The 72,089-nt window shown below is 39.4% G+C and overlaps 3 protein-coding genes across 3 annotated transcripts; 1 reads left to right on the top strand and 2 right to left on the bottom strand.

Annotated features, from left to right (window-relative positions):
• Positions 1-19,965: 19,965 nt before the first annotated feature.
• vgll3 (vestigial-like family member 3) lies at positions 19,966-22,802 on the bottom strand. Its single transcript, XM_079666259.1, is given in 5 exon segments — positions 19,966-20,552; positions 20,669-21,208; positions 21,334-21,688; positions 22,446-22,623; positions 22,625-22,802. Coding segments are annotated over 5 exon segments (1,203 nt in total). The 5' UTR covers positions 22,714-22,802; the 3' UTR covers positions 19,966-20,511.
• Positions 22,803-34,752: 11,950 nt separating this feature from the next.
• Positions 34,753-50,797, top strand: chmp2ba (charged multivesicular body protein 2Ba). The gene is made up of 6 exons (XM_079665085.1): positions 34,753-34,981; positions 38,183-38,274; positions 42,209-42,403; positions 45,244-45,346; positions 45,692-45,798; positions 48,744-50,797. The coding sequence occupies exons 1-6, from the start codon at positions 34,948-34,950 to the stop codon at positions 48,855-48,857; spliced, it is 645 nt and encodes a 214-aa protein (XP_079521211.1). The 5' UTR covers positions 34,753-34,947; the 3' UTR covers positions 48,858-50,797.
• On the bottom strand, positions 50,631-69,515 carry pou1f1 (POU class 1 homeobox 1). The gene is made up of 8 exons (XM_079665087.1): positions 69,485-69,515; positions 68,631-69,004; positions 60,303-60,458; positions 59,987-60,085; positions 55,803-56,063; positions 53,916-54,080; positions 53,644-53,704; positions 50,631-53,554 (listed from the first exon to the last, which is right to left on the bottom strand). The coding sequence occupies exons 2-8, from the start codon at positions 68,761-68,763 to the stop codon at positions 53,314-53,316; spliced, it is 1,116 nt and encodes a 371-aa protein (XP_079521213.1). The 5' UTR covers positions 68,764-69,004; positions 69,485-69,515; the 3' UTR covers positions 50,631-53,313.
• Between the last annotated feature and the right edge of the window lie 2,574 nt (positions 69,516-72,089).

Genomic DNA, 72,089 nt, shown 5'->3' with positions numbered 1-72,089 from the left:
GACCATGCTTTATCCCTTTCCCTAAAGAGACTGATGAGTTCAGAATTGATCCAAGGGAGATGTTGACCTTTGACCTTAACCGTTCTCACAGGTGCATGTTTGTTCATGGCATCAGTGAGCTCTTTATGCAGAAAATCCCAAGCATCTTGTACAAAAGGTATTAGTTGAAATCTGTCCCAATTAAGGGCAACAACATCATTAATAAATAAATCAACATTCGATTTTTTATATTGTCTGATTTTGACTAGTTTTGGAGGCAGTTTAATTAATTAGATTTTTCATAAGCAATAAACAATAATACAAAAATAATCACAATAACAAATGAGGAACATAATTACTTACTCTTATCCTCTTACAATGCAGCTTACATTTGCCTAGTTTTTCTAAGATATTTGTGTTAGGAATGTAGGACATGAGTAGGCAGGCATTTACAACATAGAAATGTAGTATTATCTACTCCTTATATCTGCTTTGTTTCCCAAGTTGTACTGGTGACATGTACTGCATTTGTTAAAAATAAGTGATCTGATTTGATTTTTTAAAAGTCAATCAACGTTTTTAATTTGTCTAGTTTTGATAAATGATCAAATTTCAACTCATTTCAGCTTTTGATGTCCTCAGGCAAACTCATTTTTTCGGAGGTTGATAGATTGAGTGCCTCACTGGTCTAGCCACATTGTAGTTACACCATTCAACCAGAGAGTGGCAGCGCCTCGTCAAAGACTGAAGGATCAGGTTCTCACTGAGTGTGCTTTGCTTGCTTGTTTTTGGCCAAACACATTATACCAATAGTCTTCAACCTAAAACTGAAACTTGGAGTCTGTCCATTAGATATCTGCAGTTTAATATCAACCTGCAAGATGTTTAATAAATGATATATTCCATAAACATTTCACTAATCCAGATCTTTCCTATGTGTATACCTGTCCAAATTAAATACATATGTGTCTCATACATCATAGCACAACTGTAGCATGGTATATTCACCTTGGGAAGGCATTATTTTTAATTAACGAAAATACAAAAAAGTATTGTCAACAGATTGTAAAGACCATGCACACAAGCATATTAAAGGACCCTGGGACTGCTGATATCACAACAGCAACCTCTGAAAATAAAACACAATCAAACATTAGAATGGTTTACCACTTAACTCAGAAAAGTACAATTATCAGTAAGACATTGTGAGTAGCTACATGAATAAAATAAGAATATTAAAGTCCTTGTCGGTGATATCCAGAGATTAACCTTGATGCTCCTGAGTACCTTTCTTGCCCAAAGCGTTTAACATTTGGCAAGCAGTGCCAAGTTTGCTCTAGACTTGAATAGTCTACAATAGGCTTAAAGATTAATGTCCTCTTTTTCTATTTGGCTAATTAGCAGCCTCTGCCATTAAAACACATTCTCATAATTCAATCACTTTGTCCCTGCAGGCTCTTCCTCTGACGCTGAGAGAAATTAGCCACGAACAAAACTAACACTGATCTTCATTAGAGAGCTATTTGCTTTGTCCACTTTATATGGAAATAACATGCTCTTTAATGTACATTATTCATAATACAGTAAGTTCCTCATCCAGTGCTTTACAATCCATTTGTGCCAAAAGGAGACAATTTTGGACAATCAGCTGGACTCTGTTTGTGTGTGCATGCACATGTGTGTGTGTTAGTGTAAGAAGGAATAATAATCAGGTCAGAAGTTAAGGTATTGTTTGAATAGTCAGTCAACGTTAAGGTTCAAGGCCATGTGTAAGGGTGTACTATCTTTTTGTCTATCCTGTTGCTCTGCAGCCACTAAAACTGCACTCATATAACACATCACACATGACATATAAAGAGGATCCATGACACACACACATCCCAGTCTCTGTTTTACCATTTTCTAATTTGACAAAAGCAATCCTAAACCTAGGGTATGATAATTGGGGTGGGTTGTCATTGAACAGTGGGACATTCATAACAAGTGCAATTCTCCTGTTTATTTTAGCAGAGTTTTATAGACCCCTTTTTTTTTTAGCATGCAGCTCTGATTAATTATTGTGTTTGTCTGTTTACTGTCTCTGTGTGTGTCCATACAAATACAGTGCAGACAGTCTACTGGGATGCGGCCAGCAGTTATCGTCTCACCTTCTGTTTTCTGACAAACATCACAAACACATGAGCCAGCCCAGGGGATACGACTAGACAAAAGCAATCAAGTCCTATCATTGAATTAACAACATATTGCTATGTTGTATTGCAAAAGCAATTATCCCCTGTCTCAGGATACAAAGCCATGCACACACACATGCAAGCGCTCTCACACTCAATTAAAGTGGTGATGGCAGCACTCCGCTGTGAAAATGATTGCATTTCAATTGGCATGACTCTTTGAGTCCACAGAGCAGTATTATGTATGCTAATGCGAGCTGTAAAGACGGGTCTGGGGTTAGGTTGGGGCCCCCGGAGCAATTACACTGCCTCAGAGTCCGGACACGATACTGTGTCCCTGGGCATGCAAGGCACTTTTACGGGCTTTTCCATATTAAAAGTATATTTTTGAAACATCATAGGGGTATGCATGTTCAAATATAAAAGCTTAATAGATACCTAAGGGATAGATCGATGCAATGGGACATTATCGGCCTGATGAATATTGTTATGAATTAAGGAAAAGGTTCTGGTTTCATAGCGAGACAGTTATGTATGTTTATATTTTCCAAAATGTCAAGGGTCAGTCAAGAGCAGTAACCCTGTAGGCTGGGAGCAGGACTGCAGTGTTTTGCTCAGAGGCACTTAGGTAGAATTACTGGAATAGTTTGTATATTTTGAAGTGAGGTTGTCTGAGGGACTAATCCATTGTGGGTTTGTAACCTACGGGAGATGGTGGTCGACATGCCCCTTTGGGAAAAGAGTGCCAGAGCAGAAGCTGAGCAATGTACTGCTGAGGATGGGGGAGCAGCTATTTAGGCAACCTTGCAATAGGCCAACCTGATAAATAACCGTATTACTTTAATATCTTATTGCATTACCTTGCCAACAGCTCGTTCTGCCTGTGGACTGAAGCAGTTGTTCTATGCTTTGTGCAAAGCAATCTGAATCCATTGACATTTTATTTTTATTTATTTTTTACCTAACAGAAAACTGGATATGCTACTCTGCCTCTGCCTCATTCTAGTAGTTTGTTTGTGTTATTGTGTGAATTGCTGAATTCAAACTAAGCATGGAACTAACCAATGTAAAAGGTACTTTTACTATTTTCTTCAATGGAGTAAAAAGTAAAAGGATAGATGAATATAACTGCCTCAGATCAGGTCTATTCAAGGTTCTATGTGTCTGTGTCTTGATCCAATTGTGAAATGTGTGCTGAAATGTGTGGAACAATCTCATGGTAATTACCCAAGATAATCAATGGTCTTCTCTGTCAACAGCGTAGTAAAAAGTATTTGCATTGAAAATAATGATAAAGGTGAACTGACCTTTTTAAAAGACAAGATTGGAACTTAATATTCACTGTCAAATGGGTTTCAATAAGGGTACTACCATCAAACAACTAAATCAAAGTTTTAAATGCATACACTCAAGTTTTTTTAAATGTTTTGTATTGCATTTATATTCAAAGCTTTTTACCAAGGGTTAGAATGACAAACAGTTTGATTTAATGTTATAGAGGCATCATTACCACTTCAGAGGCTTTTCCATTGATGCTTATTATTAATTGAGGTATCATTGGGTTCATTTAAAGAGCAATTAAAGATAATTATTGTAATCAAAGCATGAAGTGTTAAACACAATTAGTCCATACAAGAGGCTTAATGATATCACAGTGCACTGTGACACAAACTAAAGCAACGTGTTTAATTGTTTATGTTGTTCCTAAGGTAGTTTATAATTTTCTTGTACTAACATTAGTCGCAGAACACAGAGGAAGTACTGAAACTAGTTAACCCGTTCAGCACTAGAGATTAGTATTAATCAGAGCCGCACATTACCACCAAAGCCCTGCAGGATTTATCAGCTTAATAACTCCTGGTGTTTAAGAGCTCGTAATAGCTTTGACCGGTTATATTTATTATGTTAATTTCTACAGATTTAATTGATACATGAATATTTTAATGTTTACCCTTAACATACTGTATAAGGCCGTTGGGAAACTGACGGTAAAGTAAATCTTCTTCCTGTGAAACCCCTTGAAACCCACTTATTTTTATTGTATCGTATGAAAATATTTTAATTATTCAATTGATTCATAGTTTAATCAGATTTTTAGATTAGCTTGATTATTCTGGAGCTGGAATATAAATGTGAATTACTGATAATTGTACAGTAGTTGAGAATACATGAGATAAGTGGCAGAGTGTTGAGAATGTGTTTTATTGTCTTTTGTACGAACAAGCACCAGATTTTCTTTTTTGTTGGCCTTGTAAAAAGGACAGGTGCTTATGGGAAAAGGTCTTGCATTGGACACTCTGTTCTCTTCCATGCAGCCATGGCGCTTCATGGAAGATATGGTAGTGTTTTCACTAGCTGTTAGTATGATTAAATTAGAGGTTTCTTTCTTGTTCCTGCCAGTATTAAATTATTCAATTTCTGCTTTTTGCTCATTTGCTAGGAAGTTAAATCCAAAGGTTAACTGAAGCATCACATTACCAATTAAAATGATCGCTTCAAAACAACAAGACATTGTGTTAAATAGACTGTGGAGTCTCGAGTGTCTGCATTGTCATTTGGTTGAATGTTCAATTATACTCTTTTTTTCTCCACTTTTCTCTCTTGGAAAAATATGCAGCAAGTCTGAAATACATTTCACATCTATTTAAGAAGAGGTTTTTAAATCGAAATAAAAATGTGCTTATATTAGGCAAAATGATACTTACCGTATATTAGATGTAATTTATATAAGATATAATATTAGTGTACAACACATTATGTGTAGTTCTTCTATTTCTCATTTGGGAGAGGGTTGGTCCAGATGAAAGCTATTATGCCTTATTAATGGAGCTTGATATTGAATGTTATCTTAGTTTACAAATACAATATTAGAGTCATAAAGTTTGAAACAAAAGTGAAACTCTCCTTTTTTAATGTCAAATGCCATGCTATATTTGACATTGATTACTGGCTACATGTGCCAACCTACAGACTTTGATGACAACACAATAGGCTTTTATGAATAAAACCAGTTTCCTGTTTCTGTAGATTGTTTCTTATCATGGTACTTTAGTTGACCCCAATTGTGAAAGGATGTATGCGCAACCCCTCGAGGAACCACCGGACATGACAGGAAGTTGATCAACCCCTTTAACACTCTGTAACGGTCACTTTGGTTTCGTCAAAGCCCCCATTTTTTATGCTAGTTGCCCCCTATGCTAGCCGGATGAATTGAGTCACTGTTAAACAGATAGCCGCTCCAGTCAGCCTCTATAGGAGTAGAATACATTAACACAGTCTCTGATAGGGATGTTTGACCTCAGCTCCCACTCACAATACACACTAAATTCCTCAGAGTGTGTGCGTGTATATCATTGAGGTTTTTGAAGGCCCAAATGGTCACTAATATTTTACATAGGCTGACATTAAACATCTTTAAATGGTCAGAAAGCATCTTCAGGATATATTTCATCCATAAAATATACCTTTTTATTCATATTTGTATGGAATCTCACAAGAAAGTCTCACAAAACTAGGTCCTCCAGTACTCCATGATGAATAGACACTGATTGATCACCCACAATGCATTAGATCCCTATATCAGAAGCAGAAAACAGTGTATGATATACATGTCAGCTCCAAATGATTATGATCTGACCTGAATTGGGAGTCGAAATAGCAATATTTGCTCTTCCCCCATGAAAAATACAAGTTCAAAACAAAAGCAGACATTTCAGCTAAGGATGATCTAATATTTTGAAAGAGCATGATGAAGGACAAAAATAGAGACAGTAATGGAGAGACTATATCTATGAGAGGACCTTCATCAGCGACCCTGGCGGTGCTGTCATTCCTGCAGCGTTGAGTCATGTGGGATGTTTCTGGGTAGTCTCGAGGCCTAGCAGCCCTTTTTTGGGAATGTCATGTTTTAACAACTCAGATGCCTTTTAATTCCCGCTTCTGAAAGTCTGTCTGGAAGTATTGGAATGTGTGTGAGGCAGCAGGCCAGACGCTAGTGTTTGGAAATAAACTGTCTGTCCGATCTGATTGGCCTCATTCTCAGGGACGTGGGAGCAGCAACTCTGCAGATACACAACAACACACTCGCACATGCATGCACAAACATGGATGGCCACGCTTACAACATTTTTTCACTGCATTCCGTGTTGCTGTTACACCCCAAAACCTGCAAATACAGCATTGCACATACATTAAACATTTGGCTAAAAAATAAATACTGTACAAAGACAAACCCACACACAGCCGCAGGTGCACACGCACAACATATGTAAAGAACAGATGCAAGCAAATACCGAACATACAGATTACACAGAAATCGTGTGTGTGTGTGTGTGTGTGTGTGTGTGTGTGTGTGTGTGTGTGTGTGTGTGTGTGTGTGTGTGTGTGTGTGTGTGTGTGTGTGTGTGTGTGTGTGTGTGTGTGTGTGTGTGTGTGTGTGTGTGTGTGTGTGTGTGTGTGTGTGTGTGTGTGTGTGTGTGTGTGTGTGTGTTTTGAGAAAGAGAAAAGGAGGCCAATAGAAAAGCAAATTCTTTTCTTTTTTTATTATTCCCACAGCAGTGCTGATGAGTCTGATGGAATGGTTGCCATTCAACTGCAGGAGGTTCCTCCGAGACTGCTAGAGTTAATGGACCATATGTGTTCATATTATCATTTTGCTTGTGTGTGTGTGTGTGTGTGTGTGTGTGTGTGTGTGTGTGTGTGTGTGTGTGTGTGTGTGTGTGTGTGTGTGTGTGTGTGTGTGTGTGTGTGTGTGTGTGTGTGTGTGTGTGTGTGTGTGTGTGTGTGTGTGTGTGTGTGTGTGTGTGTGTGTGTGTGTGTGTGTGTGTGTGTGTGTGTTTCAGTAAAGAAAAAGGAGGACCAGCAGAGGAGTGTGATGAAATAAGCTACAACAACATAAAAGGAACCTAATTGTTCCCTAAAGGCACAGTGTTAGGAAAGTGGCAAGAATAACTCAAACCTCCCACATCCCAGCAGAAAAACTGGCAACTACTTAGAAGGGCTCTAGAGTAAGGAGATTTTATTCTTTTGTGCGTTTGAAATATAAAAAAAAAACAGGAAATGCGGAATAATGGCTTCATGAAAATAATGTGTTTGTGAAGATCAGGGATTGGGAATTTTGGAATCGGCATTTTATGGCCACAAACCCTTAGTTGTGAATTCAGAATCACAGAAGAAATAAGAGATATTGCTGTCACATTTTTATGTCAAGAATATAAAAACAAAGGTTAAGACATTTGATTTGATTATGCAGCGGTAACAAATGCACCAATAACCATTTGGGACCGTATTACATTTTATATTGTCGATCTCAAAGCTTTCTAGTTTGACTCCTGATCCGTTTAATTTAAACAGCTCCAATAGAAATCTACCGTCCAGAAAACACTGTTTTTTTTTCAATAGGCTTACTTGTTTCGAAAAAAAAGACGCATTATAATTATTAGAATCAAAGTTATTGTGACAAAAAACGGCTGGCATGTTTCAGTGATCTCTAAAACCAGGGATTGGACCAACACAAGAACTGAAGCAAACCATACAGCCTCCACTAAACTTGTTTCTAAGGCTTCAAGGTTGACCATTGTTGCTTTTACAGGGCGGCGATCTCTTGCGGAAAACTAATAAATAGAGGAACTGCTCTTTCCTATTACATTACTTTATAAGGTCAATGGCAAATGACTGCTACCTTTCAATTGTTAAGACAGAAGATAGAAAGATTATGGCCATTGTTCTCATGTCAACACATGCATTTATTTGCCCATTTTCCATGCCTGGAAGTTTCTAACATTTCCTTTCATCTCAGACACTGCCATTATTTTCCATTACAACAGTTGGGTCACAGTTAATTCCTGACATTCCCCTACTGCACTGATTCTTATATTTGGGTCCAATCCTCCTCCATCAAAACTTTTCAGAAATTACTTTTCAGGGTTGTCAAATCCTGTGTCATAAAGCTGCTCTTTAGTGTTTTGTTGTCTAAAAAGCCTTCAATTTGTCCATGGCTCATTCTGGACTTCTTGGATTGTATTGCATCTATACTTACAAGCAACACACCCAGACCAATGTTGCATTCTTTAACGCTGTACTATTTTGGTCTGGACAACTGCTCACATGGAGATAGACTCCGACTTCCAACAATCATCCATCCTTCTCTTTGCCTCAGGACTATGAAGCATAATGTTTGACGTTGACTGCCATTTCCTAATGACCAACCAATTGTGTTTCCTAATCTTTTTAATGTCCAAATTCCTGCTTTTGTTTAAGTACTTCTGAGTCCACAACCTCTCTGGCCTGTTGGTCATTTTCCTTTCTAGTCTGAGGATGCTTGAATTACAACTTCTTAGAGGGCTAAATTCTTCACCTTGACACTCTGCACCAGCCATTACCTTCTGACTCCAAAGAAAGTTAAGGGGTGAAGTATTCCCAGAGTCCCCTGCAGCTGTTTCCAGCTAAGCCCCAACACATGTTTTGGGTGTACCAAGCCTCTCTTACAGCCTCCCCTTCAATCTAATCTGTCTCACCACCAGATGGAGATAAGCTGACACCCAACCCACCGGTCTTCAGTTGTTTGTCCATCAGAAATAGAAACTACAAATCTGCACATGATGCACTTGTACCGTTTACATTTAGGTGCCTTTTTTGTCTTTGAACATGGATTTGAATTGACAGTATGGGTTGCACAATGTGGAAAAACACAGAAACAAGGGTCGGATCAGATCAAACCACCATCATCCATGCTAAATATTATATATGATAATGAAGGATCTTAAGGACAATTTTGGACAAACCAACACATATTGATCTAAAAGCTTGAGTGCGGAACTGTGAAATGCAGGGAGCTTTCCCTGGAAATGATTGGCTTAATCAGAAAGGGCTCGAACGTAATGGGCATTTATTTATATGTAAAAGTCCTGCACTCCAGCCTTAAAGTGCTGATGGGTTGTTGCTGCCAAGCCTCTGTAAGGCCCATCAAAGCTCATACACATCAAACACATAACAACACCCTGGCATTGAACACACAGAGAAACATCTGTGAAACAATGTGTGTGTCCATGTGTTGATCACATGTGGGCACCATACCTACTTTGAGTCGGGTATCAGGCCTTTTGGCAAATGCTAGTTGGAAGGACCTGTTTGATTTCTGAGACCAGAGAGATGAATGAGCTTCTCCCCAACATACTTGTTCACAGTGTAACTATGAGATAAACAGAATGATGAGAGTGGAGGATGAGAGGATGGAAGATGGGGGAAAAACACATGAACTCTGAAACATCCTGCCCGAGGAGTTAGCTTGCATAATCAGCAATGTTTCTCCAATCACAGCTCACAATCTGGTTTCATGAACTGGCATTCATGTCTTTAACTAAATTATTTAGTTTGCCAAAATACGGCAGCAGCCATGGCCACCCACCATCCAAGGAGGTTGATATGTCCCAGAAGTAAAACATTCTGGCAATGGTTGGCATGCTGAATAGAAGGTTGTCTGTCTAACCATCGTTCATGGCTCAAGGCACATTTCGAGACACAATTCCAATCAAATGTAACCAGATTAGGCAATTTAACTTCACTTTTTCATTAATCTTAACCATGCAGTGTAGCTTCTTAATCCTAACCACAGTTAAACCATAGTTATTTGCAATACTTAGACCACAGATATCGTCGAAAATGAGAATTGAAGAAAAGTTGATAATAAAACTGAACATTGATATCGTAGAAAGTGAGAATTGAAGAAAAGTTGATAATAAATTGAACATTGTTTTTCTTAGTTGTCCAAAGTTGACATTTTTTCTTTGGCTTCAGTGTTACAGATTATGTAAATTGCCCTCATGGGGTCAGTCTCTGTAAATATAAAATATGGAGAACTGGTGATCTGCAGTGAGTGCTGCTTGCATTTTACTTTCTCTGCAAAAAATAAAAGCATACATTTCGTGGCAGTTTACATTTAAATGAAAAGATGCACTTGTTTGGTCCTGGATTGATTTACTTTTCAGGTTTGCTTTTATATGTTACTAATTTAAAATTGGAAAGTTATCTAAACAAATGTACGTCTATTGTGTTAATTGACTGATAAAATGCAGGAGAAAGAAGGTTTTACGTTGAGTCAACTCATAAAGTGGTTAACCAGATAAAAGTGTGACACTAGTGGACGATATAGTTAACAACAAATATATCGGCCTACAGTAATATACCCAAATCTTTCAGACTCTATTTTAAAATATTAAACATTTATCTCAACTACATTTTGTGTGTTGATATTTTAACTATATGTTGTGTTCTTGTGTGGCCTGATTCAGGAAAATCGGATTGCAATATTGTCATTATTTTACTCAACTTCACAATCCTAAAGATTGCCTTGAAATTAAGTTTGTTTTAGTGTGTTTCATTGTAAAATCTAATCAAGTTCTAGCCAGCTACTTGAAATTGTTTAAAACATGTGGCAGCCAAAGTGGTCCACTTGGGCAGAAATATGTATCCAAACAGAGGGTCTATTCTCCTCCAAAGCTCATTTGCATTTTCCTTGGTGTTAGCAACTCTGCTTGACAAACTCTTTCCCTCACTTACACATACAGACGCACACATAGTGAGGGGTGTGCGTGGGCAGATAGAAAGGAGAGGAATCCCTGATAAGCCAGTAGCCTGGCGGAGGGCATAGAGAGAGGAATGGCAGCTATGTCGGGCATTCACAACACTGTGTGGTGTCACCAAACAAAGCCTTCCCTTCTCCCGCCTGTCAAAGACACCATTGTGGCGTGAGGAGAGAGCCTTTATATCACACACACGCATTCTGCACATACTCCCTGCCACCACACACACACACACACACACACACACACACACACACACACACACACACACACACACACACACACACACACACACACACACACACACACACACACACACACACACAGATAAAAAACATGTAAATCTTCTCTATGCTCTTCATTTTTGCTTATCAACAATACATACAGTACATGCAAATGCAACATTGAAAAACAACAGTTTAAACAGAAAAGACTCCACTCACAACACACACACACACACACACACACACACACACACACACACACACACACACACACACACACACACACACACACACACACACACACACACACACAGAGAGAGACAAACGTGTTGATAGGATGGAGACTTCCTGCAGAGAGGCTGGCATTCCCAGCATGGAGCCCCCAGTGAGAGTCACCTGTGAGGGGGTGGGAGCGATGGGAAGCTCCCTGCTCACTGGAAGTCAGGGAAGTTAATGACAGCTGACACACTCACTGGGGGGTTGACAGTGAGAGTGTATGAGGGTTGTTCCTGTCTGTGTGTGTGAGAGAGAGAGGGAGAGTGTGTTCCTGTTGCTCCGACAAGCTCCTGACTGCTCCTGCCACCTCCACCTCAGCCACAATGGACTCATGGGAAGGCGGACATGACAGGAGGGAGGGACTTCCGTATGTCCCATGTCTGACTTTAAATAGTGACTCTGCAAACACCTGTCAATCAATGTCGAGAGTTACAGTACAGCTGAAATGTGCAGCTTTTATGTTTGAGATTTAACAGTATGGCATTAAGAAATCGGGATAAGCTTTGAATGTATCGGGTGTTGTGTAATGTGGCAGCAGGAAATAAAAACATAGCTTTTCATCATTTGTGCTCCGTTTTTGGTTCTTGCTATATTTTTTAAAGTTTTTTATCTTAATGCCGACATTTAGTATTCCATACTGACATAATTGATTACTCTTCAAGTCAGGCCGAGACAAAATAAGGATTTTGCGTGAATGTCCTTACAAAGTAAAAGATATTAGATAATGTAGTGTGAGAAATCTGTGTTTGGAAAGGGGTGGGTGGGCATCAGATGCTGACAAGTTGAAATTATTTGGGGCCGGCCCTCCTGTCAGCCACGTAGAGATCTTCCCAGCATGGGGGTCACCATCACAGAGGAAGTACCAACTTCACTTCCCCATGTTACTGTGACAGGGCCTACCAGGACTCTGAGCCTGGACAAGAAGCCCTGCTGGGGGGTTGACTGTCTGCAGGGTGCCTGGTTAGATTGGGGGATAAAGACCTAGACAGTAGGGGCTGAGTACAAGGACAAAGGAGGGACAGTAAGGGACAGTAGGGGAGAGGGAATTACCTGCCAATTAGGCAAAGTTAATGTGAAGACTGATGGATGTCAACCTGTCAAGAGCCCGGGAGTTGGGGGATCAGCTGGATAAGCACCATGTTATCCCTGAGATTACACCCTCTCCTGACATGATTACACACACACACACACACACACACACACACACACACACACACACACACACACACACACACACACACACACACACACACACACACACACACACACACACACACACACACACACACACACACACGAGAGAGAAACAGTACAAATATAAATATGATTTATGTGATTCCCGTAATTCTGAATGATCCATAAATGCTTGCATTAGATACCATTTTAAAACTTGGGCATAGCATTGGAGGAAAAATATGAAAATGTTTTTTTGACTTGGTGTTAATAGTCCGCGATCATCCACTATGGAGATTTGTGATCTATTTGTTTGTTTTTTGGGGGCTCTTTGTGGTTATCCTTGATTATTATCATTAGACAAACCCAGTCACCAGTCACCTTATTTAAAGTTGATATTTTTTCATTGTCATGAAATTAATAACTTTTTGTCCAAGTGGCTCTAAAAAATCTGTTTGAATCAAAATGTTAGTGTTAAACTCAACATCAGTCCAGCTGTGGTTTACTTTACACACAAACCCTTACTGTCGATTATCTGTAAAGGTCCCATCTGCAATTTTCAATGCTGCACAGCTTGTGACACCAGATTTCCTTCAGGAAACTGTCCTTTAGTTGTTTTTATCCTCAATGGAAACTTGCTCTTAGTAACAGTTGTAAAGTAAAAACAACAACAATGATCTGACTCAATGGTCCAGGAATGCCCCTCTGTGGCTCTGGTATGTGTGGTATGGTCATTATGGGAAGCATGGGACAGTAAGAACAGGTAGGGTCACATAACACAGGCCGGGATGATTGACAGGCAGGTGGCAGAGGCAGAGATTCCCCGCTGCTCCTTTTCAAACCATTTAGCGCTGAAAAACCACAATCTAAGGATTTACAGAGGAATTCTTGGCATTTTACGCATTCTAATTGAAATTGCACTGTTTATTGTAAATTGTTTTTAAGTTCTATCACCATGACTAAAAACGCTCTCTCTTTTCACAACAATAATAATGTTAGTTTGCCTTTTTACAGCACAATGGCTTGACTTGATTTTTAAGCGTTAGCAAACACTGTCATGCACCGAAAACCAGATCAAATAATGAAAGACACTGAAAATGAAAAGCTTCTGTACTTTTATCCAAATTACACTGGTAATCAGCTGATGCAAGCCAAAGGAAGTGGATGCTGGAAAGTCAGTCTACCTCTTACAGTAAATAGTGCACATTCCCCCCATACCAGTGGAAGTGACTCTGTTTTTACAATGTTAATATTAGTTTTTGCCAGCAGATGACGTCAGATAAAACACTGTGTGTTATGGAAGAATTTTAAATAGAGTTGAAAGTGTCTCAACCTTTTTTCAAGGGATTGTTTGGGCTTTGTAATGACATAAATATGTTAATTGCAATCTGTTCTGTAGTTAGATACTGACATTATCCCTGCCTTTGAATGGAAATGCTGTTGATTCACAACAAGTAGCAAGTAATTCAATTTGACTATTTCCCTCTTCATTATAGCCCCATATACATACATTAACATATTTTATAGAGCCACTAAGAATCTTTCTAGGGAAACCTTTAACATCCTAAAATGGTTGAAATGTTGTTGGATTTGTTGTTGCTGGCTTGGAGTGGGCTAGAGTGTGAACTAAAAATGGTCGATAAGCGACATTCCAGAAATAGTGATATTGAATATTTCATAAGAGTTGAATCCCTGCTCCATGATGCAGGCCGAGCTGTGGCAGAGCAGTGGAGACTGAGCAGGGGAAACAGGTGTTGGTTGCTAAATGTACTTTCAGTGAGCAGAGGAATGACAGCTATGTACTGGCCTCTGTGGTTACTGGCACGTTACCCAGAGCGGAGCTGACAGGAACAACCTACTGCTGCTGCTGCTGCTGCTTCTGCTGCTGCTGCTGCTGCTGCTGCTGCTGCTGCTGCTGCTGCACTTTATGAATGGAGGGCCTTTCCCTCAGATGGAGTTTGGTTTTAGACAAAAAAGAGCAAAGGAAAAAGTATAAAGTTACTCATCTCTGTGTGCTCATCTGTGTTTCCCGTAACCCAACCCGTCTTCTTTAATAACAGTTTCACATCAGCATTTTACAACTTGAGTGTCCAACCTTCTCCTGTGGTGATATTTGGAGTCAGATGTTGGTTAAGGAAAATTCAAATGAAAGATCTTCTGAAATCTGGCGAGGAATGGCATTCTTATGTATCCTGGCCGGCCGCTCTGTGTGTGGGCAGGCGGAGGAATGTAGCCGGCCTGTGTTATGGGTGGATGTTCTCGCTGTACGTTGTAAACAAGCGTAAATGTTGATCTTTTCCCGTGCTGTAAGTGTGTATTGAATTTTTATTTAACAGTCTTCGCTTAGCTGTTGGAGCTCATCCTTGCCACGCTCTGGATCATGGACCTGTGCAAATATTCCCTTCCTCTGTCCTGCCATATGGGCCTACACACATAAACACCAGCCCTGTTGAAACTGTTACAAATGCCTATTTTTTTGCCTTCAGTTGTAATTAAACATCTTGAAGTGATAAAAGTGAAGACACACTCAGGGAATTGTTCAGCGCATTCCTCTCTGAGTGAGAGAAAAACACAGCAGGCGGGGCTGTCTCATCCAAACCAACACTGTTTGGTACTTTTTATATTCAGTTATCTTTACTGATTCAAGATTCAAATCGCGATTCAAATCTTGAATCTACTCCAGGGGTATCTTGAGATAGTATATATTTTTGAGGCAATGGGTACAAAAAAACGATGTATATAAAATATATTAAAATCAAATTACATCAATATAAACCATAATTCAAAATTGCTTTCCGATATTTTGTGAAGAATTCGAAAAAAATCTAATATATGTCCCATCAAAATTGTCAATACATATCCATTGGATGTTGAACTTTTGGCCTCCAATCCAACAGTTTTATAGAAATGGCATTAGCAACTTGGTGGAGAACAAAGCGGAGCATTGAGCAGCCTAAAAAAGTATATTTATCTCAAGAGTTCAAAACTCAAGTTAAACATAAATAAAGAGTGATACAGTATAGACTAAATATTTTATGTAAATTCACCAACAAATTCACCACCATTAACATTTTCCGGTTTTCCTATCCTTCTGTCCTCCTATTCTTTGTCTAAGGTAGCTTCATAGAATCTAAATTAGATGTAATTCCATCCTGTGTGAACGTCCATTGCAAGTTACATAATTGGTAGTAAAATTAAAGAAGACATTATGATTATCACACTACATAGATAACATAAATATAATTGTTCTTATACTAACACCAGAGTTTCACTGGATTATCTTCTCCTTGGGTGTTCTTAGTCATGTTCTAACTAGGTATCATTTATCAAAGAAGAATCCAGGAATCAAGCACAATCAGCAGGACAAGTGTTCCCCGACTCTCCCTGCATGCTTCATTAGGCTGCCCTGTTGACACAAACAGAGTGGTGAAAGCTGAGCCTTTCACTAATACCCTTAATGCCCCTAGTACTTCGCACAAGGAGGGCAAATTATTTCTAATTACCCCAGTGATTTGAAGGCATGGAGCTGGTTTGTGGAATAAGATGTTTGATGGGAAAAAAGAAGGAAAAGGAAGTGAGAGGAGGAGAGATTATGATTGCTTTATGGATCTTTCTCTTTCTCTTTCTCCTCTCCCCTCCTCTCCTCTCCTCTCCTCTCCGTCCTGATCTCTGTATTTATATAGTTTTGTGTTCAGACAGCTGGTGTTGTGTTGCTGATTGTGAGACTAATCATCCGCTCAATTACTCTGGAATGTGAGGCTGGGCCGTGTTATGACTGATCAGCTTTCCCTCCTTCTCCCGCTCTTTCTTTTCATCTCTTTTTCTAGGATTACGACTCCCAGCATTTGTTTTTTGTCTCTCGTTCTCGTGCTGTTTCGTAAGCAGTAGTTTCAGATCAGTTCAGTTTATTTCAGTGACTGGCTAAAATATCGATATTCCAATGAGGCCTTACCAAAGCAATGTGTGAGGAAATTCCTTTTTCGTTAGAATTGGTTATTTCTCAGGCACTTTAACAACGTAACGATCACTAGTCTGGTTTTGCACTAAAAACAGAAACTGTAACTTACTGCAACTAACAATGAACATCATACTGAACGTATTGATAATAACAACATAGTGATATACAGAATTTCCAGATGAGACTGAGGCAAATAACGACATTCAATCAGAAACAGTTTTAGCCAATAACATGGAGAGTGCAGCAGGCTGAGTTTAAGAGGCTTTTTTAGATATTTAACTTTTGCCTTATATTATGCAATGAATGAAGGACTGGAAAACACTTAACTTTCCTCCCATCTAGCCTTTCTATGCACTTCTTCTGAAAGAGTAAGCAATTACACATTTTGAAAAAAGGGAAAGTAATACAACATTTAATAGTCAATTAAAAGGATAAGTACCAGGCTGGGGTTTGGAGCGCAGCAATGAGAGGAAGTTCAGTCTGAGCCGGGATCATGAGATGTTCAACAAGAGCTCATCGGGTCAGAAGAAGATTTGAATTCCAGGGAAATAAAAAACCAAATACAAGAATCTCCGCTAATTTCTTGAAATCAATGCATTCTCTGTAACAGAAAGGAAAAATATATTGGTTCCAAAGAGGCAATCATGGCAAAGAGGAGATGAGGTCCCAAAGCCTGGGTTCACCCTTTTCTCATTTGGTGACTTTTTTGAAACAGAGTTTGTGTGTGTGTGTGTGTGTGTGTGTGTGTGTGTGTGTGTGTGTGTGTGTGTGTGTGTGTGTGTGTGTGTGTGTGTGTGTGTGTGTGTGTGTGTGTGTGTGTGTGTGTGTGTGTGTGTGTGTGTGTGTGTGTGTGTGTGTGTGTGTGTGTGTGTGTGTGTGTGTGTGTGTGTGTGTGTGTGTGTGTGTGTGTGTGTGTGTGTGTGTGTGTGTGTGTGTGTGTGTGTGTGTGTGTGTGTGTTTGCAACTTGTTAGGTCCTTTAAAAATGAACATGGCATACATTATTAATACGTTTATGCGATACGATTGCATATTTTTGGTCAATATCAGCAATCATTTATTTGAAGATCGTTATTATCGGCTATTTCCACTGTAATGGAAAGCTAAACTACACATGCAACATTTCCTAAATCTCTGCCATTTCTTACATTTTTACAATTTACATATTAATTCACTTTTAGATAGCTTCCAGCTCTGCCTTGCTGTATCTAAGTGTTCTTCCTGCAGTGGAAGTGCCTGTGGTGATGCTCCAATGCTGCCAGTGGGAGGCCTGTTAGCATAAAAGTGCACTACATGCTGATGCAGAAGCTACATGCTAATGCTAATTTATAGCTCTGGAGAAGAGGACATACTGAGCTGAACAATCTTCCTTGAATCTCTCCATGTTTTGTATTCTATTCCATTGCCTGTTACCCTGATTTAACAGAGAAATTCACATTAATCATGATACAAAATTATGAAAATGTGTGTTGCTGACACGTTTTCTGAATAAATTCCATTCATGTAAATCACATCCTATTGTTTTACTGCTGCAATGAAAACAAACAGGGCACATGTAGATATATCTCCACAACAGGAGAGATCAAACCAAAAATAGATGATTTTATGGGAAGGGTTTAGTAGCATCGTTGCATTCTGGGTGGCAATCAGTAAAAGATGGAACAGTAAATTAAATTTAAAAAACTCATGTCAATGCTTATTCTAATTGTCTTTGATCTGGTTGATTGCATGATTTCAGTTCTGTTTAAATTAAGATTTCAAATTTGAAACATTTTTCCCAACATAACAAACACAACTCTTGGGTTGCCTAATTGTCTTTTTTCCCGTGTTGTTGCTAGACTTTTGTGTTAAATGCATGAGTGCTGTCATTCAATTTATATTCATACAATTACTTAGGCATTTCCACATTTTGAATTAAACTGAATGTATTAGTGTGTATTGGAGTTACATTTTCAGATATATTGAGTAGAGGCTACAACTGTCTCTCTGAGCATGTCCAACATATCACTTTTGCGAATTAAGATTGAATCAATCCTTTCGATAGTTGCATGAAAAATGCATTTCTAAGTACATTTATAGATTACATCATTAAGATATATAAAAAAAAACCTCTCTAGCCTATCTGAGTAAATTGGGCTTGCTTTATTGATCAGGGAAATATCATCAATTCCTAGAGTTAATAATCTTTTTTCACTGATGTTTTCCACTTTGATGCATCATGATTATTGTGGATGATACTTTGGATGGAAACGCAGCTGCCGTGGTCCAGATCTGAAGTCCTGCTGTTTTGCGGAGAATAAGCAACGTGGGAGAGGAGGCAGGAATGTTAGTGGGCTGCTGCTTATCAAACCACCTGTTCAGACCACTCACACGCACGCGCACACACACACACACACACACACACACACACACACACACACACACACACACACACACACACACACACACACACACACACACACACACACACACACAAATAATGCTGAACCTGACACTCACCAAATGTATATTTTGTATCATACCAATGAACATTTCTCAAATTCTTTAAGAGGAAAACTCTATCATATATATCTATGTGTCTCATGCATTGATTTCTTTATTGATTTCTTTTTAATGCATGTGATATTCATGACTTAACCTAACCAAAAATGAAATGTGCTACCTGAAATCTGTCTTAGAGTTTCCTGAGTGTATGAGTAGTCTGCTAACTTCTGACAAACTTCCTGTCCAGACAGGAAATGCATTCTTTGGTGTGTACTTCTCAGTCTGGAGTGTGTGTGTTTTCATGTTTGTGTTTTGTGGAAAGGGACAACAGACATGTCATGGTATCTTACAGTAACTCTCTGTGGAATGTAACCCTCCTTCTGTGGACAACAACTCAGCTCCTGTCTGGTTGACCCTTGTTAGTACCTGAAACATTAATGCTAAGATTGAGTACTGCAACAATAAATACCATCTAAATTTGAAACAACAGCCCCAGGTCAGTTGGGTTTTAGATATCATGTTAAAAATAAAAAAGTCACCATTTATTGTACAATGTTTGGAATAATTGGGACAAATCTTCACCTTTGCTGTAGATAACACTACAATATTGTTTTAGTATTACATATTCTGGTTTGGTCCAATATCAAACTAATTGTTCTGCTGTTTCTGTAAGCCTTCTCACATCTCTAAGCTTAGATAAGAGTCTGTCTCCATCTGACATGTAATATTCTAGCATTTTAATGTATTCGGAGAATGAAAAGGGTCCTTGGAACTGAGGTTAAAATAGGCTTAAAAGGCTATAATAGGCTACTATACATCAATGTTTTTCTTAAGGAAACTGACTTTCCCTGAGTGTACAAGAGAAAAAGCACCAATCATTGCATGAGATGTAATAGGATAGTTATGTGTGAAGAGTTGCATTACACATCTATGTCTTTTAGGAGCAGAAATTTAAATGAATTTTACACATTCTTACTTGTTAATGTTGAGTGATTTGCTCAATGCCCTCTCTAGAAAAAGTCAGTTTTACTTGGAGGTAAATATGTTTGCATGAATTCAGCATATTGTGGGCTCAATGGGTAAATTTAGGTCTGAATAAGAACCTCCAGTCGAAAAATTCTGTTCAACAATTTATTACTTAAACAAACAGTACCAATATTTACACTTCACAATCCCTTAAGGCAAAAATAGCAAAGTAGCATTCAGGCAAGAATTTTAGCAAGAGTCATCCAGCAAAAACAACTTAGCATGGCAAAACTGTACACAACAACCCACCAATAACATTTACTGTACAAAACACAATGTGGATCAAAACCAAGCTCTTAAAACAGAACCATTTGGTTTCACATTGAACGAAAGCAAAATGGTGTTTTGTTCCTTCAGGGAAGAAGAATCCTTCCATTCTTAAAGCTAGTAGTCTGTTTAAATTGTTCTTACAGGACCTTGACCTGCAGCCAGAGCAGTAGATCACTGTCAATTTAGTCAAAAGTCTGAGTTCATCTCCATAATACGTTGTGTGGACAGTGCAGGATCCATAGTCTTAGCTACAGAAAGCCTCCTTTCTACATCTTACATTACAGTGCTGGTGTTGCAGCCATACATCGATAGAGCCACATGATAGGTCCTTTTTGGTTTGAGTTGATAATCCTTCTCATTGTCCGTACATCCGTTAGAACCAAACTGACGACTTTGCCTTGGTTTGATCAAGAGCTGCAAAAGAAAAAAAAATACGGACATTGATTTTTAGAAATCTGACTAATTGAGTTAGAACACAGTTTGACAAATTCTTAGAAGTCAATCCGATGTATAATTTGTATTGCATTTACCTGAGTCATACCCGTCCAGGGACCCATGGAGGGAGGACGGGGACCAGGTCACAGAGGTAGCCGGGACGGGGCTGCTGCTGCTGGGCTGCATCTCCGTCTTCACCCCCTCACTGTGCGGGGAACTCGCTGTGCTGGTGCTCGGCTGGTTCTGGTTCCTAACAGCGGGCAGCAGCAGCGGATTAAACCTGGGATCCAAGGCTGGGCTGTGGGTGGGGTATGGATGGAGCATGGGGTGGTGGTGCCGGGTGTGGATGTGGGGATGAGGGTGATAGACGTTGTGGACATTGGGGTAGCCACTTTGGCTCTGGGGATTCAGGCTATAGGTCCAGCTCTCAGGGAGGGTAGCCGGAGGGGGAAGGCCGGCCTGGGAGAGAACATGGTCGGCCCAGAGAGCTCCATCTGGGTGGTTGAAGGACACCGGGCTGGGGGAGAAGTCTGGGTGGACTGACACAGAGACAGACGGGAGGCAAGGACTGGCCTGGGATGGATACGTGCTGTTCCAAACTGAGCTGCTCTGCCCCTCAGAGAGAGACCCACCATCTGAAACACACACAAAGTATTCAACATGCTGCCACAAAAACATCTCCAATGTTTTCAGATCTTTAATAAAGGTTAACTAAGGGCAGCAGCTCTTTGAGAAAGTTTCAAATGTGTTGCCCTCTTACCTTTCCATAAGCCTCCTGTGGCTGAAGGCTGAGTCACTCTGATTGGTTTGGTTTCACTGTTGAAGGTGCTGGACTGGCTGAGAGCGCGGGAGAAGTGCTCGTCTACCACGTCCCCGATGTCCCCTTGGAAGTAGGTGAACAAAACACACCGGGAGCTCAAGTACTCTGCCTCTGCTGGTTGAGGACCATCCTTCAGCTCAGAATCGGACATAGATCTACGGATTGATTCAGTCCCTGGTGCTGCAAGACCCTCCCGGAGGCCCTGATCTCTGGAAAGCATCGCTCTTCCTCCTCCTTGCTGCTGCTGCTGCTGCTCCATACACTCCTGCATCTTACTGTAAACACTCAGCCTCCTCTGGAGAAAGAAACACAGAGAGATTAACACACAGATCCATTACTTTTCAATAGAATAGAGACTGCATACTTTTTAAGAGCAACCAATTGATATGTGTTTATTAAATAGGCATAATAAAGGACCTAATTGTCTTACACATGGTATGGCTTCTGTTTTCCAAACGCTATAAATAAACTGTTTAATAGTATCATACCAGTAATGATTTTTATCTGGTAAGCAGCCTGAGAGCTGTGTGAAAATTAGTTTCCTTTTTCCCATACTGCATTCCAACTATTTGTAAAGCTCAGTGTGCCTCATCCACATTCCTGAGTGACTGACCGGCTGTCATTACATCACCATCTGACCGCAGGATTAATAGATCCGTGTCATCACGCCTGACCTGAGGCGAATACCGAGCATCAGGCTGGAATTTAATCATTCAAAGCCCTTACATTTAAATTAATAGGTGTGTGTGTGTGAATTGTAAAGAAAGTTTGAAGTGGTGTCCTGAAGAGAGGTCAGGCATCGGAAAAAACCTAACTTAGTAAAAATGAAAGGAAAGCGATATTTTTTGTGAAAACTAAAACTTTAAAGCATCCTAAAGTTGACTTACGCTTAATGGTTCTGTAGAACTTTTTTTAATGAGTGTTATAAATAACTCTTGTTTTGGACAGATCATTCAAACTTCCATTATACATTAAAATGCCCTATCCTGAAAAGATATAATAATAACTCTTTGTGATAGTTGTGGCACCCTAGCTATGAAGTCATGTCTCACCTGTTGTTGCTGGTGATGGTGGTTATAGTACGTCGCCTTGTACGCCGCTGCAGGGAGGAAGTGCGCTCCATAGCTTTGGTGGTACATCACATCCAGGCAACTCATAACGACGAACCCGAGCGGGTAATGATGGAAACAGAGAAACGCGCTGTAACAGCCAAAGGGCGACTCTCTACTCCTGAGACTTCAGACGGGCTGTATCCTCCGAGCCATCGATGCCTCCATATATGCCCACACGCATACAATAGCCATGTCGTCCAGTTTGCATACAGACAATGCACCTCCTGCTGCGCGCTCCACCAGCACCACCCGGGGCCACAAAAGTGATCAAAACGGTATGAGACACACACAGTATCCTAAAAAAGAAAAGAAAAAAAACTCTTCTCTGACAAGTTTTCAGATGGTTTCTGATTGGATGAGTAATCCTTTCCCTCCTTCTCTCTCTTTCTGTTTTGGAGGGGAGTTATATTTAGAGAGGGCTGGGGCCATTTACTCACGCCCACCGGGGAAGGGCCTGCATGGAGTACATGGGAGTTTAGCAAGGCACCATAACTCTGCATTGATGGTTATATTCCCTGTCATTCTTAAAAGTTTATTGCACTCATATGATACTGTGGGTCATATAAAGATCTCGCAGTTCAGCCACCTCTGACCTCAGCATGCCAAAGTTTAGGGCTGGGATTTTGGAATAGTTTAGGTAAAGAGTCCTTCTCCATAGAAACAATGTAACAGACACAAGTGTTTTAAATAGTTTAATTCAGCTTGGATTCACATGGATTGAACATTTGATATACCATCATGAATGCCGCTTCGAGAAGGAACAAAATTAATCCTTTGTCGATTTACTTTTCTGATAATAATTTGAAATACTGACAAAATGGCTTTAAAATATCCACCAGCCTCTCCCTTGTAGAATTCACGCCTAAACCCCCCACTCCCCTACTCTGTATGCTACTGTCCTATCACCTTACTGTAAACTTATTGGGTACTTTAAAATGTTAGGAGCAGATTGTATAAACCCTATAAACAATGTGATCTGCAGGTCATCTTTGAGCAACAGGTGCTTTTAAGGGTCAGATGCATTTCGGTATGTAACCTTCAAAAGAAGAAATTACATATTTTTTTAAGCTTTAGACATATAACCGAAGAGATGACTACAGTAAAAGCAACATTGTATTAATAATGTATACTGTACTGTTTATATATGTGCATTTTCACCTTTATTAGCAGATGGAGTTAAAGAGGGGAGACAAAGGAGCATAACATGCAACAAAGTCCTCTAATTGAAATCAAACAGTAGAAGTTGCAGTGTTATATCCTTCACATTCAGCTGCCAGGACCCCCTGATTACTGCCATGTACAGTGGTGACGGCTCCTTATCAGCTTATCCCTCTTTCAATGATGCTCCCTGGCTGAGTGAGTTGAGCAGTTTGCTGCCACCTGTTGGCGAGGACAGGGACATGACATGTCTATCAGTCTGACCTGGTGTAAACCTCACATCCATAATAACCTCTCTGTAATAGAAGCAAATTAGCGTAATTAGGAGACGTTGATCTTTAGGGAATTTATTTGCCGGGGTTTCATGGTTTCAATAAGAATAATGGGCAGGGAAACTGTGTTATATATTGTTCAAATAATCGCATGTACATCAAATAAAGGATGAAAATTTTGTGTCACAAATTCCCAATGTTTTGCTATAAAAATGGAGACATTGAGATTTTGAATAATTTCTTATAAAAGGTCATGTTTTCCCAATGTTTAGTAAACAATAAGTGATTCCCAGGATACTTTTATTGTTCAGTTATGCAATATACTCTTGATTTACTATGACCATAAATGTCTACTTAAAGTACATTAAAGTCTACGATGTTGGTATTTGATAGACTAGATCAGTGGTTCCCAACCTGGGGGGCGCCAAAGATCGAAGGGGGGGCGCCACGCCTCAGAGGATTTGAGGCCAAATATCATATTTAGTTGTTTTTTTTACATATAATTGTAACGCAATACATGATTGTCACTAAAAGCCTTGTCTCTACATTACAATAAAATATAAAAAATAATTGATTAATTAATTTGAATACAAATTCAAGTTAGTAGCTATTAAAGGCATAAAAAGACGCGTCCTAAAACCCGGAAGTAAACTCCTTCCGGTTCCTTCGACAAAAACCAATGCAATTTCTCCATAGGATTTTGGAAAATAGCTCGAAATAAGGTCTGTGGTTGACACAAATTGAAGAGACAGATCACGTTTTGTTCAGCCGGATAATATCCACATGTCTACCCTACTTTTATCATTTTCGAATCATAAATCTATCGATTAGATGGTAAAATGCCAACTTAGTTCCAGGTTTTAGGACGCGTCACTGTGGCACTCTATTAACATTAAGATTACCACAGAGTTAGAAGAACAACTTTATTTTGGAATGAGTACAAGCTCAACATTGACAATAATAACTTATGGCACTGAATGTCTTTAGCCAAATATCTTCGTTGAGTGCTTTGGTTAAAGCGGGTCTGGAAGGCGGCATCAAACTTAATTGTCACCCCTGCCAGCAGTGTGTTAGCTCTCTTCTCTGCCTGCCAACAAGATGTGGTGAGGAGAAATGCACAGCTTGTTGTTATCTTACTGCCGTTTCCTGCCAGCTCCCAGACTTCAGTGCAGAGGTTTCTTTTTCCTCAAAAGAACCCTAAGGGGCCCTTAATCACAAGCACCACACTCAACATATTTGCCCTTCCTGAGCAGTGGTTGCCGCTCAGAGAAAGTGATTCTATTTCCCATCTTGGCTCTGGGACTTTTTTCACTGACCAGAGATCTTCAGTCCAGAGAAAAAAAAAATCCATTTAACTGTAGTAACAAACTACACTGACACAAATGTCAAGCCAAAGAAGAACAGGTCATTAAAAGGGCTGACATAAAAACTCCAAAGTGGTTTTAAATATTTAAATAGGAGAGCCAATTTCATTTTAAACACAAGGTTTCGCGAATTAATCTCCTTCATGTGAAGTTGGCCTTCTTTGCTGCTTGTTCACCTCGATTTGGCTTTCTGCTATGTGGAGGAGCTCACCTTTCGTCTGTCTCATATTCAGTAAATTGCAAGAACTAACCTGGAGAAACTTACTCTAGATTTGTCTAGATTTCTAGACTTACGCTAGATTTGTTGCAGAGGGGTAAAGTGTGTTTTTATAAAAAGATAATTAGATCATACATGAATTGAGCTACCAAACTAAATGAAAATCACCCCTCCCATTTCCGGACCTACTCACCAATCCATCATGCAGTCACACTAATAGGCCTTTTAGCTGGTGTTAGTAGAAAATGCACAGGTGTTACTAATAACGTTAATGATGGCTCTGTTCCATTCAGGTGTCCCGGTAAATCCTGACAGTGAGCAAGCATGCACAACACTGACACTGAAGAGCTAAATGGAATTCAGCCATCATTTAAAAAAATGTATCACCTGTACTTTTAATATAGTGTCATATCCACATTTCTTGAGTGAAAAAGGATTCATGGCCACTAAAATGTGCTAGTGTAGTCCTTTTTTTTCAACATAAAGTTGAGTTGGAATACTTCAACAACAAGACTTATGGAAAAACTAAACCCATTTTTCCCTTCCAACAACTTGCCGAATCAACTGAAAACACCCAAATAACAAAGAGGCCAAAAAGGATTTCTGAATTTGTAGATTTGCTTGCATTTGAATGAGAGAAATACTTTGCCCCCACTTTGTAATACATTTTTCTCCTCTCAGTCTAACCTTTCATCAAGGTAAATGTTTAGGAAAGACAACAGGAAAATTCATAATTTATTTCCTGCTTCAACGCTGTATCCTGGTTGCCAGGTGCCACATCTGATAAGACTTCAGAGACTGTGGCAAGTGAGTAACATCTCACCATTTTTCTAATGTTTCATTCGCTTTGATTTCACAAAAGAGAGCGTGAATTATTCAGTTGCAAGCTGATGATGCGATAAGACTATTATGGAAGTGGGGCAGCATTTTGAAAGAAAAGCACTTATACAGGAATTACAAAAAACATGGAGTTTTGCTTATTTCAGAGGAGCGCAGCTGTACCCATCGAGATCCATGATAAGAAAATGTGCTAATTAGTATTAACAAAACCTTTTTAGATACGGGTTTAAGAAGATTGTATTTTGTGTTTCTTTTTAAATGTCTTGATTGTCAAAAATGTATGTTGTGTCCTAGAATTGAAATTGTATAAAGAGAAAAATGATGCCAATACAGGGTCAATTTACAGATCTACTAATAAACTATTCCAAACCGATCAGAACAAAGTTGGAGAAAAGTGACTGGGGCATGTTTTACCAAACTGTCAATATCAGCCCCATAACTCATTGAAATGTTACTGCCACCTCCCTATCTTGACAGACAGATCGCTCATGGTGACAGCAGCAGCAGACAAAGAGACAGGTCTTAACACTGTGCAGGGAAGCAGAGTTAGTCTTATCTCCATCTAGTGTTTTCATGGAGGATATCTCGTCCCTCGCTGCCTCCGCCTGCTGTGGAAGTGGGGCAGTGGAACACTCACAGAGATGCCTGAAGACAGTGCAGGAAGTAACAAACACATACAGATTTAAAGCGGTGTCTCACACACACACACACACACACACACACACACACACACACACACACACACACACACACACACACACACACACACACACACACACACACACACACACACACACACACACACACACACACACACACATGCAATCATGCCCACATGATAATGCATATTACAACAGACGGATACACACGAGCTCTCTGACGCTGACGCTGGACCTCAGGGGTTTTCCACCAAACATCTGGAGCAGCCTGTGCCTCCCTGCTCCTCCGCTTCTTAATGAGGTATAGAGATGATTATTAGTGGATGTTTTAAAGGGGGAAACGGAGGGAGGAGAAGGGAAAGGGACAGAAATTAAAGTGGAGTTTGAGAATTGTTTGCTTTTCCGGCTGTAAAAAAACCCTTCAAAGAACGAGGGGCACCTCCAGTGCTTTAGATCTAAAGAAACTTCTCATGCCTAATAAACTTCCACTACTTGAGATCACAGACACATTTCAGAGGGACATTCTGCTCTGGGAAGGAGGGGGTTTCGGGGATACATCCCAAGAAACCAAAAAAAAAAACAGGTCACAAGTGTTGTGTCCCAGATTTTAGTCTCAGAGGTAATGGAAAGTTCAACCCTCTAAGTTTTGAGACAAAACTACATCACCAAACATAAATGCTTTTCGTCAAACACCTTTACTGCAAATGATGTGGCATCTTGCCAAATAAAATTATCTACCGTTTTCAACCTTACGCTACGCTCCTGATTAGGCAGGTGTGAGATAACGCTGAGTGCCGTTCATTATTATATCTCACATTAGGCAGACTGCAGCATCATGAGTTTTGCTGTGCGGTTGCCCTGGGGAGAGTCCATAGAAACGCACACCTGCCTGAGTCCACCTGAAGACAATGATGATGATGATGATGATGATGATGATGATGATGATGATGATGATGATGATGATGATGATGATGATGATGATGAGGATGATACGGCTCCTGTTCAGGCAAACAAATTACCACAGCCTCTTTAGGTAGCAAATTCCACGACATAATTTCACATCATTGTTAACATATTCTTGGAAGTCCTACAAAATACAATAACGGTATGTACGGGTTTTGGTGACAGGTTTAAAATTGTGGATGATTATGTTTTACATAGTGTACAACTGCTTATTTGATTGTATATTGTCAGAAACCTCTGGTAACGTTAAAGAAAAATATATCTAAAAAGCCATTATCTGCCCTATTAAATAACTGACATACTGGTCAAACTCTTTCATTAATTCTAACGTACACTGCCGGTACATTAAGTGGATCATTTCATGCATTTGCTACTTTAGTGTGTGAGAGGTGGGGGAGGAGTGCCAACATTAGAGTCTAATTAAAGGGCCATTAGTGCATCTTCAAGTACATGGAGTGATGCAATATCAATAGATTTGTATTCACTGCCACATTCAGGGAAAAAAATACATAAGAGTTGCCTCTAATTCCAAACTACAACATAAGTCTTGATGTTTAATTCAGTTTAAATGGGACACAAAACAACTTGGTGGGATCATTACCACTGTAGCATCCATGTGTTTTCTAATGAGAAAAAGACAGTCATTTGTAAGTTAATGAAAATGGAATTTCCATGTTAAGCCAAAGGAAAAAAAGTTACAAGGGCTTTTTTTTGTCAAACAATGCGCCACGCTTTCTCCTTTTCATTATCTCAGTGATCTCACACAATCATTTTTAATTGCACTAGCCATTATTGCACATTTTAGAAATGGAAATGGGAGTTTTAATTGCAAAGACAAGACAAAAGCATGCTTGTGTGTGTGTGTGTGTGTGTGTGTGTGTGTGTGTGTGTGTGTGTGTGTGTGTGTGTGTGTGTATGTGTGTGTGTGTGTGTGTGTGTGTGTGTGTGTGTGTGTGTGTGTGTGTGTGTGAGTGTGTGTGTGTGTGTGTGTGTGTGTGTGTGTGTGTGTGTGTGTGTGTGTATGTGTGTGTGTGTGTGTGTGTGTGTTTGTGTGTGTGTGTGTGTGTGTGTGTGTGTGTGTGTGTGTGTGTGTGTGTGTGTGTGTGTGTGTGTGTGTGGCACAAAGTGACCAGTGCACATTGGGTTTCCTCAGAGTCACAATGCTGACCTTGCTTGAAAAGCAGATAATTACTTGGTCTATTCTGCATTTTAAACTCATGTATAAAGATAAAGACCACCCAGCTGAAGTTAATGGGATGATGCAGACTCAAAGACAGGGTCACGTTGAATCCACTTGACAGATGTGTGTCACCCCTAAAGGGTCAAACTGAGAGGACATTTCCTCTTAAACAAAAGCTGGACATGGATTTAAATGTTAATTCGGAAAATCCACAGCTAATTGGAAAACATATACTGCATATGCAGGACATTTAGCTTCATACTCTGGATATGTGTGAAATTAAGAATGTATTTCCATACCAGTTAAATGTAGAACAATTCATATTATCTGTGACAAATGTAATGCTCAGCAGAGGTAATACAAAAAGACGCATATTGAATGCAAAAGACAAAGGAGTAAATGGAGAAAGACAGTAAGATTATTTTTGCTGTGTTTGCACCTTAAACTAAAATATGGGACACAGGCACTCTTAGCCTTTTTGGGGCTAGGGAGGGATTTTTGCTTTGGGGGCCCCCCTCCATAATGCAACTTAGCATTCCAACCTGTTTCCACATTCATAAAACTGCTGATTTCCCTCCTATATGACTGTTAATGGTAAGAGATTAATACTTAATTCAAAATATACAACAACTAAAAAGTCAGAGCTAATGCATATTCCCTTCTCTTTCCGTCTGTCTTGCTCTCTCTCACGATAAAGGGTTACGTTTTGGGCAATAAATAACTGAAACGAAAGACCTCCAAAACAATACCACCAAAGACTACACATTTTTCCTAAAGGTAACAAAAATCCTAGTTTGGATGTGCATTAATCTGTAAAGAAGTTTTGGAAAATAAAATATTCAAAGTCCAGAGAAACATACCCAATGTGTTATCGACAAGTAAAGGAAGAATCCTCTTATTTTAAGATTTCTTTATTAAATACACACAGTTGAATCAAACAGGTAAACTCACATTAACTACCTTTGGATAGAAATGGATGAAAATTACATATAAAAATACAGTTCATGCTTTGGCTATATATATATACATATATATAATAGGGGTAGTTGTTTCCTTGTGCAAAATTGTACTTGTTTTCGTACAAAAGTCAATAATGGCTTATTTTTTCACACTGCTCATGCTGACTTACCAACTGATTTGTGATACGTCTAAAAAACTATTGGAATCTGGGACAAGATCCATTTCAATTTAATACAATTGACTATGTAGTTTCTTCACTTTAGAGACAATGCAAAACAACAACACCATCTATACTCGTACTTGTATAATCCTCACAAATACATACTAGAACTTGCCAAACAGCAGCTTGCTACTTTGTCTGTTTTGTCCCTCACACAACTTCACACACCTCCTCTGTACTCGTCCTCTGTTGCCCTTCCACTTGTAATAACTCTAATTCCCACATGCTAATGTGTCTGCGCCGTGGCCCCTGCTGGGACATCCAGCACACTCCTCCTGGTCACAGCCTGGCCCCGGGGCAAGGAGGACCCTGGACTGGAGAGACAGAGGGAGACAGAAAAAAGAGAAAGGGTGAAGAGGGTTCTGGTTTGATGCATGTAGGATCTACCCTCAGACAGATTGGCCTCCTCAGGCAAAAAGGACCTGTGGGTAAAACAGGGTGTCATTGAACCGTGTGTGTGTGCCTCGCTGAGTGTGACATCCCAAAATTGGCGCCAGCAGCAGATTTAAACAATAACACCTTGCTGTTTGACCTTTCTCACAAAACCAACAGCATCTGCAAGATGTGCGAGTGTGTCTGCTTCATGTTCATATAATCCACACCTGCATCTACATCCTAAATCTGCCTCATATTCGGAGAGTGTCTGTGTGTGAGTTGTGTTTGTGTGCTTTGTGAGAGACTGGGAAGGTTGTGAGTGGCAATGATGATGAGCAAACACTACAGGGGAGAATAATCCCTCATTACCCATAATTCCCTGGTGCTGCACTGCGCCGGTGAGCGCAACTAAATTCATCCCACGGGCAGAAACGAGTGGAGTCACTCACTCGATTTATTAGACCCATCCCAAACTCCCATCCTCCCCCGCTGCTATCACATTGCTTCCTGCTTCCTTGAAACCATCCTCCTCTTCCCGCTATTTCAGACACCTGCTGTCTTCCATATGTTCTTAAAATTCTTCCCAAACTAATCAAAATGTGGTTTTTGGCAGTTCTACTAAAAACTAACAAACGGCATGATTTAAAAATGTCTGAATCGGGTTAGCTCGTACTTTTGAAAGGAACCGTTTTGCACTAACAGGGAAGTAGTAAATTAGCTTAGCATAAAGATTGGAAGCATGGCTCTGTTTGAAGGTAAACATTTAAATAATCTGCCTAACCAACACCTCTAAAGCTCAATAAATAGCAGCCTTTCCTTTGTTTGATCCGTGCCAAAACCAACATTCTTGATATCATAGTGGTTATATGCTTGATTATTTCCCAAATGGTCTATCGACCAAACCACATTGGCCAGGTAACTGTGGCCAAGAAATAGAGAAATAGAAAAAAAGATTATTTAAATGAGAATTCTAACTTTAATGAGACAATAAACAATGTATCTGCATGGTGGCAGAGTCCAAAGTATTTTGTTGGATCATGGTTTTTCTTTATCCCAGACTTTTTGACCATCCTGTAAACTGTAACCTATCCCCTGTCGTTGTTTACCACCATCTTTGATTGTTATCCCCACTCTCTCTGAGAATTTGCCCTCTATTATCCTCTTCCTTTAATCCCCCCGATCCTCTTTTTGTCCTCGATGCCTCCTTCCATCTATCTCTCTCCATCTGGGTATCAGTGAAGTATCCATCCATCAGAGAGAAGAAGAAGAAGAATAAGTCCCGTGCCTCCCACCACAGCCCCTCATCTCTCGGTGTTTGCATACAAACATATTTCAGCATGCTTACATGTCAGGGTCATACGGAAGAAATCAGCATACAGTCATTTCTTATTTCCTATTATGATTCTGGATTTACACTCGGTACATATGGGGAATGAGGTATACATCCTGAGGGGGCTTTCTTGAAATTCTATTGCAAATGAAAAAACAAAACAAAACATGGAATCTGTGTTTTTTATGACATGAGAGGCATATATTTTCCGTCTATTACTATGAAAATGAGACATCATAAAGTCAGGATTGTCTCTTTGGTGGGGGTGGAATCTGATGAGATATTCTGCCATTATTCAAGGTAAAATAGAGTGAACACATATTTACTGGCTTGAGTTTCAAATTAACAAAGTTTTGAAGAAAGTTTATTTTTATCATGTATTTTATTCCCCTTTGAAATGTTTCCATGCTTTAATGTTCAAAAAGCTCTTTATTTTTATCATACTGTCTGTGCTGCAGCAGCTATTTTCACCCTCTGTCTGAAACCAGAACCCAGTCAGCTCTGATTGGTTAGCTGGCCGTCTGTTGGGATTGGTCAACCGCTTAGAGATGTCCCACACCTTAGCCTATGACGTACAATGTGTTTGAGCGCTAGCGAATAGAAGCGAGTGTGTTACATAGTGATGTCACCATGAAACAATCGAGACGTTTCAGTCAGGGAGGAACTGCTGCAACTTTGCAGACCATTTACATGTTCAAAAACCTATATAACGCAACACAGGAAAAGCATATTAGGGCCCCTCCTGTCTGTTTCCCCAGAAAAAATAAAAGCAGCCATCATCACCGGACCCAACATTTTGTCTTCGTCTTTGGATGTCCATGATTGGCTTTATCTGTGAAGAGGATAAAAAACACAGTTGTTCCAAGATTAACTCCACAGTCATCAAGTGAAAGGATCCGGCGATTTGTTCGATGATACCTTAAAGCTGAAAAGCCTTATGTGCTTTATGGCTGCGACTCCCACTGATTGTGCAGAGATCTCATTTCACACATGAATGTCTCTCTCTGCTCTCTGGGTGTGTGTCCATACACTCTGTAGTTAGTGCCTTAACATTATGTCTGCTGGCCCCAGGGCTGGATCACAGAGAAGAGGAGTAGGAGGGTTAAAAAGGAAATAGACGGTGGAAGAAAGTAGAGAACGTGTAGCTGAAAGACAGTGAAAATGAAAAACAGGCATTTCTTGTCATGTTTGTTTGTTATTTACTTCATTACTTTACTTGGTTGCACCTCCTTACACAAAATATGTAGCACCAATATTCAATATATGTTAAGTGGGAATTTTTTGCCCGCCATCTATGAAAAATAAATTATGTATATCACAGGCTGAAAAAATCCCAAATGTGACCCACAACATTTGACTTACATGCTCCTACTTTGTAGCAGCAAAGCCAGAGACAGATACCGGCCTGTTACCTGCAGGCCCCTCTGGGTGCTTGGGGCTAGATTTATCACCACAGGGGCCCTCTGATGATGAGGCCGTTTAGTGGGGGTCCCTGTAGCCCTCCACTGATTAGCGCCAAACATCTTCCCTAATAACCTTAACAAGAAAAACGCCTCAGGACGACATGCTGATGCACACAGGAAATTTCACGCACACACGCATACACCTCTTTAGAAATAGAGAAAAGAGCTAAGGGCTACCCATCCTCCTCTCCTTCTCCTCAAAGTCACCCCTCTCTCATCGACTGCAGCCCATAACTTGGCATCTCTCACTATTTCTGGGCTGAGACCCCCCCACATTGCATCTTACCTCCCACAGCCACCTAAAACACAGAACACACATTCACCAAATTGAGTTGGTTATGGTTCAAGAGTCCCACCATTTCACATAAAGTTGCTCTCAGCATGAAAATGAAACAAGGCAATACGAATATATGAATACACGCTGGAGTGCATGAAAACTCTCGCCTCTTGGGATAAGGAGATGAGGAAGGAAATTGAGAAGAACAAAATGTATGATGCTGTGAGAAGCCGTAGGGGTTGTTTTTATAGACAGGAATCCCTTTGTGGAATGTTTTCCTAAATCAGTTTTCATATTTGTGTGCTACTAACAGTGTATGTACTGTTAACATGTCCATAATGCACAGCCTGCCTGTATACGTTAGGCAACATCCCAGATGAAAGACGTAAAGGATTGGTGAACCAATTAAGACATCAGTTGGATTAAGTATCCTGTAAATGTAAAATATACATTCTAGGCAAACTCAATATTACTTAAATTGCTTGCCATGCCTTATCATTAAGCTGTAATAGGAAATGTCTTTGTTGCCAATGAACACTTTATTATCAATCCCTTTGCCTCGAAGCTGCTTTCAAGTACTACAGGGAATATTGCAACTCTATTTCAAATGAACGTATCAAGAGACTGGTCCATCTGCCTTAAATTAAACACATTCTATACAAAACATTAAACATTTAGTTTTGGTTGTTTTAGGGGCTATTCATCTATGACAGTAGGGCTACCATTGTCTTTATTTACATATTCAACCTCTGTACATGGACACATAGATATCTGGGTGCAACCATTCACGTTGTTGGCGTTCAGGTGATATTCCTCTGTAATCGAGACACTCATGATCTTCTATTAAAAACATAAAGTGGTGATAGCACCGTGTTTACATTTGTTTCATTAATTGTCACATTTTGAAGAATAAGACACTTTTCTGATCACGATTGGGCATTTAACGAGGCACAAGTGAAGGCGGCATGAGAGTCCCGCCGTGACGTCAGTGGAGCCGTAGAGTCAGTCAGCTGAGGGAGGAACTCAACAGAAAGTGAACCAGGAAACCGAGGCAGCTAAACAGATCCACCGCCCCGGTGTGACGGCGGTGTTAAAGATAGGAATCACATTGTACAACAGTAAAAGACTAGTATTTTGATATTTAGGTTGAAACAAAGCAGCAACATGGCTTCCCTTTTCAAGAAGAAGACCGTGGACGGTAAGTTTGCTGAGTGTGGAAGCTAGCTAACTTGTTTTTAGCCTGGCTGTACAGACTGCTGTGTTGTTCTCTTCTCATTTTAGCTTTCCCCATTTAACTTGTTCAACCTGTTCTGAGTCACACTGCTGACTGAAGCCTCAAACCAGAGTTTAAACGCCGCCAACATTTATGTAACGTTAGCTCAGTTGAACATGCTATTTTTAACATAATTGGCTCGGTTAATGTAACACTGAAGCTTTGAACAACACTGTCGTTACACACAATGGTCGTTTAGGTTAGTTTCTACTAACTAATCTAATCGTTAGCTACCTGCTAAATCTGTAGGAATAAGATGTTTGTTTGTGTTGCTACACGAAAGCTAAGGTTAAGTCATTTGTTTATCTGCCCAGGAACCGGAAACAAAATACAAATCTGTGTCAAAAGGTTGAATAAACGCTTTCAAATAGATTTACGCATCTAAAACGCATTTTCAAAAATACTTATGTATTCTATTATCGGTTTTCATGTATTTCAAATGGTCCAAGAGCTCCTCTAAATCACTTCTACTGTCTCATTTCCTTTTTCCTCAGGAAGGTATTACTGTCAATTTGTGTTTGACACATAATCTGCCTTGCTGTGCTGTAAAAACAACTAAAACTGTGGCACATAGACAATCTCAATCTTTATTTATTTATATAGCACATTTAAAACAACCTTCAGTTGACCAAAGTGCTGTGAGGCAATAACTACAATATTAAATAACATATTGGGAGTACAATTATAAAACAATATTTAAAAACATGATAAAAAGCACAATAACTAGAAACATATATATATATATATATATATATATATATATATATATATATATATATATATATATATATTAAAAAAAACACATACAAATGTAAAAATCTAATGTTCAACTAGTATTAAGACAACAGACAACATGCAATGATCTACTGTTAGGAAAATGCTGTAAAGATATGATATCATATCATGCTGTTCTTTTATAGTCTGACGTGGTCACTTTTAGATAAGATAACCCTTTACAAGTTTGGTCACTTTTAGATAAAATAATCCTTTAAAAGTTCAAACAGAAGCAGACATTTGCACTTTTACAACAGCAAGGTGGACAGTGCAATAATAGGAAGCATCAGTAAAAAAAAAAAAGCATATATTTTATAAATAAGTAAATCATAAAAAGCAAAAATATAATGAATCCATATTTCAAAATAAAAAGCCTCTTAATCTCAATATTTCAGTACTTGTCTCCAGGCTCAATAAGCAGCCTCACAAGGTCACAATGAAAAAGAGCCCTCTTTAATCAAATGTAATGAATAAATTATTCTATTTCAGTTACTGAATATATTGACTCATAGCCGGGCTGGATTTCAGATTGAAGTTCACCTTATCAAAATAATTTGTTTGTAAAATTATCTAAAAATATCCATGGAAATTGTCTTTATCTTTACAAAAACTGTGCTGTTGGTTGAGGCAAATCTCTTCTAAGCACCACCTTCCCACCCCTCCCATCCTTGTCATTCCAGTTTCACCAATACCGATGCTCTGCATACTGTACTTACTGTGCCTCTGTGTTACCTCCACCTCACGCCCAGCCGTTGTCTGGTCTTCTCTGCAGTCTCCATCTCGCATTCTTAATTTCTCTCATCTCTTGCTCTCCGGGCACAGTTTCCCCCCCCCCCCGATGTTGCCCTGGGTAAGGTGGCTGTAGTGGTTTCTGGTTATTTGGCGAATGAAGGGGGGGGGTTAGATCCCACATATTTGTAGGACGATATCCCTCCCACTTTGAGACGTTGGCGGCACGTCACCGTGTACGTAGACACGCTTCGTTCCCACAAGTGGTCCAACGCGCTCACGTGTCTCGACTAACTTCATGATTGCTGAACTTTTCACAAAGAATAAGCATTTTGCTGCTGTAGTTTACTTCTATCAAAAACTCGTTATTCCCTTCATAACATATTGAAACTTATGAATATGAAGCTGAATTGATTGTTAGAAGTTTACTTTTCACTTCCATTTATATATTTTTTTATTGATGTCCCAGATTACTTTTAATTTAATGATTTAATTTACATTTTAATATTGACATGTTTGTCCTGGCAGAGGGATTCCTCCTCTTTTAAGTTTCATAAAGATTAAAATTAGAAAGTTGCAAAAAATATGTTTGTAGTGTTGTAGGCAACTTAAAAAAAGCCCATCAGAATTGAAGATGTCCTTTTATTTCTGCATTATGTGAGCTGAATTTGTTTCCTTTCTGGAGTTCCTGAAGGTGTGTGTGTGACTTGGGTTGTCCCTCTGACTCAGAAGTTCAGGATTAACGTGTGACTTCAGCATCATACATGGTCTCACATGATGTCACTTAGTGTGGGTGGTTTACAGCTGACTTAATATTGTGGTGTGAGCACTTCCACATTGAGCTGGGTCAGTATGCTATCTCAACGCGTTGCTTGTTGTAAGGTGTTTGGCGTGCATGTGGGGACACAGACATGCTCATGATCACAATTAAGCTCCCTAAATAAATGTTTCATATATCTTCCAAAGCCATGCATCCGTCCTAGACCCACCCTTCCTACCTGCATTCCTTGAATTAAACACTTTGATGTCAAAATGAAGAAAGACAATCATCTTACAATTTCATTTTTTACCACTTCCTCTACACGGCACTGAGGGTAATAAAGAAGAAATGGTAGAAGGCTGTCCAGAATTAAACCGCATAGAAAAGTTAATTTAATTCTCCACATTCTTGAGCTTTCTGACCAGTAGGCTATACAACTCAAAAGTCATGCCAGATTTGGAGATTCTTTTGGGAGGGGGACCCGGACAACAGGACATATTTTTTGACAAAGATAACGTTTTTTCTGCTCGACTTTCCTGTTAAAATACAATTTCTGGGGAGTTGTTCATATTTTAAAAGCGCAAAAGTGAATCTGATAAATGTATTCGATGATATAAATTCAGATATTGAGTCATTTTGGTGTGGTTGGCTGTGGCTCATGGGATAAATGTGTCTTTACTAATCAGCGGGTTCAATCCCCTGCAGTGAAGTGTCCGTTGGCAAGAAACTGAACCCCAAATTGCGGTATTGAAGTGTGTGTAGGTCTTTGGAAATATGAAATGTCATGTGTTATAATTGTTTTAGATATTGTCTGCTTTGACAAAGTCTGAACTGACCTTGCCTTCATCTTTCTCTCCCCAAAGACGTAATCAAGGAGCAGTCTAAGGAGCTGCGCGGCACCCAGAGACAGATCACCAGGGACCGATCAGCGCTGGAGAAACAAGAGAAACAAATGGTGGGACCACACACACACACACACACACACACACACACACACACACACACACACACACACACACACACACACACACACACACACACACACACACACACACACACCTTAAGTCTTCGGGACAAACATTCCTCTACAAGATATGTTCCATATATTACTACATATTGCATCAATGCTTTATTAAGACCCCTCTCTGTCCCACCACACACACATAGAGATGCTTATAACATGTACTTCCTACCGTCTGTGATTAAACCTGATTGGCTAATGGCTCTAAATGGATAGACAAAAATGATCTGGTGTGGTGGATTTGCTTCAGGCAAGTCACACTACTCTCTCTCATATCACATACCCACTCCCGCCATTACACGACAAGGCTATATTCACAGACGAACATAACATTTCCCCTCCCTGAAAGATGAAAGCAGCCTTTCCCCTCTGTTGTATTAAGTAAATATCATACAGGACATAATTACCTCCCCGGGGAACCACATTCTTTATTCCTCATTAATGCTTTCCGCTAATTAGTCTAGTTTTTTTTTTAAGCTTTGTTTCACATTTTGAATAAAAGATAATTTTGCTAAGAAATGGAAATGACCTATATTAGCAGTTTAGCTCAAAGATAATGTCTGCTGCCCCCCCACCAAGCTTCAGTTGTGAATTTAAGCACAAATGAAAATGGCACAGGACAGAAGTTATGCCCCCAAAAATGTATAATTATAAGTACAGTTTTGGTCAAATTCTTGATTTTCCTTGTAGTATTTTAGGGCTAACCATTTTTAGTAATTAAGGTTAATATAAGGATCTACTTTTTAGATTTTTTGTTGGTATAGAGGTACATTTAAGACCATTCAGATAACTTAAATGTACGAAATGTGGCATCTTGCAACACACATACAAGAAAGCAGATAGTTGTACTAAAGCTGCTGTTGCACATTGTCCATCTGTTGTTTAGGAAAATCTTTGTTTAAACAAAAAGAATCTCAGTTGCTACCGGGCAAAGTCTACTAACGGCTTCACATTTGTGAGCTGCATTCCTCCATGTCTGGGGGAGCGCTCTCTATCCATCAACCCCCCCCCCCCCTCCTGCTCTGAGCAGGCAGTAAATAAGACATTATACGCTTCACATCAGTCCCTCTGCTCATCTATATCTTCTCCCTACTAAAGCATTCATAGTGTTTCACATGACAGTGCAGTTGACATTATTATTGTCACTGTGTGCCTTATTTTACTCAAACAGGACGACAGCTTTATTCTCCATGGCGTAATTATAATTTTTTTCTGCTCACACATGCATCCAAATACAGACTTAACCTAATGAACCTGTCTGTGTGTGTGTGTGTGTGTGAGGGAGAAACAGAGAGACAGTACGTTTGTTTCTTCATCCAACATTAATAATTGATTATTGTTTCCTGAGATGCTTTTAGCTCTCACATGTAAAATAAACAACACATGCTGTACTGTAGCAGTGCTCGGAGGCCTGGCTAGCTCACTGTAACCTGCAGCTCCTCTCCTGTCTCCGGGGAGCCTCACACACACTCGTGCCCACACACAGCATCCCTGTGGGCTTCAGTGTTTACCAAAGCAAAAAGCACGTATTTGCTTGCCACCGTGTACAGCTTGATCCAGATTACTTTATTTAGTATGTCTATATTTGCATACTGGCCTCTCGGGAGCATTTTGGATACATTTCTGTTATTTGTTATCAATGCATACAGTGTGTATGTATGCACCAGTAGGCTACTTGTAAAGCTAGGGGAAAGCATGGTAGCACTGAGCAGATTATAAGGTTAGCTACGGCACTCAGAAGGGATTTACATAATTATTTCACAATTGAATTTACTCTTTAAAAGCCCTCTTGATCTTTTAGGGTTATGGTATGTCACTTAAGCTGGTGAAAAGGGTAATGGCCATTTAATGTTACTTAAAGAAATTGGGTCTGTGGATTCCCATTCAGAGCCCTCCATGGCTCAGACACTGGTCTCATGGGTCAGATGCATTCGACAAGGTTGAGTCACCAAGATCTTCATGGGCAGCTATGCTCATTTTCAAAATGCTTACATGGTATACCAATGGTCTTAGTCCAAAATATTAATTAGCATAAACATGTCCCTCCCAAAGAGTGCTACAACTCAAAATGCTAGTGTTTCTGACTTTAAGAGCAAATATCACCAATATTGATGTAACTGTTACAGGCCACGAAAATAACTTATTTGAATTCTTGATCTTGTTTTTGTTGCTCTTTTTAATGTGGCTTTGGTCATGGTTAAGGGTATCCTATTGCTGAAACTAATGGAAAACTGCTAGTGCTCACTGACAATATGACCGTTATGAAACATGACTTTGAAGAGCAGCGTATTTGCTCCCCTATAGCTAATCTGCAGAATGGGGAGCCTGAAATCCTAATAATGAAAAATAATGTTTAATGTTAGGCAGATGACTTACGGTACTTGCCCACAACCAGGGGACGCTAGGGCTCTCAGTGCAGCCTCAATGGATTTGTTCCAGAAATTACAATATTGTTGAATTAGAATTTGGAGTTTCTCTTTCTCTCAAACAATACCACTCTGTCATATTAAATATGGACTCCATTGTTAGAATTTCTTACTATACCTATTTTGTGCATACTCACACTAATTTGCTAAATGTATTTAATATGCCTGCACAATTATTAATAATTAATTATCAAAATGTTATCGAAATCTCAGCATGGATTGTTCCATAATGAAATCGCAGGAAGCTCAACATTTGGGAAAGGCTAAATATGTGCTGAAAAACCATTTTGAGTCACACCATAATTATAAAAGAAAGGACAATGAGAATTACGATTAAAAAATGATTCATCCCTCCATTACCGTGAGTCAATTCGCAATTGCAATATCAGTTATAATAATTGCATTTAATAACTTTTTTCCAAAGTGTACAGCCCTTACTGACCAGGGTAGGATTTTCATGACGGCCATGGCCGTCGTAGCCCCTCGGTCTGGCCGTTATGCCCCAAAAATAATTGTACGTCCTACGGCCACCATGGCCTGTGTGCCCCTCACACTGTTAAAATCTCGAAGTTGCTTTAAAAGCGTCAGAACAGTGTTTTCTGAACTGCATTATGCTGCGTTCACAAAGGACGCAATGCGAATATTCTCATCGCTCTTAACCGCTGGAGTTTCACCGCGGCTGTCGGCTGTGTTTACTCCTGTCATTCAAACAGGATGCGCTGGAGAGGGGCGGGGCTTATTTCAATGTAAATACTGTGGTGGAAACTACGACAAAATGAACCTATTTTACAGTGATTTAATTGTAATACACGTTTCAAAATGATGCTGAAGTAACTACATACTGATACCGGTTAGTAAAAAACATGAATAAATGCTTTGCCAAGTCTGCAGACAAGACGGCAGGCGAAAAACCTTTTAAAATGCGTGTTTTCTGAATGGATCAATCAGGCTGCTAAACTAACCTGTAGCTTCTCCGTCCACACTCACAACAACGTCCTAAAGACAGAATTAAAGCAGCGATTGTATTCGCAGTCTGTGGTTTGTACATGTCACATGTTTAACTTTTTGTCCAGTTTCTGAATGGGAGAAGTAGTAGATGGAAAACATACCAAACACTAATTATTCAAAGTAAAGTATTTTATTTTATATACGGTAATACTAAGGAGGCATAGGCCTATATGATAATATAATGTTTGACATTATTGATATTAAAAAAGTGATTTGTTTTCCATGTCATTCGTGTGTTTTTCTTATCAAAAAGTGAAGTTATTTATTTGTAAGCTCCAAATCCAAATGTTTCCCTCAATGGCCTTTGCGCCCTGAAAAAATGTGTGACACCAAAGTCCAAATGGCCTTGCCCCTAAAATGACAAAATTCCAAGCCTGCTACTGACATTGTACATACTAACATTGGCCCTCTATTCTCCTCTTCCCCCTTTTAAGGAGGCTGAAATCAGGAAAATGGCAAAGAGTGGAAACAAGGAGGCGTGTAAGATCCTGGCCAAGCAGCTGGTGCAACTGAGGAAGCAGAAGAACCGCACGTACGCCGTCAGCTCCAAGGTCACCTCCATGTCCACGCAGACCAAGGTCATGAACTCACAAATGAAGATGGCCGGCGCCATGGCCTCCACAGCCAAAGTAAGACCCTCTCCTCCAATCCAGCTTGTCTTAGGTTAAAATATAAAACACTTTAACAGTCTTTGAGACTTAAAGGTAAAATGCACTTTTATACATAAATATGTGTCCCCGGTGTGTCAGGAAACTCACGCAGCGTCAACAAAATAAAACCCTCTTTTCCTCCGTACCCAAATCTCTAAAAGAGGGGGACAACAGAGCTGATCCAGATCTGCGTCCGATATAACTTAATATCGGCAATGTGGACCCACGGCCCTATCAGAAACGTGGCTATCAGAAACAATGCACGACGGGTTTTGGACGTAATATGGTCTCTGTTTACATTAGCAAGCATGCTAACACTCAGAGCTAACCTGTAATGGAGAGAGTATGTGTAAAGAAGCAGGAAATAAAAAAGGAACTCACCTTGTGGTAAACAGGCAAGAGAAAAAGCATTTGAGCTCCATACTGTTTCAGAAATAATCCTTGATGTGGTTTGGAACATGATATGGTTTAATCACGGCAGCATTTATAATTCTGAGCAGGCATAAGCTCCCCCTCCTCTTTTTTCAAGCTAAGGGCCCAGAATCAGCACTTCTCTAACAGGGCTGAAATAGAGGGGTATGAGGCATGGCTAGAATGGGTGATCTGTTTGGTATTTTGAGCAAAACACATCATAGACATGTTTTCTATATATTTGTATATATCTGAGACCCTTAATATATGCCTAAAAATAGCATGATAGGAGATCTTTAAGATATCACATCAAACTCAGGAAAGTTAACAGTGTTTTTGTTTAGCATATGAACCAGTTTTGGTGTTTAATATTCAAGTGTTTAAAGTATTAATGCGGGATCTGCTCATGTTCAGAGTCTGCCTGCTAATGAGGTGTGAAAGGTGGTAATCGGCCTAAAGCTGAACAGAGTCAGACTGCGTAAACATACACAGGTCAAACATAATTAGGCTTCCGATTAATGGAGTGTGCTGTGGTGTCGCGTTTTCAGAAGAAGAGGGAAAAAGTGTGAATTGTTGTATGTCAGGCATACACAAAGTTTGTTCATACACCGATGTGTGCAGCACTTCCTCCTCACACAGCTCTGGGTGAGCATGTTGTGAAGCAGTGAACACAGGGACTAGTGAACGTGTTGTTTCAGGTTCAGCTGTGAACATTTGTGCTGATCTTTCACAGGAAGGAAGGAGATGCATAATTTAGAGTCAGCCTGTGTTTTGTATTTCAGTGTCCTATGTTATTCTAACTTGCTAATAATGAATGCAGAGCAAGTCTTCCAAAAACCGTTTTCAACCAAAATAATTGGGAAGCACTGATTTGTAAAAAGAGCTGAAATCATGTTAAATCCACTCCTTGGGAAAATGCCTTCTCTGTAATATGGAAGGCAATTTACCGTGATTATTTTTGTAAGAGTTAACGTTTGACGACCATATACCTTTAAATGAAATTGTAGCTGTATTTAAAAAAAAAATTTGCCCACATTTTAGCATCTTTCTACTTTAAAGAGGACCTATCATGCAAAATGCCCTTTGTGATGTCTTTTATACATAAATATGTGTCCCCGGTGCGTCGGGGAACTCGCGCAGCGTCAGAAAATAAAGCCCTCTCTCTTTTCCCCCGTACCCAAATCTTTTAAAAAACGGGTGTACAACGAGCGGATACAGATTTTCATCCTAACTGACATGTCCATCTGAACTGATGTAGGCGGACCCACAGAAAGTTGCTATCAGAAACAAGGCCTGACGTGTTTTGGACGTAATCTCGTCTTTGTTTACATTAGCAAGCCTCGCTAACACTCAGAGCTAACCTGTACTGTAAACCAGTGATTCTCAAACTTTTTTCAATAATGTACCCCCTTTGAAAAAAAAATTCAGCCATGTACCCCCTGATCAGCGCAAAAACAATTTGTTAAGGAAGAAATGCCTATATAAAGAGGTACAGTACAGCGCTGCACCATCAGTGTCTGATTTATTAAAACAACAACCTTGTAACTGAGAAACACTTAATGCTACATTTCAAATGTTTACAATCCATCACTAAATTCATGGCAAACCAATTTTAACATCATGCAATAACACTGAGACGACATTAGTTGCATTGAACTGATCTTTTTAATAAGTTGTACTTACAATGTAGTGAGAAACATGTGCTTGTGCTTCACTGAGGATCTTTGTTATTCTCAGAGACAGGAAGGCCACTGCAGTTATTATACTTCGCGTTTTGAAATATGTGTAACTCTGTTAATATAAAACCCACACTGCTCAAACTTTTGTTTTTGTTTTTCTTCATTAACATAAAATACATCTCACGTACCCCTTGCAGTACTCAAACGTACCCCTAGATGTCCGCATACCCCCATTTGAGAACCACTGCTGTAGAGCAGATACGTTTTTTAAAAAGCAGGAAATAAAAAAAGAACTCACCTTGTGATAGACCTGCAAGAGAAAAGGCATTTGAGCTCCATACTATTTCAGAAATAATCCTTCACGTGGTTTAAACAGGATGGCGTTTTAACACAACCAAATTTAACTTTATCTCCGGTAGATTTCTGATCAGGCATTAACTCCGCCTTTTTTTTTTTTTTTTAAAGTTAAGGACCCAAAATCCGCGTTTCTCTAACAGGGCTTCAAAAGAGGGGTTTGAGCAGTATGAGGGATGGCTACTATGGGTGATCTGTTTGGTATTTTAAGCAAAAAACTTCACAGACATGTTTTGTATAGGTATGGCCCTACAATATATTTTTCAAATATAGCATTGGTCCACTTTAAATTAGGTTACTACTGTTTTGTTTCTTTACTCAAAAGCTTCCCCTCCAAGATGTATTATTTAACTTTCTTTCTCATCATATGTGCAGACGATGCAAGCAGTGAACAAGAAGATGGATCCACAGAAGACCCTGAAGACCATGCAAGACTTCCAGAAGGAGAACATGAAGATGGACATGACTGAAGACATGAGTAAGAACACACACACACACACACACACACACACACACACACACACACACACACACACACACACACACACACACACACACACACACACACACACACACACACACAGCTCTGGTATTTACAGGCTTACCAAAACCAGATTGTCTGGATGTATGTGAACGCTGCACAGAGTGACGTGTGAAGGGAAGAGAAATATGAAGTATGACGGTACATAGAGAGGGTTTTCCGTTTCATCCACACATAGTATATTACCTGTTGGAGTTTAAGCTATCTTACTCTAAAGTCCAAACTGTGACTGGAAATCTATGTTTTTGATTAAATTAACCTTTTTTGTCTCTTTCTCTCCAGTCAACGACACTTTGGACGAGATCTTTGATGATTCTGGGGATGAAGAGGAGTCTCAGGATATTGTCAACCAGGTTCTGGACGAGATCGGCATCGAGATCTCAGGAAAGGTAAGACATCCATAATGAGAGAACATTAGAGAATATACCACTGGACTTTTATAATACAAATGTAAAAAGATAATGTGGTGAATAAGGACAAACTGTCAAAAATGGTAAAAGAAGGGAAAGAAAAGATAGAGGCAATAAAGAGACGGATGAAAGTCTCTCTGATTGAAGTTTTTTTATGAAGGCGATTCAGAGATCACTTACTCAACCAACCTGTGCAGACTAGTATGTACTAGAGATGTTAAGATTCACCGATTCGCATCGGTGCACCGGCATAAACGTTCAAGATGCGAGTGCACCGGTTGAAAGAGTGCACATCGGCTACAGTTTGGGTTGAACCGGGTTGAACTCGCGATGCATCGATTGCGTAGCGTCTTTGCATCGGTAAAAAAACGATTCATTCATATAAAATCCCCTCATCTTGTCAACGCTCAGCAGAGACGATCTTTGATATTTGCTTCGCCACTACGGAGGCCGAGAGTCTCAGTTATCAACACACACGGAAGTTGAGGAGAAAGAGAAACACAGCGCACCGAAAAATACCTACAAATCAAACGTTTGGCAACACTTCGGATTGTTCAAGAAAGACGGTGTAATAGTCATTTATGCTATATAGTTGACCGCAGGTCATGGAGAGTAATAAGGTATCCGTAGACCTTTGTATGAGGTATCTTTATTACTTAACAGGTCTACAGCCATGATACATAGATCCGTCCTAGATGCGGACTTGCATACACACAGTATCACTCCGCAGCCTCACCCCATCAGTAACGTCCTGATGGTATATGTGCGCGGCACTATTACTACAGACGGTCAACTTGAAAAATCACTCGCAAATTGTTAACGATGCCGAGCCGCTTTAAAGTACACAAGTAGTACGAGGAACTTAGCGACGCACATAAAGAGGCGACATGGGGTCTGCGGCTAAAAAGAGAAACCTGAAAGTGAGACATGAGTTAAATCACTCAGTGAGGTGTTCTGTCAGAGAGAGGTGTTTAGCTTACAGCAGCCTGTGACGGCCAATAATAATTTAAATGTCTTCCTTACTGTAAGCAGTTATGAAATACCTGTTTGTGAAAGGTTATTTGTTTTCTTTATTGTTCATATAGAACCCACTGCTTTCTGCTCACTGGTGAGTTAGCCTCTGAGTGTTAAGCACATCAGGCTGGCAGCTGTATGGGCATTGCTCTATGGTAGCTGTTATTTGCACATTGTTAATCATGAGCAATGCATCCTTACATTGTTTAACTGTGAGGTGTTATACAATTGTACTCTGGAGAGCTTTTAAAGGTAAAAAAATAAACGGCATGATGGGATGTGCAGTACCAAATATGTAAAGCACTTTTTTGTTAATGTATGATTTGCTGCATATAAGGAATAAAACAAAAATCCTCTGTCGTACCATATTGAAGTATCATTATTTTTGCATCGTGTTGAATCGCATCGTATCGCCCCGAATCGCATAATGTTGAATCAAATCGTATCGCAACAGGGGTGAATCGTATCGTATCGCATCGCCTGGTGTTTCAAATGTATCGTTAATGTATCGTATCGTGGCAACGTATCGAGATGCGCATTGCATCGGCCTCAGTGATGGAGATGCACATCCCTAGTATGTACAGCACTAGGTCAGAGATGAGATCCACATATTATGAAACATACTGTGAGCTTTGTGAAGAGGTTTAAACAGAAGTGATTTGATTATGTCTCAGTCTGGAGTCCATTTGTGTACAGTGGTCTCTGTGCCTTTTACATAATGCAACATACCTTAATGTTCCTTCTGTTTGAAAACACTTTAGCTCCCTTTTTATTTCTTTTTAATCTAAGTTTTATCACTATTCAGGAACAAATGAGAACATGTAAAGGCTCTTTCCACATGGAAAGGGTCTCCCGGCAGAATGAAGTGAACAATAAGTGTTGCACATGGCTTTTACCCGACGGTTCAAATGTTTCCCAGCTGCCACTTGGTGGGGCTCGCCTCCAGCTCTGATGACTCGCAGTCTGCAGTGTGTCTGTGTGTGTGTGTGTGTTACTGCTACACAGCTGCTGTCTGGCTCCCCCTGGGGGTCTCCATGAGTTATTACCTCTCATAACCCAATGTACACACCCACACAATGTCCCATAAACAAGCCCACAGCCGGAGAGAACCAACAGGCGGGATTCATAAAAACATGCAAAAATGTGTTTGAATTTAAATTGAGGGGGGGGGGGGGGGGTTATAATGTCCTGCTCCATCCCAATAAAGGCTGAGCAGAGAATAATCTGAATGCTCTCGCTCACTTCTTAGAAAGCAAAACCATAAAATACAAACCCTTGGGCTGAAAGCAACACTCATAAACTCTGGTAGTTTGGGAGAATATCATTTAATAAGAAAATAAGCAGTAATTGTGTTTTGTTATATTCACAGGAATGCAATAGTATTTTTTGCTTTTAGTACGACAATTACATGTGCAGAAAAATGGCTTACATTTTTCAGCAAATACAAATCGTATTTGATGATTTGAGATCCATATAATTGCACGATTGTTGTAACACTCGTATTAACCCTATTAATCATAAAAATACTCGACCATTCACCAACAAATCTGGGAAGAAATGAAAGAGGAAGAGATTAAAGAACGTGAAGCAGGTTTTGTTTCCTCTTTACACTGTACTTCATGCAAATGAATGCAGCATCAAACAAAGCTTGTGTAACTGCCGCCCACTTGCGTTATAACTGAGGTGGGCTATAATTATTTAAAGGGACATCGCAAAGTAACCGTGCAGTATGAATTGTTACGTCGAGTTCATAGTTTTCCATTATAATTGAGAATAATTGTGATCAAATCTGAGGCGGTCTTTTACATTTGGCTCTGAAGTGGCATTCGGCACACAGCTGTGAACAGCAGCCAATCCTCCAGCCTTGTGTGTTATCAAGTTTGCCTGCTAATGGGATTTTTTCTCTCCAGATGGTGAGAGCTCCAGCTGCAGGAAGGAGCCTCCCGAGCGCCGCCTCCTCCAAACAGGCCACTATCTCCGACGACGAGATCGAGAGACAGCTCCGAGCTCTGGGAGTAGACTAATGGTCTTCTCTGTGTTAATGTCTGCACTATAGGCCTGTGCCACATTAATACTGAGTGATACGGACTCTTTTAGACACATTGGATTTGTCATTGTTGAAATGCCACAGATGTAAGAAAGGGTGCTCACCAACACACATATTAAAGGGACAGATCTCCACTAAAATACATTTTTTAAATCTTAACTGAAGTGCTTTATCAATTTAGATTTGATTGTTATAAGTTGTTGGAGATATCGGCCGTAGAAATGTCTGCCGTCTTTCGAGTCAAACAGAGCCAAATGTGGCTTGTGAACGGTAAACCCACAGACCTTGTTGTGAACAGTTTACGGAGGAACTACTTCCTTTATGCTGCATCGCCAAGGAACATTGTGTTCTCCTCGGATGATAACATGAGCTACCTCAGCCTAACAGACTAAGATTAATAAATAAATAGCACTAAAGGTAAGAGAGAAACATGTATTTTAAATTCTGAACTGTCCCTTTAAGACATTCAAAGACAAACATGTATATTAACCTACACATAATTCACTTTCTACGGCAGGTCGCCTTAAGGCAGAACATCTGATCTATTTATGCGAAAATAATATTTATTATGACACTGGAAGGTGTACCAATAATACATGTAAAGAGCTTTCACCCACCCACGCTGTTTACCTCCCATCTCTGTCTTTAAAAGGGCTACAGTGTCTGAGACCGTGGAACTGGCTCGACCCATCTGCTGTTTTGGTCTTTAGTCATATTATCCGCTTTTATGCGGCTGGAGATGAATGCGAGTTTTAATGAGTAATACCTGGTAATTAAAAAAAGAGCTTAAGGGTTGTCGGTAACCAGATGGAACTTATATTGTTCCTTTTTAAAGCATTTAAACGATCCCCTTCCTCTGAGGCAGACTATCCTCCTCTCCGTGTTTGTCATTGTTATGTGGGTGAAATATCCTGGGGTGTCAGAAATGAGACACGGTTACTTTACCGCGCAGGAGAAAAAAAGCGACATTGACAACCGGTCACTGTCGCTAGCAACTACCTTATTAACCGCCATGTTTTAAAACCCTTAGGTACGCTACTGTAGTTACTGGAGATGATGTAACTCGTATGCATGTAACATGTATAACAGATTAGGGTAAGGCCTTCACTTTACTTCAACATAATGCATGAGGCGGTGAGACGGGTTAATCCGAGGGCGAGCATTTAATTAGCACCACTGAAGAAGAAATGCTGTAGAGATTGTGTGTGAAAACGTAATCAAACACAGTATAGGACTAATGGAAGACTGTCTTATTGAGTTTTTTTTAATTGGTTGATGCTTTTGGGTAATCATATTAGTTTTTCTTTTGTAATTCTGGGTTGATCTGGTTGTGTATCTTATAATGGACATGGGGTTTAAACGGTGATTGTTGGACGCTCTGTTCCGCAGTCGCTCCTCTCTTTCAGCTGCTGTGCAGTTACTCTCATATGTTATTTCTAGCTGCCTCGCTCACACACACTACAGCAACAAAATGATGGAAGTGTTTGCTCAAATTAAACTGTGATCCAGGAGATGTTTTCTCTTGTGGCCCTACTCTAAAACAAATACAGTTGGCCAGCTTCATGAGGGTGACAGGGACATATCAGGTTTTTGTCTTTTCTCATTCTCTGGCCTCTTTGTTGATCATCGCCAAAACAAAATACTACATAGTTTTCATTCCTGCATGCATCTGACATGTACAAATCACAATTCATCTTGTATATCATACTTTCCTCTACCTTTTCAACAGTCCATTGTGAGCGGAAACAAAGTCTTAGCCGATTTCGACAATGTTTCAGGGCAATTCCATGCTTAGGAAATGTCCACACTTTTTGAGCAACGGTGTATGTATACTCTTCTGAATTTGTTTTAGTCATTGTAAAGTGACTCTGTAAAGGGTTTATGGCTTTTATAATGAATAAAGTTTCTTCAGGTTCAGGTTGGAGAGCATTTCTGTTTTTTTCTTTGAAGAAGTAGAAACTACAAACGATTTCCACATTTCTTTTTCAGATTTATTTCTTCCAGTCCACTGGTTCCAATTCATTTCCACATGAATGACACACTCTTGAATCTCACTCAAGTTAAAGCGAGCAGCAATCTGCTTATAGAATAGAATATATCTTTATTGTGCTCCGATATTGAAGGAATATTAACTTCTTAAATTATTTTCAGTTGCCTGAGGGACTCTATAGTGTCAGTCTCCCAGAGCTCTATCTGCTGATCAGAGGATGGGATACTGCTTCTTGGCATTACTGTACAAAGTTAAGTCAGGGGCTTTTGGGGTTTGCCAACTATTTTGCTTGCCAATTACACAATCCTAGAAAGTAAACTTGCTTTAAAATGTGATTACCGACACAGATGGAAGTTCCCCAAGATGATCATTTTGATTTGATTCTCGGAAATGCTCTACATACATGTAGTAAATAACACATGTAGTAAATAAATCAAAAGATGGATCCAAATGTCTGAAAGGAAAAGTAGTCACTGAAACGGCATTAAAGGAGCCTTATTTTGTGTTTTTGGTCTTTCCCTTTCCTGTTGTGTGTTCAATACGTGTTTGTGCATGTAAATGTTCTGCAAAGGTTAGAATCCCAAAGTTCTCTCTGTAAAGTAAAGGCACAATATACACATATGAACCTACAATAGGGCCCCTTTAACTGTGGTTTAAAGTGTATCATTTGTTGTAAATCAGACATTGCAATACAAGCATTGTGCTTTTATGGATGCGTATTGTTTCAGTAATATTGCTACAGATATATGCAACAAAATAAATGAAGTGGAAAGACCACAATGTTCTCTGAATATATAAAAAGTGAAGCATCAAACTTAAAAATGAGGCGAAGTTTGAAAGCAGTAGCGTTGACGCATAATTCAGAGCAGCACTTAGAAGCCCATAACTTTATCCTATTCAGCACATGCCTATAACTTTCAGCGCGCTGCCTCAGAAATGTGTCGATGACCCTGCTGCATTCATTTCCCCTGACAGCACTCCAGAGAGACCGCTGTACATGAATCACAGCAGAAACGGCTTGTTCCTGAATTAAGGTGTCTTCCAGCTTTATTTATGAATCCCCAGTGACATACCCGTAGAGTGTTTGGGTTCATGCTGTACACATAAACTCACTCTCCCACCTAATGTATTACACAGGGTCTTATAATGACATTAGTACAAAATGAGCGATGGTACATGAGGCTCTGCATGAAAGACGGTTCTCCTTTATTGTCAAAAATGCATTAAACTGATTTACGCTTTAGAGCCTGGGAAGTGAAAGACACTAGCTCAAAATGTGTGTAAGTACATGTGCTAATCAACTCTCTTTGGCATATTTACTTGATATTTTCAATCAAGTGGAATGATGGCAATACATTTTTTAAATAGCTTATTTTTTCTGCACTGTAATAACGTGGGATACTAATGTACATCTCTTCCCTTCACAAATGAATGGCTCTTGATGTATCTGAACATAAAATCCTAGATTTGGTCTGAGAAATAAGTTGTTTCTTCACTTTATTTAGACGTTTTACATCCGTCATCCCAACCAGGTCAACGTCTTGACTGGCTGATATTCTTCTTTGTATGACAGTTTGTCAAGGCAGCAACAACAAAAGCCGAACATCAACAAACTGAAGGAAATCTATCTTTTAGGGAAACAGCAGATCCATGTGGTGACAAAATGTCAGAAAGTTTCACATACTCCTGACGTCAAACCATAAATCAAAGAGGTTGTGCTCAGCAAAGTAGCTCAACCTAATATATGATCAAATAAATAGGTTATTGTGACATTTTAAATATACAACTTTTTTGGCAACAGCTATATTCATTTAAATAAAACACATGCTTTTTATTTAACAGATAATCTAAATAAACCAACAATCAAATACAACTAGAATACATCTAAATGAACAACATTTCATCAACAATAAAGACATTTTGTCTTGAAAAGGGAGATTAAAAGTTAGGCTTATGTCTGTCTTTAGAAAGGCACAGAACTGAGGGCTCACCTGTACGGGATTTTTTTAGGAGAATATAGTCTTTTAAATACTGTAAATACACATTTCTCTTCAAGTAAAAAACAAACCAAAGATTCTGCAGTATATTTGCAAAAAGGGATGTCTCTTTAAATTAAACACTTACTGCTTTGGAGTCATGTAACAAAGTGACAATGACTCATGCTTTTATAGCTAAGGTGTTTTTCAGTTGTTTTCTTATATGGCTGACCTTCACTGGATTTAAATTATCATCTGAATTTTAAATCAAGAGAATAGTTTCAAGGGTATCAGCAGCTGCTTGTTGCGGAGTGACGGCAGTTTTTGTTGTTCTTTCTGATTTCTTATTGAGTAAAACTTTCCCAACTTGCAAGGTTTTTCTGTCAGACATTTGATTTTAAAGGACCACATTTTCACCAGCATGTGAAGTCATGAAGGAGTCCATCGAACTAAAGGTGAACCCTGAACTACGTCATGGGTCTTTGTGATTTGCTCATCTGTGTGATGCAGTGTGGGCTGAGTTTGGTCAAACAGGAGCTGAGGTTCAGGCTGGTTTTGACCCGTTTTTCTCTTTGTCGTCTGTTGCAGAACCAGACTCTGACCACCTCCTTCTCCAGATGGAGGCCTTTTGCTATCCGTGCTATTTCCTGGGAGGATGGCTTATTTTTTTCCAAAAAGCTGCGTTCCAGGGCCTCCTTAGCTCCCAGACTGCAAGGTAAAGAGAAGAGAAAACTGTATAAAACTGAAACATCATTGCATGGTACTATGCATTGTTATATGCTTATAAGAGGTCATGCCTGATAGTGGTTCTCCTTTTCCTCTTCCGCTCGTTCATTCCTAATTTATCACTGTACAAGGCTGCAGAAAGGAAAAATAATACCTTATTACAGTATATATGGAGAAGAGAAACTGCTCACAGCTCACTGATGTATGCGTCATGCGATAAGGGGGTATCAAATGACTCATAAGTGCATTTACTACTTATATTGACACAACACAGGTAAAGGTTACATTAAAATAAATGCTCTAAACAGGGGTTTCTTGAGTGGAGTGGATGAATGTGACTCACCGCCAGCCAGCTCTGCTTCATCCAGCCATTTGGACAGAATGGCCTTGAGTTTGCAAGCGTTCTTGAAGCTCAGCTGCAGATTCTCAAAGCGGCAGATTGTAGTCTGACTGAACTCTGAGCCGTGCACTGCAGCAAGAGCCTCTCCTACATTAGTCTGCGTGTAGCCTGGAGGTAAAAATGAAATAGAAATAATGTATATAATACTAAGGAGAAGAGAAACTGCAATCCCATTACATAACAGAAACATTTCTGGAAACGTCTTTCATTCAGAATCAGAAACAGGTTTATTAACAGGTAGGTTGACACGTACAAGGAATTTGACTTGGTGTCGTGGTGCACACATAAAAGTAAAATTGAAATAAAAAATACAGATAGAAAAGTATTTTAAAAAAACTATAATAACATAAATAAATATAGTAAAATATAGCAGTATTTACATTGAAATAGAATGGAATAAAAATATGTGCAGTAATAAATAAAAAAACTGATATTGTGTACATTGTGTGCATTAATGTAATGCATAGAGTCTATGATGTGTACGGTGGCAAAGTCAAAACAACATTTCACAAAACACTACAGCATTTCACAAAACATTTCAACATTTCATAAAACACAACGACATTTCAAAAAACACTACAGCATTTCAGAAAACGCTACAGCATTTCAGAAAACGCTTAACAAAACGCTACAGCTTTTCACAAAACGCTTCAGCTTTTCACAAAACGCTACAGCATTTCAGAAAACGCTTCAGCTTTCCAGAAAACGCTTCAGCTTTTCACAAAACGCTACAGCATTTCAGAAAACGCTACAGCATTTCAGAAAACGCTACAGCATTTCAGAAAACGCTTAACAAAACGCTACAGCTTTTCACAAAACGCTTCAGCTTTTCACAAAACGCTACAGCATTTCAGAAAACGCTTCAGCTTTTCAGAAAACGCTTCAGCTTTTCACAAAACGCTACAGCATTTCAGAAAACGCTTCAGCTTTTCACAAAACGCTACAGCATTTCACAAAACGCTTCAGCTTTTCACAAAACGCTACAGCATTTCAGAAAATGCTTCAGCTTTTCACCAAACACTACAGCCTTTCACAAAACGCCGCAGCATTTCACAAAACGCTACAGCATTTCCGAAAACGCTTCCACATTTCAACTTCAGCTTTTCAGAAAACGCTACAGCATTTCACAAAACGCTACAGCATTTCCGAAAACGCTTCCACATTTCAACTTCAGCTTTTCAGAAAACGCTACAGCATTTCAAAAAACGCTACAGCATTTCACAAAACGCTACAGCATTTCAAAAAACGCTTCCACATTTCAACTTCAGCATTTCAAAAAACGCTACAGCATTTCACAAAACGCTACAGCATTTCCGAAAATGCTTCCACATTTCAACTTCAGCTTTTCAGAAAACGCTACAGCATTTCAGAAAACGCTTCAGCTTTTCACAAAACGCTACAGCATTTCAAAAAACGCTACAGCATTTCAGAAAACGCTTCAGCTTTTCACAAAACGCCACAGCATTTCAAAAAACGCTTCAGCTTTTCACAAAACTCTACAGCATTTCACAAAACGCTACAGCATTTCAAAAAATGTTACAGCATTTCCGAAAACGCTTCCGAATTTCAACTTTTACGGAAGGGTATTCCTTTAGGGAGAACACTTCTTGTTTGTGATTGGACAGAGTCAGCCAGAGAAGCACTGCTGTGATTGTTTTTTTTTGTTTTTTTTGTGAAATGCTGTAGCGTTTTGTGAAATGTTGTTTTGACTTGCACTTCAGGGCCACCGTAGTTTTGGCTGAGGGAAAGTTTTAGTGGGGGTCCCGGGCCTTGTTGATGATTCGTACAGTTTGAATGTTTTTTTTTTTTACATCTAGTGATAAGACTAACCGAGTTTGATCCTGCGTATTTTGAAGTCATTGGCAAACATCTCCAGCTCTCTTATCTGCGGGGAGTCCATGGGAGGGACATCTTCTGGGTCCCGCATGCTTTTTCTATGGTCAGTTTTCATGTCGCAAATACTCGGGACCCCAGGGGCCTCATCAGTGGTGAGGAGGGCCGGGGGCAGTGTGGAGAAACTATGGCTTAATGCACAGGAACCACTGCCTAGACCATGATCCGGAAACTTGTACAAGCAAGGAGTGAGAGACCCTAGAGAAAGAGAAAGACAGCTTGAGAAGGGGACATTATTGATAAAGTAGGAGTCTCAAGGGAGACCCTCAGACTGTCAGAAGGGGGGTGTGAGCACCATGGACACTTTACCCACATGTTCGCTGACACTGACAGGCTTTACTTCCACAGCATGAAAAAGTTTTAACATGCCCCTTTGAGACACTTTGAACCTCTGTGAATAAAAAACGGCTGGAAGAGCAGGCTTATATTTTTGTATTATTGTCATATTTTTGCTATGATAACCATTATATATTGTATTTTCTATTAAGTGTGTCAATTTCCTTTCACTGCCCATTGAGAATTGTCACCAATTTATGTTTAGCCTTATGTAACACACACCTGAGCCAGCTCCATTCACTAATAAAGTGATGGTTATTTAATAATCACACGTGTTTTGAGGAATAGATATTATTTTGCCTATCCCTTTACTTGATATATTTCAGATATTCATCTCTGCAGTTTACCTTAACAAGCTCATTCACATGTCTTGTATATATGAATATTCAAATCCTTGGCATCAGTGCTGCCACACAAAGTTAACTTTCTGGTTTAAAGGGTATCAATTCAGTTGTCTCCATTCATTTTGTTATTGTTGTACAACACTTCAAAGGCTTCTACCTTGATATTCAAGAGTTTGTACTCATAAGTGGCTGTTGATGTGACATCTAGTGGAGATGCTGGCTATTGCTGCCAAGAGCTTCTTCTTTCTGTCAGCATTGATGACAGATGACTGCCAGATTAGCAGATGGGTGGATGACTAATTGTTATTTGGAACATGATGCTTTTCATTGCCTCAACTCTCAGCACAGCTGTAGTGGAAGAAAAACAACTGCATTTAAAAATGTTACTTCATCGTACTTTAGGGACTGACAATAGCAAAACCTGATTGGTGATGGTAAGTCTGACAGTAGCCAAATGCTGGTTTCAGTCCACTCTACTATCCCAGGAATATTGCTCTTTTGATTGTATCAGTGATGCTGAAACTATATCTGCTGTTAAATGAGCAACGCAACACTCCCCTCTTGTGTCAGTGGGATTGTAATGCAGTGGTAACTATATCTCATAAGGATTGTACTTAATTTACAGATCTAGTGATGGGATAAGTGCCTAACACACCCGCCTCATTTCCTTCATAACATGAAGATTAAGTTACGTTTTTCAACTTTATAAAGGATGTAGTTTGATGAGGCTGTGCAATCCTACATCTCCTTCTCAGCTTGAGTCTGTAACACATGGTAATATATTTATTTCTATAGTACACTGGAATAGGATTGCCAAGAAAGCTTTGTCTGAAACTCTGACATAGCTAAATATCGCCTACCATCAGCAGTGTTTGAGACACATTAGGACTCTCCCTGGAGGATTACAGTGGCAGAAATACTGAATGCAGAAAAACACCTCACAGCCCCCGCCTGCTGCACAAGTTAGGATTTCAAAAAGTGGCAAAAATAATGCACCATTACGTCTAGGAGGTAATAAACATCTGCCAATAGTTTTCCAAACTGCCCACACTCTTTACCCCTGAGAAAGACAACAGTCGTTTTGGGAGCTGGATGATCCAGGGAGAGGCATCTTGTTCTCCTCACCATGTTGGAAAAAGAGAGAAGAGTTTGCCTCGTTCTCGCCTGATGCCTTCACTTCTCCCTGGAGAGTGCACACAGCTCTGCTGCACTGCACACATCAGTTTTTTGTGTGTGGTGGAGACAGATTGGACAACAAGCCCATTTGAAATCACATGTGGACTCAGTAACTCACAGGCTTTTTTGCACATGGACCCCAGCAAAGATAGAGAGCAGACAAACTGAAAGACAGACTTACATCATACTGCTGTGTTCATATAATGACTGAACTTCATACTACCCTTAAATGTTGGACAACGTTTTAGATGCCAATTCACACGTCCAGCCGATAGAGAGTTACGATAGCATTTGTTAGGATTCATTTTATGGCCACCTGATAACTGTAAGTCCACATTGCCTTTCATTACCTCCACCAAAGGGGTGGTATTATTTATGGCTGAGTGTGTCTGTTCAACATCAGGGCTACATAAATTATACTGGCCAGATGTTCATTAAACTTGGTGGAAAGGTGGAAAATTACGACCAAGGGTAGAGCCAATAAAATACTGTAGCAAGTCAGAATTATGGTGGCGGAAACAGATTTTGTATTGCATGCATGGGGTTTAGGAACAAAAACTGAAAAACTAGTACCAGACAGATAAAATCACAATAACTCTCACTAAAGTTGGACCTACAACTCTGAAGGAGATATAGACGTGTTGTTTAAACAGTCTGCGCGATTAAAAACAACATATCAATACCATGTTATTGATGCATTACGACTATTAATGCTCATAAATACGCCCAAGTCGGAAGAATAGCTTCCCAACTGGGGACTATCCGAGGAGCACAATTATGCACCATTGGCCCTTGACGGAGATGAGCGCTCTCCAAGTGCCATTCCAGTTTTAGCTTTTTTTTGGTCTCCTCCAACCACGGAGAAAAATAGTCAACTCTTTAGCTGAGTCATGCTCCAGTGTGTGCCATTGTATGCTGGTCAGGAAGCCTACAGTGGGGTAATAATTTGTCTGCTGTGGCTGGAACAAGGTTGATGAGGTAAAAGAGGTTAAATATCTCCATGAAGCAGAAGAACTGCCAGTGTTTATAACTCCCTTTGGATTCACAGAGACACCTTTCACATTACACTAAGTCATTTGATCCATTGTTAATATAAAAAATAGATTAGTGCAGCTTTAGAAATGAAAATGTAAAGGGCCAAATCTCTCCTGTGACCTTGTCTCATCCAGTTCACATAATTACAGAGTTTTGTTAAATGCTATTAACTCTATCCCTGGCCTTTCCTCTCAAACATCCCTCTGCTGAGTGCTGTTTTTGAGCACTTAGAGCAGGTTTCATTTTGTGAGGACCTCCTGAAGGCAATAAATGTGGCCAGCCGTTTAATTTAAATCTTGATGTATTTCAGCACCACCTGGGACACTGCGGACACAACCATTTTATTGGACCATTAATGGTAGAAGGTTGATGTCTCCGGGTCTGCACTCAAGTGATTAAAACCCGATCAATGTTGTCTGTTAAAACCGAAGCTGCAATCTCATTTCCTCTGAAAAAGGGGGGGTTTGTTTAGCGTCTGCAGGGTTACATTTTAGGTCTCATTCTTACTGGTCATTTTTTCTCCCACCCACTTATTACTTGTATCTACTACGTTTATTTCTGAAAGCAACTGTTATATATTAAATATATATATTAAAAAAGGGAACAGACATCTTTACAGATCTAAATGCTAAATGCTTTATCTGGCAGTTATAAAAAGTAATAATTTGCCACCAGAATCTTGTTGCAAGAAAAACATGTTTAAAAAAACAAAACAGATACTATTCCCCAGGACAGTTTCTTACATAACAACTTCTAAATAATATTTCTTTTCTTTCTGCAGGATTGAGAGGAAGCGACACGTTGACATTGACGGTTGTGTTTAACAAGGGCGCTAAGGAGCTCAAACATTAGGGGAAGTAATCATCTCTGAAATTGATTTTTAACTGGTAACACATTTTAAAATTAAATGGGAACAAACTAATTGTCTGCTCAATTTACCTGATTTAGCTCCAGGCCAGGAATTGTTTTTATAGTGTGTGTGTGTGTGTGTGTGTGTGTGTGTGTGTGTGTGTGTGTGTGTGTGTGTGTGTGTGTGTGTGTGTGTGTGTGTGTGTGTGTGTGTGTGTGTGTATGTGTGTGTGTGTGTGTGTGTGTGTGTGTGTGTGTGTGTGTGTGTGTGTGTGTGTGTGTGTGTGTGTGTGTGTGTGTGTGTGTGTATGTGTGTGTGTGTGTGTGTGCTTGTGCTTGTGCGAGCGTGTGCGTGCGTGTGTATGTATGTGTGATCATTACCTTGCAATGGGTTCCCACTGCCCACCATGTTGGGGTGAGGGACACCACATGTCTGCAGGATACGAGATTGAGAAATACTGGCAGAGAGCATCTCCTGAGCTACAGAGAGGGGGGGGGGGGGGGCATTAATAGTGTCTGCACTATAATCATTTTTCAACCACCCTCAGCACTTGCTTGTCAGCAGCAGCATTTGAATACATTCATGACATGCTTAAATAACCATCAGTGTTCCTGATGATTCATCGTTTGTTGGTTGACCAACAGTTTAATTAACAGCCCTGCAATAGTTATTACAAATTCCATCACCACCACTCACCTGCCATCATGCCATACTGCTGGTTGCTGTAGTGACAGGGGGTGACTGGGTAATGTAGTCCTGGGGGGGCGTTGCCCAGTGCGTTGCTGAGGGAAGAGGTGGACAGGTGCATGTGGGAGCGCTTGGAGGGCTGACCCAGGGACAGCCCGGAGGACACTAATGGAGACAAACAGAACGGCAGCAGATTAAACATTTAAGTAAATACAGTTGGGAAAGAGTTTGACAAATATGTTTTCAAATTAGAACAAGCTAAGGGTTGACACGGGATGCAATCATATTTTGACATTTGATTTGAAGAGGGATATGTAGAACTAAAAGCCTCTTCACTAGGATTGACAGCATGCAATTTCTCACTCACGTTAAAGCTGTTCCTTTACTTCTCTGATCAAAAATACAATGTAAAACATATTTTCTCTTTGTTTGCTAAAGAAAGCTATCACATCGAACAGAAAGATGTTGATGTCTGTTCTTATTTGAGTTTTCCCACATCACCATGTCAGGCTGGAGCTAGAACAGAGAGTAAAACAATCTAAATGTAACACATTTATTATTTAAGCTACACTCTAAAAACAAATGCCTTGGCTCAACAAAGAAAATCAACGCAACAGTTTGCATCGATGTTTATTGAGTTAAGACAACTTCTAATGAGATTGTCTTACAGTTTTTCTCGATTGCTAACACACATTTTTTTTTAAATTGCTCAGTTTCTCAGAACACTAAACACAATTCAAAAAACCCCACACCCAAAGCGCAAAACACCTAATTTCTCCTGCTAAGTGAAGAGCTGCCCTCAAAACTACATAAATACTTACCAAATGCAAACTTTTGCACCAAATATAACACACTGCATTCATAATACTAGATTGTTTGACCACCCAACTACACACTGCTGAGCATAATCTAAAGCACTTTCATCTGTTATGGGCAATGCTCTGTACATAGAGTTTTCTGCACAGAGAGATTGCTTGAGTTTACAGAAATACAGTAAATGAAGAAATACAAATGAGTTGTTGAAAAACAATCACATTTTATTCAAAAATCACATTGTGCAACATGCATCTCAGCACATAGTTACTATGCTTCGGATCTCTCTAAGTGTGATGGCATTGTTTGCCAAAACCCAGTTTGTAACTGCAGCTTCCTTTGCCTCATTGGAAATCCTTAGCCTTCCACCGGCTCTTTTTCTCTCTCAGTCCTTCAGATAAACAACAAAGATATAGTGGTTGGTCAGTGTCTGTGTTGCATAAAAGTAAGTCTACCACAGTACATTGTGCAGGATGTTTGTACAGTTATAGTATGCAACATGCCAACAATTCAACTACAGTAATGAAGTAAATACATTTCACACAACAGAGATAAGCACTGATATATCATGAACTATGCAGAGCTAAAAACTGGGAACTAAACTGTTATCAAGTCTAAGTGTCCGGATTACAGAGGCAACAGTACATCGGCTTAGATGAGGCTGAACCCTCTGTCCAGCCTCTCTCATCGTCAAACCTTGGTTGATAACATTTCATTTCATTAGTGAGTATTCTTCTTTGTCCACTTCCTCTCCCTCCAGCTCTACCTCTCATTCCTCCTCCTCTCAATCTCAGCCCAGCTCTTCCTCTTCCTCTTGCTTCCATGTTGGCTTCCATTGTTGCTGTAAGAAAGTACTCACCTGTGGTCTTTTTATAGTTCTAACATCCTGATTGATGAGCCAACAATTATGCTACCAGGTGTTTGGTCAGGTGGAACGTGTTATTTGATCATTGGTCCATGTGTGAGGCATTTTGAATATCAGTGTTTTAAACCTGCTAACATGTGACTTTATGTCAGATTCCTGTGTCTTACGTGGAGAAACGTGTGCAGTGGTTTGCAAAAAGTGCCATGTTGATTTGCAAATTGTGTGAAAAGCTGAAAACGTGTTTAGAGTTATGGAGATTTGAGCCGATGTTTTGCTCTTTGAGTGTCAGTTAAAGTAATTGTGCTTCATGTAGCATTTTAGTGTGTTAGCAATCGAGAAAAACTGTAAAGCAACAAAGTTATTTGAGTTAGGGGAGAAGGCTTTTCCTCTACAATCAGAGGTGTTTTTAATTACCACTTACTTAATAATTGGCATTATAAACACAAGTTTTGAAGTTGATTACTCCAAAAATTAAGTTGTTCCAACTTGTTTTACCGTATGATTTAAAATAATTTTAAGTTGTATGTACTTAATTACCATCATTGTGAACACACGTTTTTAAGTTGACAACAATTTATAAATGAAGTTGCTCCAAATATATTGTATTCAATAGTTTTTTTCTTAGCTTTTTCATGTTTTTGCCTTTAAAGAAAGAAATTAACTGATTCCACAACAAAAATATTAGGCAATTCACTTTTTATTTTGAACTGCAGTTGTTTATTTCAACACATGATGTTTCAATCAGGAGAGAATTCATTTAGTTTGAACATGTATTGACACATACCATATGATAAGGTGCATGAACACCTGAACTCACAGCTGACTGCAGGAGAGAGGAGAACCATTTTATAGTTTGGCTGCAGCACGTTGATTGGCTGCTGGAGAATGAGGTTAAATGTAATAGGTTAAAGAGAACACCTGTGATGAGCTGATTATATGCAGCTGCGGAGTGAATGTATATACACCCAGTCTTCCTGAAATAACTTGCGCTGAGCTTCATTTAAATCTTGAAAAAAAAGATAAATAACACAAATTTAAATTGCCCCACAAATAATAAATAAACACATTAGCCATATTACCATGGGAAATGGGGACACAGCAAATAAATGCTGCCATCACAACGAAGTTAGAGGCCTTTATATTCAAAACCAGTGCCAAATATGTAAAATCTGTAAAGTTTTTGTAAAGCTACAGAAACAAACTCTCAATGGCCACCAATCTGCAGATCACACATATCAATTTGACAAAAGATGTAACAAAGATGTTTACACTGCCGACATTCATTATTTCAAACAGGATGAAAACATTTAACGCAGAATGCTTGCTCATTCATTTGTTTCCCTCGACCACGATGGTTGCTATCCTATTGTCAGATCCTGGGGTGGACCGGTCACTGATGAAGGTGATATTCATGTCCTTTTGAAGCACATTAAATAATAGGTTAGCGCATAAGAGATAATGAATTAGGTAATTTCATACTCTTTAAACTGTCACTCTTAGCTAATTCAGAGCCATTATTACCAGCTGCTAAAGAAACGCTGGTATTGTTTTCAACTGTTGAGTCTGCATGTGTGTGTCATCATGGCAATGTGGTCCTGAAGACACACAGAGGTGCTTTTGAGTACTTTGCCTAGTGTTTAAATGCATGTGGATAGATTTAGTGAATCAAAACCGTGCAAGGTTTACTGTATCTTCTCATATTTTTTGCAGGTTCCATACAATATTTGAACAGGTTAAGTGAAGAGCAGAAACCACTTTTCAAATGTTACACAATCCTTTTCCCATGCCATTGCTGTCAACACCTATCCATGCTGAACGTTGGTAAGATATTATTGATTGGGGTGTGGCCAAAAGTGCAACATGCTTCAAAATGTAACTGACAGAGAGCAGTGCTTTTGTCCTGTGTTTTTATACTCTGCCCATGGGTTTTATTTTATTTCAAGATTTTTAATTACGTCGCTAAACTCCTTGAAAAGGTCCTCTTCCTTTTCTCCAAGGCACACGACAAGGCAGCGGATGGCTATAGTTCTCTGTGTACTTCAATAGTATTGTGCTATTTTTGAAAAAGGGAAAAAAGAGAAATGACCTAAATTAATATATTCTGAATGGGTGACTGCCAACAACTTGCATTTCAATGACAACTCTAAATAACGATCCTACCTCAAGAAGCATGTCCTTGATCTACTTCACCAAGATTCATTTTTAATAAAAAGCGATATCACAATAGTAACCAAAGTATTTTTACTCTCACAGTAGCCTCTACTACTTTGTATCCTCTCACAGAACTATTCACAGTTCAAAGGCTGCTCATTTTGGTCAAACAGCAATTTGCCTATACAGTGCAACTACAAGGCTATCTACTGTATTTGAATGACAAAAGATGAAACTCACCTTAAAATATCCTTTGTATATTTCTATTTGTCTTAACTGTCAGAACTTGTCCAGGCATGTTAAGTGGGAGTGGACTTGAAATCCTTAACTCAAGGTGTAGAACAATTAAGTTATCAGGCCAATTGCATTACTTGCTACAACTTGAATTTTGTTTTAAGTCAATTAACGCAGAAATCAGAGTTCAAATTACACACAATATTAAGTTGATGTGATTACCAACATTATTAAGTCAACACAACTTTAATAAATAAATTAATCTTTGCAACTTAAAATGTTTATCTAAATCAATTAACTCACATTTTTATCTTGCAACCATGCATGTGTAATTTGAACTCGGATTTATGCGTTAATTGACATACAACAAAATTCAAGTTGTAATAAGTAATGCAATTGGCTTGATAACTTAATTGTTCTACACCTTGAGTTAAGGATTTCAAATCCACGCCCACTTAACATGCCTGGACAAGTTCCGACAGTTAAGACAAATAGAAATATACAAAGGATATTTTAAGGTGAGTTTCATCTTTTGTCATTCAAATACAGTAGATAGCCTTGTGGTTGCACTGTATAGGCAAATTGCTGTTTGACCAAAATGAGCAGCCTTTGAACTGTGAATAGTTCTGTGAGAGGATAGAAAGTAGTAGAGGCTACTGTGAGAGTAAAAATACTTTGGTTACTATTGTGATATCGCTTTTTATTAAAAATGAATCTTGGTGAAGTAGATCAAGGACATGCTTCTTGAGGTAGGATCGTTATTTAGAGTTGTCATTGAAATGCAAGTTGTTGGCAGTCACCCATTCAGAATATATTAATTTAGGTCATTTCTCTTTTTTCCCTTTTTCAAAGATAGCACAATAAAATTGAAGTACGCAGAGAACTATAGCCATCCGCTGCCTTGTTGTGTGCCTTGGAGAAAAGGAAGAGGACCTTTTCAAGGAGTTTAGCGAAGTAATTACAAATCTTGAAATAAAATAAAACCCATGGGCAGAGTATAAAAACACAGGACAAAAGCACTGCTCTCTGTCAGTTACATTTTGAAGCATATTGCACTTTTGGCCACACCCCAATCAATAATATCTTACCAACGTTCAGCATGGATAGGTGTTGACAGCAATGGCATGGAAAAAGGATTGTGTAACATTTGAAAAGTGGCTTCTGCTCTTCACTTAACCTGTTCAAATATTGTATGGAACCTGCAAAAAAGATGAGAAGATACAGTAAAACTTGCACGGTTTTGATTGACAAAATCTGTCCACATGCATTTAAACACTAGGCAAAGTACTCAAAAGCACCTCTGTGTGTCTTCAGGACCACATTGCCATGATGACACACACATGCAGACTCAACAGGTGAAAACAATACCAGCGTTTCTTTAGCAGCTGGTAATAATGGCTCTGAATTAGCTAAGAGTGACAGTTTAAAAAGTATGCAATTACCTAATTCATTGTCTCTAATGCGCTAACCTATTATTTAATGTGTTTCAAAAGGACATGAATATCACCTTCATCAGTGAACGGTCCACCCCAGGATCTGACAATAGGATAGCAACCATCGTCGTCGAGGGAAACAAATGAATGAGCAAGCATTCTGCGTTAAATGTGTTCATCCTGTTTGAAATAATGACTGTCGGCAGTGTAAACATCTTTGTTACATCTTTTGTAAAATTGATGTGTGTGATCTGCAGATTGGTGGCCATTGAGAGTTTGTTACTGTAGCTTTACAAAAACTTTACAGATTTTACATATTTGGCACTGATTTCAAATATGCAAAGGCCTCTAAGTTCGTTGTGATGACAGCATTTATTTGCTGTGTCCCCATTTCCCATGGTAATATGGCTAATGTGTTTATTTATTATTTGTGGGGCAATTTAAATTTGTGTTATTTATCTTTTTTTTCAAGATTTAAATGAAGCTCAGCATAAGTTCTTTCAGGAAGACTGTGTGTATATACATTCACTCCGCAGCTGCATATAATCAGCTCATCACAGGCGTTCTCTTTAACCTATTACATTTAACCTCATTCTCCAGCAGCCAATCACCCTGCTGCAGACAAACTTTAAAATGGTTCTCCTCTCTCCTGCAGTCAGCTGTGTTCATGCACCTTATCATATGGCATGTGTCAATAAATGTTCAAACTAAATGAAGTCTCTCCTGATTGAAACATCATGTGTTGAAATAAACAACTGCAGTTCAAAATAAAAAGTGAATTGCCTAATATTTTTGTTGTGAAATCAATTAATTTCTTTCTTTAAAGGCAAAAACATGAAAAAGCTAAGAAAAAAAACTATTGAATACAATATATTTGGAGCAACTTAAGTTATAAATTGTTGTCAACTTAAAAACGTGTGCTCACAATGATGGTAATTAAGTACATACAACTTAAAATTCTTTTAAATCATGTGGTAAAACTAGTCGGAACAACTTAATTTTTTGAGTAATCAACTTCAAAACTTGTGTTTATGCTACCAATTATTAAGTAAGTGGTAATTAAAAACAACTCTGATTGTAGAGGAAAAGCCTTCTCCCCTAACTCAAATAACTTTGTTGCTTTAAGACAATTTCATTAGAAGTCGTCTTAACTCAATAAACATCGATGCAAACTGTTGCGTTGATTTTCTTTGTTGAGCCAAGGTATTTGTTTTTAGAGTGCAGACACACTGGACATAAATGTCAGCTAGTGGATAATTGAATACTGGTACAGCTTTAAACTTCACTGTAAATGCAGTCAGCCATGTGAAAGATATTACACCGTAAACAACCTTCAGAAAAAGTGGTTTGAAATTAACAAATGAAGCGAATCAACAAGCCCAAACATATGCTTGTAAAAACTGGGAAATCAACCTTAAGACTGCCTCTATCTGCATTTATTACGACACTGTTGCCAAGTTACAGTTCATAAAGACTCCTCCTCTTAAAGCCTTTGATTTAGTAAATGCTCTTCTCTACTTAGTGTATTTAAATGTAGTCAGACATGGCTCTGTTCATGTCCTCTGCTAATTGCATAATTATTCATGTATTCATCTTTGTATGCAGCTTGATGTCCACAGTCTCTAATATGTGCTACAGTATCTAGAGACAGTGTCTTTGTTCTCTCTGTCATGTATGATAATTATTTTTGACACATCAACAATCCTGACACAATTGTGAATTTGCTTTTTTAACTTATAACACATTTTTATTTCTGTCTATTTATTTTAACATTAAACGTTTTGTTCAAAGACTCATTGGAAGTAAAACAATGATATAAGCCAGCAATATTCCACAAGTACAATAATGACTAGGCTGAAAATCTATTTGCAAGATGTGTTTTAAAGTGCTGCCATATATAAATGCATTGTATTTATAATGCGGCAGTCTTTTCTAAGCTCTAACAATCAGCACTCACTGAAACCCACAGGAAGTTTTTCTCCATTGTGAAAAAAGGAGACTTTGAGGAGTTTGCAATACTGATAACATATCCTCAAAGCAATTATCCACTGAGTAGAGACAGCTGGGCCAAACCACCTGATTAAATACATTTACATAATTTGGGTTGCTTTTGAATAAATGTATTTTCCAATCCAATTAATTCTCCCAATTCCCTGAAAAACACAACTGTGCCCGACAAGGAAGCATCAGCATGGGGAGCGGAGCATTGTTGTTTCAGTTAGAGGTCTATAGGAGGAACTATACGAGCCATCACTCATCTGCAGCACCCCGTGGGACTTCATGCTCGATACTGTAGTCATTTTCAACTGGAGTAAGTCTTGCTTTGTCACAGCAAGAGGCTCTATGCCAATGTGCTCTCTTCCAAAATCCTTACAAGGCTCAAGTGAAGTAGTTGTTAGAGGCCTGGCTTATTGCAGCTGGGATTTAACATCACAACAACACAATGGGGGTCGTGGTCCGTGTCGTTCACACACTGTAAACTCCCACTCTCCTCTAGCTTTGCCACCTTGAAAGCATAACTTTCTCAGAACAAATAATGGGCAACAAAAAGTTAAGGCACACAGGGGGAGGATTTATCTAATATATCATATTCCAATTACTTGTATATAGACTCTCCTTGTACTATTTCTATTTTATTTGTATTTACTTGCACTATTTTATTTTAATTGTGTTGCACTGTTGGAGGAGCCTGTGACCCAATATTTTCATTGGTATATCTACACTGTAGCTATGTACACATGACATTAAAAGCCTTGATTTTGAATCTTGAGGAGAAAGATTTCTTAAAAAGGAAGATGTGTGTATCATCACAGGAGAGAAGATCATTTGAGTGCATATTACCTGCAGAAACCATGCTGTGAGCGTGAGAGTTGGCTGGCAGGCAGTCGCCCGTGGAGACGTGGTGCATGAGGATCGGCAAGGCGGAATCTCCAAGTGTGTTGAAAGAGTCTGCGCTGAATGCCTGGCACGCCATTCTTCTCTGACCTCCCTCGAAGGGTCCCGATGGTTCACTGAATTGTTGACAGGATTCCTTTAAATGGTTTATTTTCTTAGTTTTATCTCTTATTTAATTGGACTTGTCTTCCATTGTTGCTTTCCCTGTCCTGTGTCTTCCTTATCTTCTTGAAATGTCCCTAATTGTGTCTTGCCTTTCGTCTTCTTGAGCCTTTTCTTGTTCTGCCTTGTTTGTTCTTGTCTTCCTCAACTTTTTCTCCCTATTTCAACCAAGCACAGTTCTCACTTCAGACACTTGGGAAAACGCAGGTGGAAAACTGTGAACCGTGACCTTTTTCCTCTCAAAGGGAAATGGATGTTTCAGTCAGAACTCATCAAAGTCTACGCCGCTTCTGTACTTTCAGCCAAAACTCTAGAAGGTGGATAGTGATGAGGTTACTAATGGATCTGTTCAAATGTGTGTCTCAACTATCAAGCTGTCCCTCATTGAGGCTTCTGCAGTGCATGTCTCTTCTTTCTCCACAACAGATGCAGGTCAACCAGTGTCTGTCCCACCCTCAGTCTTTTGCCGCCCTTGTTCTACTGCAGGTATTTATATACCACCCACCTACAGCTCACCACCCCTCTTTGGACATATGAGGCCCCCCTATTTCCTATCAAGCTGCTCAAGCTGCCCCCCCCCCCCCACCACCACGTACCAATCCCATGTCGGTGCTGTTATTACTTGTGTTTGTCCTTACCTGCGTTCTCCTCATCCCGTTTCCAAATCCTGGATTAGGGTACAGAGCGGCTGAGAAACCCGATCACCTCCTCTCCTCTCCCCCTCCTCTCCCCCTCCCTGACTCTCTCCATGATTGCAGGTTGTGCTGTAATAGGAAAAGTAAAGTGAACACTTAGGAGTGCTCATTAAAATAACAAAGACTAAGTTAGGTTTAATGGGATAATGCAGTACAAATAATGAATCGTTGCCATACATTGTCTGAAAACAAATGCTTTGTTTTTTGTGTGATCCCTTAAATGCGGCTTAAGGAAACACACTTGCTCCAACCACATACTTTTAATTGCCTTCAAGAGCTTTCAAGTGTGATTATGTAGCATTAACTGTAAAGACAGCAGGTAAAGACAACAGGTCTCATCGGGGAGGATAAAGGTTAATCTGAAGAGTGTGGCAATCTGTTGTGTCTGTTTGTGTTTGTCCCGGGCTCTGCTTCACTATTGTCGATGTAGGTGGGCAGCAGGTGGAAAATAGCTTGTGGGTGGCAGGCACGACTCGACTTGTTTAAGCAGGCAGGCAGTGTAAATTTGAACTGGATGCACTCAGTCCCTTGGACAATATCTCTGCTCAAAACAAACATATTCATGTTGGTTGCTGTGCTTATTCAATCAGTAAACTGTAGATTCAATACATGTGCAAGGTAATTGCAGGGCTCGACATTATAAATGGCCCGCTGGCGCGGAAGCATTATTTAGACACCCCGGGCCAGCATAACGTAATTTCCACTTGCCCTCTCGGGCCACTAAAAATATTGTTTGAAAAAAAATGTTTCCTGTGGTATTAGTATTTTGACTATCAATTGAGTTAAATTGTTTCGTTTATCAACGCTACAACATAGCGTTTCGTGAGTCGCTTGTCATTGTTGGGTGAAAAGCAAACAGCTGTTTGCTGCGGAGCGCAGCGCGAGCAAGCTCCCCTGAGCGGGAGAGCGCTCCTTCACTACAGACTATCGCGCCACCTAACCATTCGCCAAAATGTTTTTAATACCAGCGGTAACCGGCCAAGCGCCGGGCAAAAAACAATCTTCAAATAAAAGAAAGTCACCGGAGGAGTTAAAGGAGAGTGACAGGGGGCATGAGAAGAAGAGGGAGAGAACGTTTCATCCAGCTTGATCGATGGAGTTGGCTTCTAGTGGTGCAGTGACGCGTCCTAAAACCCTTTTATAATCTGTCGATTAGATTTATGATTCGAAAATTATAAAAGTAGGGTAGACATGTGGAGATTATCCGGCTGAACAAAACCTGCATTTATCAAACAGGTTCGTTTTCCACAGACCTTATTTCCAGCTATTTTCCAAAACCCTGTGGAGAAGTCCCATTGCTTTTTTGTCGAGGGAACCAGCAGCTTACTTCCTGGTTTTATGACGCATCACTGCACCTCTCAATATGATGCCAATATAAACAAGGTCTTCTGTCAGCTCTTTACATCAATGCCGACCTATGCTCACAAGTAAGTGAAGAGTAGAACATATAAAAGGTATTCGCTATAGGGAAGTGTCCCAGCAGTTTAGGATAATGAAGGTTCTAATCTAATCTACTACATAGCCATTACATTTCTAACTCCTAATGACGGCAGAAAGCGCATTATACAAATAATAATACTCATAATAATAGCAGAAATGTTTTAACAATGACCACAATATAATTATTTTAATAAACCAAATATGATCAATTGAGGAAAATGAGGAAGAACTGATGATTCAAATGTTGTAGTACAAGTAGTAATGTAGTTAGCATAAATTACTATTGCAACAAATGTGTTAATTTTCTTCATTATTAGTCGACTTTTTTCGGACGAATGCTCCGGGCCAGTGGTTACAATGGTGGGGCCAGTGATAATACAATTCCACCGGCCCGGAGGGCCAGTGGCATTTTATCCTTAATGTCTACCCCTGAATTGTGTTTAAAAGCAGAAAGGTTCCCTTGCTATCCCATATTGAAATATTGTGGAAATAAATCCCTGTTAAATATGGCAAAATTGTAACTCATTTGTAGGCATCACAATCACTTTATAATGTCTCACATTTACCCATCTCCTCATCAATCTGCACCCTGATAGACAAGTCTTAAATTACTTGTTGGATTAAACAAAACACAATGGGCCTGGACACTGATAAAGAAAGTTTTGGTGACAAATTGCAAAACAAATCAAAACGAATCTCATTTCACCCAAGCAGTTTTGAAATAAACACACACAGTAAATCCCTAACATAAAGAACACAACTAAATGTAATGATGTGTGACAAAAGACAAAACAATCTCTTACCAGCACCAGTATCATCCTTAAAACAATTCTCTCTTTTCTTTCTGTTCAGCCAACAACACCCACTCAGGGTAAAGACCATCTTCCCAGCTGGTGAATACAGGCTTATTTTTACACACACAGAGAATAAACCATCTCTGTTTTATATCAATCTGTACACTGGTGTAAATCTCCCAACATGCAGCAACAGATCTGGTGAAAACATTCTTCAGAAATGTAGCCTCTACATGAGAAGATTGGACTTGCAATAATTCAAACTTTTGCAGATCAGCCTTACATGTGTAACAGCCTGCTTTGATGACTGGAGG

This window comes from Notothenia rossii (genome assembly GCF_949606895.1).
Source record: "Notothenia rossii genome assembly, chromosome: 2".
NCBI classification, from domain to species: Eukaryota; Metazoa; Chordata; class Actinopteri; order Perciformes; family Nototheniidae; genus Notothenia; species Notothenia rossii.
This window is presented reverse-complemented; position numbering and strand designations above follow the sequence as displayed.

Excerpts from the sequence above, each read along its gene's own strand:
- pou1f1 (XM_079665087.1), bottom strand. The coding sequence starts at position 68,763 with ATGGCGTGCCAGGCATTCAGCGCAGACTCTTTCAACACACTTGGAGAT. Across the intron at positions 53,705-53,915 it reads TGAAGCAGAGCTGGCTGGCG|CCTTGTACAGTGATAAATTA; the intron begins GTGAGTCACATT and ends TCCTTTCTGCAG. Across the intron at positions 53,555-53,643 it reads AAAAGGAGAACCACTATCAG|TCTGGGAGCTAAGGAGGCCC; the intron begins GCATGACCTCTT and ends TTTACCTTGCAG.
- chmp2ba (XM_079665085.1), top strand. The coding sequence starts at position 34,948 with ATGGCTTCCCTTTTCAAGAAGAAGACCGTGGACG. Across the intron at positions 38,275-42,208 it reads AGAAACAAGAGAAACAAATG|GAGGCTGAAATCAGGAAAAT; the intron begins GTGGGACCACAC and ends CCCCCTTTTAAG. Across the intron at positions 45,799-48,743 it reads GCATCGAGATCTCAGGAAAG|ATGGTGAGAGCTCCAGCTGC; the intron begins GTAAGACATCCA and ends TTTTCTCTCCAG.